Genomic DNA, 72,089 nt, shown 5'->3' with positions numbered 1-72,089 from the left:
CACAAGAATTTTGGTAGAGTGAGGGTTGAGGAAAGGACCGATTCTGGAAATCTTTTTGAGCTGGAGGCGACAGAAGGTGGCGAGAGCTTAGATGTACAGTTTGAAGGACAGGGCAGAGTAGAGGGTTACTCCGAGTCAGCGGATTTGAGGACAGGGGAAAGTGTGATTTCATTTATTTTGATAGATAGATCAGGTAGGGAAGATATGCGATATGGAGGAAAGATAATTAGTTCAGATTTGTCCACATTGAGCTTGAGGAAGCGAGAAGAGAAGGAGGATATGGCTGATAGACACTCTGGGATTCTGGAGAGCAGAGAGGTGACATCTGGGCCAGAGAGGTAGATGTGAGTGTCATCAGCATATAGATGGAACTGGAAGCGATAGGACCCTTATGAGTTGTCCCAGGACGACTGTATAGACTGAGAAAAGTAAGGGCCCAAGGACAGAGCCTTGAGGGTCACCAACAGAGATGGGGTGAGATGAAGAGGTAGTAAGGGAGCAGGAAACGCCAAATGTGCGGTTGGTAAGGTATGAGGAGATCCAAGATAGGGTGAGGTCTTTGACCCCAAAGGAAGAGGATCTGTAGTGGGAGGCAGTGGTCAACTGTGTCGAAGGCAGAGGACAGGTCTAGAAGGAGGAGTATAAAGAATTGTCTGTTAGCTTTGGCTGTAAGTAAGTAGTTAGTAATTTTTTTCAGGGCAGTCTCAGTGGAATGGTGGGGACGGAAGCCAGATTGTAGGATGTCAAAGAGAGAGTTAGATGCAAAGTGAGAGGAAAATTCAGCATGGACGTGCTGCTCAAGTTTGGATGCAAATGGGAGCAAAGATATGAGGCGATAGCTGGACATAGCGCTTGGGTCAAGGGATGTCTTTTTGAGGATAGGTGTGATTGTGGCATGTTTGAAAGCATTGGGGAAGGTACCAGAAGTTAGTGATAGGTTGAAGAGATGGGTTAGGGATGGGATTAGTGTGTTGGTGAGGTTGGGGAGGAGGTGGGATGGGGTCAAGTGTGTATATGTGTATATATATTTCAAGATTCAAAGAAGCTTTATTCGCAGGACCAGATACACATCAGTTTTGCCAAAGCAAGTGTATAAAGGCAATAGGGATAGGGACTGTGGGGATGTTGGGTAGGAGCTGTAGGGAAGGTGGATGGGGGCAGATCCATTGTGGGGGCTATAGTCCATGGCATAGGGGAGGTGGATGGGGCAGATCCATTGTGGGGGCTATAGTCCATGGCATAGGGGAGGTGGATGGGGCAGATCCATTGTGGGGGCTATAGTCCATGGCATAGGGGAGGTGGATGGGGCAGATCCATTGTGGGGGGGATACACATATATATACATACATACATACATACACATATTATATATATATACAGTGGGGCAAAAAAGTATTTAGTCAGTCAGCAATAGTGCAAGTTCCACCACTTAAAAAGATGAGAGGCATCTGTAATTTACATCATAGGTAGACCTCAACTATGGGAGACAAACTGAGAAAAAAAATCCAGAAAATCACATTGTTTTTTTTTAACATTTTATTTGCATATTATGGTGGAAAATAAGTATTTGTTCAGAAACAAAATTTCATCTCAATACTTTGTAATATATCCTTTGTTTGCAATGACAGAGGTCAAACGTTTTCTGTAAGTCTTCACAAGGTTGCCACACACTGTTGTTGGTATGTCAGCCCATTCCTCCATGCAGATCTCCTCTAGAGCAGTGATGTTTCTGGCTTTTCGCTTGGCAACACAGACTTTCAACTCCCTCCAAAGGTTTTCTATAGGGTTGAGATCTGGAGACTGGCTAGGCCACTCCAGGACCTTGAAATGCTTCTTACGAAGTCACTCCTTCGTTGCCCTGGTGGTGTGCTTTGGATCATTGTCATGTTGAAAGACCCAGCCATGTTTCATCTTCAATGCCCTTGCTGAAGGAGGTTTGCACTCAAAATCTCACGATACATGGCCCCATTCATTCTTTCATGTACCCGGATCAGTCGTCCTGGCCCCTTTGCAGAGAAACAGCCCCAAAGCATGATGTTTCCACCACCATGCTTTACAGTAGGTATGGTGTTTGATGGATGCAACTCAGTATTCTTTTTCCTTCAAACACGACAAGTTGTGTTTCTACCAAACAGTTCCAGTTTGGTTTCATCAGACCATAGGACATTCTCCCAAAACTCCTCTGGATCATCCAAATGCTCTCTAGCAAACTTCAGACGGGCCCGGACATGTACTGGCTTAAGCAGTGGGACACGTCTGGCACTGCAGGATCTGAGTCCATGGTGGCGTAGTGTGTTACTTATTGTAGGCCTTGTTACATTGGTCCCAGCTCTCTGCAGTTCATTCACTAGGTCCCCCCGCGTGGTTCTGGGATTTTTGCTCACCGTTCTTGTGATCATTCTGACCCCACGGGGTGGGATTTTGCGTGGAGCCCCAGATCGAGGGAGATTATCAGTGGTCTTGTATGTCTTCCATTTTCTAATTATTGCTCCCACTGTTGATTTCTTCACTCCAAGCTGGTTGGCTATTGCAGATTCAGTCTTCCCAGCCTGGTGCAGGGCTACAATTTAGTTTCTGGTGTCCTTTGACAGCTCTTTGGTCTTCACCATAGTGGAGTTTGGAGTCAGACTGTTTGAGGGTGTGCACAGGTGTCTTTTTATACTGATAACAAGTTTAAACAGGAGCCATTACTACAGGTAATGAGTGGAGGAAAGAGAAGACTCTTAAAGAAGTTGTTACAGGTCTGTGAGAGCCAGAAATCTTGATTGTTTGTTTCTGACCAAATACTTATTTTCCACCATAATATGCAAATAAAATATTTAAAAAAAACAGACAATGTGATTTTCTGGATTTTTTTTTCTCAGTTTGTCTCCCATAGTTGAGGTCTACCTATGATGTAAATTACAGACGCCTCTCATCTTTTTAAGTGGTGGAACTTGCACTATTGCTGACTAAATACTTTTTTGCCCCACTGTATATACACACACACACACGACCCTACTGTGTAATCACACACACGCACGGCCCCACCATATAATGACACACACACGCACAGCCGCACTGTATAATGACAAGCCCACATTCTCAAACACTCCCCACCCCGATCAGTGGATTTTGCGTTACTTTGTCGAGCCCTTCAACACTCCTCTTAAAGGCATCATTTGAAGAGCCACATGTGAATGGCGCCGCAGTGCGCATGATCGACCACTGGTCCAATTACATGGTGCTCTTTAGAGCTCCAGCTCTTGGGATCTTGGGGGTCTCAGCGGTTGGACCTCAGCGATTGGAAAGTTCTCGACATAGGAGATTATTTGGGACAATCCATTTAAATGGGTTTTCCTATTTTTTTTAATTTTCCCATATTAATTAAGGATTCTTCATGTAAGGTGGTCTCAATACATGTATGACACATCCTTTTTGTATAACTATCCGGGAGGGGCTGGGAGCATAGTTTGTGCTTAGATTTCTCAGTTCTTTTTTGCTTAGGGTGCATAGAAGAAAGAGGGGACAACAATCAGCTTAATAGGGTAGGAAACACACTCATCCCAGTGAAGCCTTCTGTCAAGGTACCGGTTGAAGAGGAGACGGAGGCACAGGCTGAGAGGTAGATCGATCAGATCTTTTTTCTTTAGTGCTCCTTGTGGAGGATCTGCTCTGCTTGGAGCATCCGCTGCTGCTTGTACGGCTGTGTGCTGTTACCGCTGTGTCTTCTAAAGAAGGCACTGCTGAGTCCTTAGGAGATGCCATGCTGGACACCGAAGAATCACCGCCGCCATCTTTTTCCTGTTGAACCCGGAAGCACTCGTCACTTCCGGGTCGTGGCCATGTTGTGCGCGCCTGCGCAGTACCGCTGTCCCCAGCGCAGGCGCCATCTCCTCTTCACCCCGGAAGCTTTCGCATCACTTCCGCGGGAAAGCACACCGAGCCACACGATCGCGCGTGCACCCACCGAGCGCGGCGACATGCTTACTTGCATGTTTTCGCCCTCCGCAGGCCACAAGCGTACCGCCCATCCTCCGTGAGTCAGGCGACTTCCCGAACCTGGCCTCATGGTGCCTTGCCAGCAGAGGGGGGAGCTGAAGCCAGGACCCCCGATGCTGCATCCAGCTCTGGAGCCCTTGCTGTCCTCAAGGTAACCACGCAAGCGGAATCCAGGCTAGGCATCCTCCTCTCTCCATGTGTTCTCTTAGGAACAGGAAATCAACTGTGGGAGTGAGGGGGATCGTCCCTTTTATCTCTCCATAAGGTTTCCTGTTCCTAGGGGCGGATCCCCTCTCTCAAGTGGGTGCTGTCGTGGCGAGGAGAATTATCTCCTGTAGTCTGTGGAACTTTGATGCTACTTTTGGAAGGTAAAGAGGATCAGTTTTTAGCACCACCCTATCGTCTCTAAACTGAATGTACGGAGGCTGTCTAGAGAGGGCCTGTAGATCACTGATAGTGATGAGCGAGTGTACTCGTTGCTCGGGTGATCTCAGAGTATTTGTTAGTGTTCGGAGATTAAGTTTTAATCGCCGTAGCTGAATGATTTACAGCTACTAGACAGCTTAATTACATGTGAGGATTCCCTAGCAACCAGGCAACCCCCACATGTACTCAGGCTGGGTAGTAGCTGTAAATCATTCAGCTGAGGCGATGAAAACTTAATCTCCGAACACTATCAAATACTGATCACCAGAGCGTGCTCGGGAAAACCCGAGCAACGACTACACTCGCTCATCTCTAACCCTTGCAGATGTGAGGGCAACTAAAAGGGCTGTTTTAAAGGACAGGTCTTTTATCGGAGCAGAGTCAATAGGTTCAAAGGGGCCTTCAGTTAAATCTGTAAATACCAGGTTAAGGTCCCACGGGGCTAGTTTTTACCTAACAATGGGTCTCGACCTAGCCGCTGCCTTGATAAATCTTGCAACCCAGTAATTGCTAGCTAAATTACAATTGTATAGTGCTCCTAGAGCTGACACTTGAACTCTAAGGGTACCGTCACACAGTGGCATTTTGATCGCTACGACGGCACGATTCGTGACGTTCGAGCGATATATCCATGACGTTCCAGCGATCTCGCTGTGTCTGACACGCTCCTGCGATCAGGGACCCCGCTGAGAATCGTACGTCGTAGCAGATCGTTTGAAACTTTCTTTCGTCGTCTAGTGTCCCGCTGTGGCGGCATGATCGCATGGTGTAGCAAAGGTGTGCACGATATTGTATACGATGTGCGCATAGTAACCAACAGCTTATACATCGCACATACGTCATGAAATTATCGCTCCAGCGTCGTAGATTGCAAAGTGTGACAGCAGTCTACGACGCTGGAGCGATATTGTTACGATGCTGGAGCGTCACGAATCGTGCCGTCGTAGCGATCAAAATGCCACTGTGTGACGGTACCCTAAGAGTGCTTGTAGCTAGACCCATCTCTAAACCCCGCTGCATGAATTCCAGAATCTCACTAATACGGACTTTTTGACCAACCCCCGACCCCGAAACTACTAAAAAATGTTTCCAGATTCTAACAAATATTTGTTGTAGAAGCCTTCCTGCTTTTCAGCAAGGTATTAACAAGTTCCTGAGAAAACCCCTTCTCTCTTAGTTATGCCCTTTCAAATTCCACGCCGCCAGAATCGGACCTTGGGAGAGATCTGGAAGCTCTGGAAGAATCAGACCGGAGGTATAGTACTATTATATCATACATACTTTGCTTATTGCGCCGCCAGATGATAATCAAGTTTGGGGTTATATAGTGATTGTGCCGTGCAGGCATGAGAGATTTCCTTTCCCGGAGATATCATTACACTTATATGGGGGTGTGTCAAAATGTTGTAACGTGCTTACCTCTGGTCTGGGGTGTTTGTATTTAGTACCATTTTCCATCAATGTTGTTTTTAATATTCTTGTTATTGTTCCTAATAAAATTTATATGATGTTTTGTACGGTGAGGTCTTTGTGCAAATTTCTGTAGGTTTATATGTATACATTTTGTACGGGGCCGATATAGTCATATATCCCCGGATGGGCATAGGGTGTAACCTGGTTCACCCTTTGTATTGTTTGTCCAATTGGTAATTCCGGTACATAATATGTATGCCACTGTGAGGCCCCTCCCCATGAGACCGCACCCCCTACCGAGACATGGACCTCCCGCTCATTGTGCCGCGTGCCCCAGCTCACCACACGGCCCTGACGTCCACTCCGTGGTGTGTAAGCCCCACCACACCATGAGTCACCATCAAGTCGGCATCCCGCAGCGTTTCACAGGGCCGCGCCAAACCAGACGATCACCGCCAGCAGGCCACAAATGTGCATGTGTCTGCACAAATGGTTAGAAACCAACTCTATGAGGATGGTCTGAGTGCCCGACATCCGCAGATAGGGGTTGTGTTCCCAGCCCAACACCATGCAGGATGCTTGGCATTTGCCACAGAACACCAGGATTGGCAAATTCGCCACTGGCACCCTGTGCTCTTCACAGATAAAAGTAGGTTCACACTGAGCACGTGACAGAGTCTGGGGACGCCATGGAGAGCTATCTGCTGCCTGCAACATCCATCAGCATGACCGCTTTGGCAGTGGAGATTATAATTCACCGCCCACTCTTGTGAATTCTCATGCCAAAATTAGTATGATTTTATTACATAATCTGGGAGCGTAACAGAATATTATAACTCATGCGATCTACAAACGTTTCGGCTCCACCGGAGCCTTTGTCACGTAATCGCTTATTCCAGATGAGAAACATAAAGGGAATGGGGATGAGGGTCCCAGTAGTGTCTCACATATACTATTGATCTGTAAATGCCCATATGGAGATGCATATAGCTGGTAGGTGGAGATCTGTAGTAATTGCTGTCAGAAGCGGCGCTCCCGCGCCTTGCTAAGGTCGGTTTGGCAGTGGGTCAGTAATGGTGTGGGGTGGCATTTCTTTGGAGGGCCGCACAGCACTCCATGTGCTCACCAGAGGTAGCCTGACTGCCATTAGGCACGGAGATGAGATCCTCAGACCCCTTGTGAGACCATATGCTGGTGTGGTTGGCCCTGGGTTCCTTCTAATGCAGGACAATGCCAAACCTCATGGGGCTGGAGTGTGTCAGCAGTTCCTGCAAGATGAAGGCATTTAAGCTATGGATTGGCCCGCCTGTTCCCCAGACCTGAATCCGATTGAACACATCTGGGACATAATGTTTCGCACCATCCACCAACGTCACGTTGCACCAGACTGTCCAGGAGTTGGCAGATGTATTAGTCCAGGTCTGGGAGGAGATCCCTCAGGAGACCATCCGGCGCCTGATTAGGAGCATGCCCAGGCGTTTTATGGAAGTCATACAGGCACGTGGAGGCCACACACACTACTGAGCATCATTTCCTTGTCTTGCTTAATTTCCACTGAAGTTGGATGAGCCTGTAACTTCAATTGCTACTTTGATTTTGAGCATCATTCCAACTCCAGACCTCCGTGGGATATTAGTTATGATTTATGTTGATAATTTTTATGTTTTATTGTTCTCAACACATTCCACTATGTAAAGAACAAAGATTTACAACTGGAATATTTTATTCAGTGATATCTAGGATGTGGTTTTTTTCGTGTTCCCTATATTTTTTGAGTAGTGTATATACCCCGTAATTAGTCCTTAGAAGGACTGTTGGTTTAGCTGGATTTGTGTATTCAATAATGGTATACACACACTAACTTATACACCACCAATTCTGTCCCTATATCAGCAGCACCTATCCCTACACTGCCTAAGTCCGGAGCTGAATGCCGAGCAGGGTGGTGCCAGGTCTGATATAGACCTGATTGCGCTGTGCGGCCAGCCAGTTATTAATGCCACAACCGACATGCCTGCAGCATTACAGTGCATGGCAGACAATCCCTGCATGTTGACTGCAGCTCTAAAGAGCACCAAACATGCAGGGCCGTGATCCGGTCTCCCGCCGAGCAACCCCGGAAATGCTCGCAGGTTGCTGAGCACTGCGATGATCTGGCGAGCACCGAGCATGCTTGCTCACTAGAGAGGCAAATCAGAACCCCCAGTTGACTGTAAAAAAAAAAAAAAAAAAAAAACTTTCAGAAAGGTATGTGTGGAGAATAAAGAGCACAGAATTTCAGGAAAAGAACATTTTGCCAAACATTAAAAAGGACCTGTCACCAAGAAAATACAGACCATTCTGCAGGCACCATGTTATAAAGCAGAATGAGCTGAGCAGATTGATATATAGTTTTGTGAGAAAATCAGTATATCCTGTGTTTTAATAATTGAATCCTCTGCTGTTTCTGGGATTTTTGATACAGTGGGCGGTCGTGCCAGTGATTGACAGCTATCTCTATATGCACACTTATACAAGGAAAGCTGTCAGTCACTGATAGGACCGCCCAGTGATGGTTTGGGGAGCTATGTCATCTGCTGGTGTAGGCACATTGTGTTTTATTAAGACCAAAGTCAGCGCAGCCATTCTACCAGGCAATTTTAGAGCACTTCATGCTTCCCTTTGCCGACAAGCTTTTTAAAGATGGAAATTTCATTCTCCAGCATGACCTGGCACCTGTCCACACTGCCAAAAGTAACATAGTAACATAGTAAGGCCGAAAAAAGACATTTGTCCATCCAGTTCAGCCTATATTCCATCATAATAAATCCCCAGATCTACGTCCTTCTACAGAACCTAATAATTGTATGATACAATATTGTTCTGCTCCAGGAAGACATCCAGGCCTCTCTTGAACCCCTCGACTGAGTTCGCCATCACCACCTCCTCAGGCAAGCAATTCCAGATTCTCACTGCCCTAACAGTAAAGAATCCTCTTCTATGTTGGTGGAAAAACCTTCTCTCCTCCAGACGCAAAGAATGCCCCCTTGTGCCCGTCACCTTCCTTGGTATAAACAGATCCTCAGCGAGATATTTGTATTGTCCCCTTATATACTTATACATGGTTATTAGATCGCCCCTCAGTCGTCTTTTTTCTAGACTAAATAATCCTAATTTCGCTAATCTATCTGGGTATGGTAGTTCTCCCATCCCCTTTATTAATTTTGTTGCCCTCCTTTGTACTCTCTCTAGTTCCATTATATCCTTCATGAGCACCGGTGCCCAAAACTGGACACAGTACTCCATGTGCGGTCTAACTAGGGATTTGTACAGAGGCAGTATAATGCTCTCATCATGTGTATCCAGACCTCTTTTAATGCACCCCATGATCCTGTTTGCCTTGGCAGCTGCTGCCTGGCAAAATCATTTGAATTAGATCAAAATGTTCTGAAGACCTACTGGCAGCAGTGGGATTTGAACCCACGCCTCTGAAGAGACTGGAGCCTTAATCCAGCGCCTTAGACCGCTCGGCCATGCTACCCAAGTACCAATCCCTGGTTTAAAAACAATAGGATCACTGTGCTTGATTGGCGAGCAAACTCACTTGACCTTAACCCCATAGAAAGTCTTCGTTACTCACCGGTTAACGGTGTTTTTCGGAGTCCATGACAGCACTACAGAGAGAGAGGGGATCCGCCCTTCAGGAACAGGAAACCTACAGATACATAAGGGCGGCACCTCTCCCCACGCATCAGTTGGTTTACAGAGCACAAGAGGACCACCAAGGTTAATAGCATACACAATAAACAATAATACAATATTAACTATTCACTACCCGTGAATTATATATAAATAAAGGAAGAGGTGTACACCCAGAACTTAAGAAGACGGAGGGTATGTACAGGTGCTGTCATGGACTCCGAAAAACACCTTTAACCGGTGAGTAACTAAGACTTTATTCGGTCGTCCATGACAGCACTACAAAGAGAATTACAGAGAGTAACTAACTAGGGAGGGACTACAGCTTGCAGCACCCTTACACCAAAAGAGAGGTCAGAGGAGGCACCCAGGTTCAATCTATAATGGTTATAGAAAGTGTTTGGAGAAGACCAAGTAGCAGCCTTACAAATCTGGTTGATCGACACCTCCAATCTTTCCGCCCACGAAGCCGCCATAGCTCTAGTGGAATGCGCTTTAAGACCTTCAGGCGCCGGCTTGCCCTTTGAGATATAAGCCAGCGAGATAGCCTCCCTGATCCATCTAGCTAGAGTAGATTTCGATGCTCTATGCCCTTTCCTACTACCCTGATAGGACACGAATAGTGCATTATCTAACTTCCAGGGATCAGTTACCGCTAGATCAGTGGTCCCCAACTCCAGGCCTCGAGGGCCGCCAACAGTGCAGGTTTTCAGGATTTCCTTAGTATTGCACAGGGGTTGGAATCATCACCTGTGCAGATGATCACATTACCACCGATGCAATACTAAAGAAATCCTGAAAACCTGCACTGTTGGCGGCCCTCGAGGCCTGGAGTTGGGGACCCCTGCGCTAGATACTCCAGGATACATCTTTTTACATCTAACGTGTGTAGCTTCCTTTCCTTATCGTTAGTAGGATTAGAGAGGAAAGATGGAAGAACTATTTCCTGTGTTCTGTGGAATCTGGACACTACTTTAGGAAGATATGCTGGATCAGGGGATAGTATCACTCTATCATCCCTAAGCTGCATGTAAGGGGGAACCCTGGATAATGCTTGTATGTCACCTATCCTACGTGCTGATGTTAGGGCTACCAGGAAGGCTACTTTAAGGGATAGATTTTTAATAGAGGCTGAAGTAATTGGCTCAAATGGGACCTCTGTCATGGCTGAGAGGACTAGGTTCAGGTCCCAAGGCATGACTCTATTCTTCACAATTGGCCTAGACCGTTTTGTTGCCCTGATGAATCTGCTGACCCAGTGATTCTCAGCAATGTTGCAGCCAAAGAGGGCCCCTAAGGCTGATACCTGCACTTTAAGAGTATTTGGGGGATAACCCCATATCTAACCCCCTTTGTAAGAATTCCAAGATCTGGACAATCGGTATTGACTGTCCAGCTGTTGCCCCCGAGTTCTGAAGAAATCTCTTCCAGATTCTGACAGATTTTTGTGGTTATCATTTTCCTGCTTTTCAGCAGCGTGTTAATGAGGGCCGGCGAGAACCCCCTATCTTTTAGTAGCGCCTACTCAAAATCCACGCCGTCAGATGAAGGCCAACCGCTCGAGGATGGTAGACTGGGCCCTGGGATAGGAGATCCGGAATGTCTGGCAAGACCCATGGATCGGACATCGACATAGCCCTCAGGCATGGAAACCACGTCCTTCTGGGCCAGAAGGGGGCAATTAATATTACTGTGGCTTTGTCCTTCCTGATTTTCCTCACCACCAGAGGAAGTAGAGATAGGGGAGGAAAAGCGTAGGCTAGCCTGAAGTTCCAGTCTATGAGGAAGGCGTCTACTGCCAGGGGATTTTCTCTGGGGTTCAGAGAGCAGAATTGTGCCACTTTCCTGTTTTCTTTTGTGGCAAACAGGTCTACCTCTGGTTGTCCCCACCTTTCCACGATAAGGTCGAAGATGGTGCCGTTCAGGGACCACTCTCCCTGCCTCAATGTGTTGCGACTTAAGAAATCCGCTGTAGTGTTTTCTGCCCCTTTTATGTGTAGAGCCGTCAACGAGAGAAGATGTAGCTCTGCTAGATGAAACAGACGATCTGCTACACACATCAGGGATCTGGAACGAGTCCCGCCTTGGTGATTTATGTATGCCACGGTGACTTGATTGTCCGAGAATACCCGCACGTGGTGGCCCTGTAGACAGACAAGGAGTGTTTTAACCGCCTGCTCCACAGCCGTTAACTCCTTTAGATTGGAAGACATCTCCATCTGATTACAATCCCACAGCCCCTGGACCAATGTATCCTCCATGTGAGCCCCCCACCCAGAAGGGCTAGCGTCCGAGGTGACAACGCGAGTTATATTATATTCCCAGGGGACCCCTGTGGACAGATTCTCTTGGTCCAACCACCAACCGAGGGATACAATAGCGTCTTGGGATAGGATCAGCAGACTTTCTAGACACCCCCCCCCAACCTTTTTTGATGCAACAGCACCTCGCCCTGAAGTATCCTCGTATGATACTGAGCCCATCGGACCGCTGGAATACAGGACGAGAGAGAGCCTAACAGAGACATGGCTCTTCGTAGGGACATGGTGGGGTTCTTTGAGGCACTCAGCACCTGAAGGTGCAGGCGATTAATTTTTTCTTGAGGCAAACGGCATTCCTGAACCTGGGAATCCAGGGTCAGGCCTAAAAATCGCTGCACCGTCATGGGCTGTAACCGTGATTTTTTAACGTTTAGTATCCACCCCAGACGCTCTAGAGCCGACATCACTTTATGTAACTGCTCCAGACAGTGATCCGCCGTTTTACCTACGATAAGGAGATCATCCAGGTAGGGGATTATCAGAATGTTGGATTCATGCAGGTGTGCCATAACTTCCGCCATTACTTTGGTAAATACCCGAGGGGCGACCGAAATCCCAAAAGGGAAGGGCCCTATACTGGAAGTGTTTTACTACCCCATCCAACCGTACCGCCACCCTCAGGTATCGTTGGTGACCTGCATAAATAGGGATATGGTAATAGGCGTCCTTCAAATCCAACACTACCATAAAGCAGTTTTTAAACAGCAGCTTTATTGCGGTGTTTATAGTTTCCATTTTAAATGGTTGAACGGTCAGAAAATTATTCAGCGCTCTAAGGTTAATGATTGTTCTGAAGGAGCCGTCTGGTTTACTTATCAGGAATAGAGGAGAGTAGAATCCACTACCCTGTTCTCCTTCCGGAACCTCAGATAGGACATTTTTATTGAGCAGATCGTGAACTTCCGCTTCCAGGGCTGCCTGTTCTGCTGGAGAGGATCTGAGAGGGGTGATTCTGAAGAAGTTCTGAGGGATAGAGGAGAATTCTAGCCGCAGACCCGTAGCTATCAACCCCAAAATCCAATCACTACTGGAGATCTTGGACCAGGCCGGGTAGAAGGCAGATAGTCTACCTCCCACCGGGGCGACTAGTCATTGGGGTGGTTTTTTGATTTCACGGGGTGGCTCCTGACGTCCTCCACCAAACATGAATCCAGTACCTCTCTTCTTTTTTTCGTCCCATCTGCTCTGATCTCTGGCCGGTCTCTTCCGAAAGAATCTTTTCCCTGCGAAGGGGCGCCTGTAAGAAGTAGTTGGAAGATTAGGAAACTTCTTCTTTTCATCTCCGGCTTTCTCTAGTAGCTCATCTAGGACTGGCCCAAAGAGTCCCTTCGCATGGGATAGAGCACAGACGGGATCTGGATTGAAGGTCACCCGGCCAACATTTCAGCCATAGGGCCCTGCGTGCTGCGTTTGATAATCCTGTCGCTCTAGCCGCCATTCTTGCCGAATCCGCAGAAGCGTCTGCGAGAAAGGCAGCGGCATTTTGGATTGTTGGCAGGAATTTCAACATGGAATCTCTGGAAACACCTTCTAATTTAGACCCTAGCTGATCCAGCCAGACCATCATCGATTTAGCTGCGCATGTCGCAGCCACAGCAGGTCTCAAGGCACCAGCCGACATTTCCCAGGTCCCTTTCAGGAACGAGTCAGCCTTTTTATCTAGAGGATCTTTTAGGGAAGCCATGTCATCAAAGGGGATAGATGATTTCTTAGATGCCTTAGACACTGCCGCGTCTAATTTTGGCGCCTTATCCCAGGTGTTCACCATGGGGTCCTCAAAGGGGTATCTTCGTTTAAAGGCCGGTGGAAAAGAGCCTTTTTTCTCCGGCTTCTTCCATTCTCGTTTGATGAGGTTCTGCACCTTGTCATTAAGCGGAAAAGACCTTCGTTTTTTAGGGTCTAGACCGCCAAACATTAGGTCCTGTGTTGAACGCTCTGGCCTTTCGTCCGCCACCCCCATGGTGGATCTAACTGATTTAATTAGTTTGTCCATTTGGTCCAATGGGAAACAGAAACGATTAGACTCTTCTTCCGAAGAGGACGCTGAGGAGACAGAGGCGTCTGAATCAATCTCCCTACTTGGGCCAGCGGACGAATCTGAATTTGAGGCGCTAGGCTCCCTTCTTCTCTTGGAAGGCTCTGCCCGGGATAAGGATTTCAGGGAATCCTTCACCTCCTTCCTGATAATCTCCCTAAGATTTGAAGTGAAATCGGGAGACTCCTCCGCCACCTATGGGAGCGGAGAAAAGGCTATGTCACTTATCCGGTGCTACCGCTATATAGTATCCTATTCAACTATTTCCTACCGTCTGCCGCACACACGACTGACAAAGTCTTTTAGGGGAGGCGTCTGGCAAAGGGCAAGCGCATAGCGCGCACTCCTTGTTTTTTGATTTACCAGCGCTTTTTTTCCCCTACGGAAATAAACATAGGAAAAGACTGCATCAGGGTACATTCACGAAGATCTCTTACCCAGGCAGTAGCGGTAGGTACCGGATCACTGGGGGGTCGGTCCAGATCCTTCTGTTTTGATCTGCGACTGGCCTGATTACTGCGTCCGCGGGTCTTCTGCTGGGGGTTTGCAAGGGTCTCCGAGGATCTGTCCTGCTCCTGCTCCAGCAGACCAACGGCAGCTTCTGGCACCTCCATAGCTGCAGATGGCCATAAGCAGCTCTGCAGCAATCTTAATTAGCTATATATAGCCTTCCCCCGCCGGAACATGTGCAGGTGTGTATGGTCAGTAATTACTCTCCCCCCTGCACCTGACCCTGCTCCATCCTCCCCCGCCCCCGAGCGCTCCCCCCCCTCCGCTCCCATCACAAGCAGGACGCGGCGCTTCCAGCTGAAGCCGGCCGGCGTCCGACTTCCGGTCCTGGCTCCGCCCCCTCGCCACATCACTTCCGGAAACGGCTAGAACGGTGAGCGACGCTCTTGGAAGCCGGGGACGGTGTCGCCGGATCCTCCAGCCGCACGCCGCCATACCGACGCCCACGTGGCCCCAGCAGTGCGGCGATCGCGGCGGAAGCCGGCACCCGAATCCGCCCCGATCCCAAAGGAGTGCGGAGGGCGATCCCGGAGCCTGCGCCGCCCAGATGGGACCCGAGGTAGGGAGTCAGGGCACGGGAGCGAATGGACCCCGGGGAGGGAAGGGAGGGGGAGGGACATACTCACCTTCTGACCCCAGAGACAGCCTCCTCTGGACGCCGCTCGCCTCTGCACCGCTCACTGACGTGGAGCCCTGCCCGGGCCCACTGTGGCGCTTCCAGGGACCCGCACTGCCCGAGGTAGGAGACCCCCTCGCTACCTGGGTCGGACAGCCAGCCTGGGTGCTTGATAGGAGAAACTGAAGAAAATCTGTAGGGAATCCTGTCCTCCAGGAACAGGAAACCAACTGATGCGTGGGGAGAGGTGCCGCCCTTATGTATCTGTAGGTTTCCTGTTCCTGAAGGGCGGATCCCCCCTCTCTCTGTAGTGCTGTCATGGACGACCGAATAAAATCTATGGGGTATTCTCAAGAGGAAGATGAGAGACACCAGACCCAACAATGCAGACGAGCTGAAGGCTGCTATCAAAGCAACCTGGGCTTCCAAACCACCTCAGCAGTGCCACAGGCTGATCGCCTCCATGCCACGCTGCATTGATGCAGTAATTGATGCCAAAGGAGCCCTAACCAAGTATTGAGTGCATTTACTGAACATACATTTCAGTAGGCCAACTTTTTGGATTTTAAAATAATTTTTCCAAGCTGGTGTTATAAGATACCGTATGTACTCGAGTCATTGTCCCAGGGGGTTGGCGGGGGAGGGGCAGCGGCAGCTGTCAAATCATACTCACCTGCTCCTGGCGCGTCTCTGCATGGCCCTGCTTCTCCGGCGCCCGCAGCTGTTCCTGTGTTCAGCGGTCACGTGGTACCGCTCATTAAAGTAATGAATATGGACGCGACTCCACTCCCACAGGAGTGGAGCGCATATTCATTACTTTAATGAGCGGTACCAGTGACCGCTGAACACAGGAACATGCTGCTGGCGTCAGAGACCACCGCATCGGAGAAGCTGCCAGGGAGGGCGAGCATTGCGATATTAACCTGTCCCCGGTTCACCGCAGCGCACCGCTGTGTCTTCCGCGTCCTCTGGCTGTGACGTTTAGGTGAGAGGGCACGATGACATGTTTAGTGCTTGTCTCCCTCTGCCTGAACAGTCATTGCAGAGAGACGGAAGACAGAGCGGCGCGCGGCGGTGGAACAGGGACAGGTGAATATCGCAAGTGCTGGTGTGCCCGTCTGCTCAGGACAAGAGGTGAGTATGTCATTTTTTTTTTTTTATCGCAGCAGCAGCATATATGGGGCATATTTTCTATGGATCATCTTATGGGGCCATAATCAACCTTTATGCAGGATTGTATGGGGCAAATGTTTGTATGAAGCACCTTATGGGGCCCATCATGAACTGTATGCAGCATTATATGGGGCGTATTTTTGTATGGAGCATCTTATGGGGCCATCATGAACTGTATGGAGCATTATATGGTGCTCCTGATTCAATATTCAAAAACACTTAACCTATTGATGTCTCAATTAATTTTACTTTTATTGGTATCTATTTTTAGTTTTGAAATTTACCAGTAGCTGTGGCATTTCCCACCCTAGGCTTATACTCGAGTCATTAAGTTTTCCGTTTTTGTGGCAAAATTAGGGGTCTCGGCTTATACTCAAGTATATACGATATTCTAATTTACTGAGATGATGACTTTTGGGTTTTCATTGGCTGTAAGCCATAATCATCAATATTAACAGAAATAAACACTTGAAATAGATCACTGTTTGTAATAACTCCATATAATATATGAGTTTCACTTTTTGTATTGAAATAAATTAACTTTTTGACGATGTTCTAGTTTTGTGTGATGCATCTGTACCTGCACACCAGACATGGATGTATTTTCACCCTTTGAACCGCCAAGAGCTTGCAGACTACAGCAATGATAAATTAGCTTGGTTAAGCAGCAGAACTAGCATCTGGGGAATGTGGAGAAAAAGCCATACGAGACCCGTAAATGCTAAATTGTTATCACCCAACAGAACTTTCTATTAACATTTACATGTGCACATGTGAAGCAGTGTGTAGAAATCTACAAATCACACATTTCACTTCGCAGTAAGAAATTTTTACTTTTTAGAAAATAAAACAATATTTAAAAAGGCACATCGAAAAGCAGCATTTTATGACGCAACTTTTGTACAAATTCCTATTCTGCAGCCAAGCTTGTAAGAAGAGTGAATGTGATGACAAAGCATTTATATCGGTCGGTCGATAATCAATAGTAAAACGATATAATGGCTTATGACACATTAAAATAATAAATAAGTATTGTCTTCTAAAATCTGTAGATTGATTATTGCTGCTTATGCCATAGAAATTCCAGCTTTCTCAAGGCACTTGTGGTTATGTATTTTCTGATTGCTAATAACGGGAACTTATAACATTTACAAAAAAAAAAAAACATATTGCATATAAAAATGTAGATATTTGGGATATTTGCTAATATAAGCATTGGTTAAGTACAGTAAGTGACATGTGCACAGGCAAACAGAAGATATAATGTTGGCTGCATTACTTTTCAGGCTCCCTTATCTTCTCCATAGTGAGTATGGCTGCTGGTTTACATCTTTAAGGTCACAAATTACGTCAGTACGCCATGCCCTGATAGTCCAACCACAAAGAAACGCTGGATCATACTCTTTACAATAGTCATCAAGGTCTTACAAGTTATTTATGCATGCAGTCACTGAGCTTGCAGTGCCTGAGCCATATGAAGGTTTGGTGGCTGCAGATTCGGGACTTGTTGCAGATTGGGATGCTGCATAACCGGCCAACCATCAGGACCTTGGTGGTTCTGTAAAAGGCGGTAAAGCTGTTTCAGATGGGCTACAATGTTGTCTTTGATATCAGGAACAGAAATCTGCAAGCGAACACTTCCACTTTCAAAGGAGCGAGTGACGTCTCCAGAAAACATCTCAAGAATCATCCGTGCCACAATTGGAATAATCTACCATAAAAAAAAAAGAAAAAATATATACATGTACATGTGCGAATTTACAACTCTGCCAAAGAATGAGCACACAGAAAATATTGCACGGAAATATTAAATAATGCTTTGATATACTGATATATACTGGACACTGGCTGTAACATTTATGATTAATATAAAAAGGGAGAGAAAAAAACCAACAGACGAGTTTCTGACTTACGTCCTTACTTATACATGCAATGAATAAGGGACGTATGTCAGAAATGCGTCTGCGGTTTCTAATACTCGGATTTTAATAGACATGCAATAAAAGGTGAATTTTGCTAGATTTTCTTTGCACTTTCAACACTGAATACTTGTGCTACAAGGCTTTATCTTTGCATCTGGGATCCTTTATTCCATGAGCGAGCTGATTATATTCTTCATGATTTATGATTATTAGTTATGATTTTTTTGTGCCTCCTTACATATTATTCATATATGATACATCTCTTCACAGTCCTTTGTAATACTGTACATCATAAGCTGACTGTTCAGTGATGGGCTGCTGAGGTTCTACGCACCATGACACTGGCTGGTACGCTAATGTGAAAGGTCAAAACTGTACATAAAGAAGCATTGGGTTTTCTACTCCCAAAATAGATGTTTATTCAACAGCTAATGATCCGATAAAATAATTAAGACCTTGCCCATCCCCTTCACATAATACTACGCCAGTCTCTGTGGTGTCGCCTCGAAATGTCACTGCTGCAGAGGTGATCTCAATGGTGTCAACACTATTATAAATGATTGGCTGCAGCAGTCACGTCGACAACCAAGTCGTTGCTGTAACGGGATAGAGATCGGCAAGGGACCAGGAAAGCATCAGCACGCGTGCCTGGGGTTTGGTAAAGCGAGTATTACAGCTTCTGTTTTTATTTCACTCTCAGCAGTTTGTAAAATGATGTCATGGGCTGGAAAATCCCTTTAGAAGCGGTTATGGTGACTTCGTGTCAACAGAACTGCAACCAATCACTGAGCTCAGCAGATAGAGCCATGTATGTCGGCAGTTTGTTTTTTAAAAACATGCAGCTGAGCCTACGGGTAGAGGTTTATTCAAAGGGGCAACGCCCTGAAGATGAAATATGTGACTGAGCCATATGCAGAACATCTCAGAGCATATGTTCCTTTGTGTATAAAAGCCTGAACAAGCAGCTGGCGCATACCGCTAATGTATACGTACAAAGACATTGAGCATATGTTGTCAATCAGTCAATATACTGATAAATGTAATGCACACCCTTGTTACATAAAAAGCTGTCACTGCAGTATCTATCCATTCTCTAACATGTCTTACTGGCTTTATACTAAAGTACCAATCCAAGGGCCCATTTTGTTGTGTTAATCCATTGCTTGTTTAATGGCCTGACAAGCCTCCCAGACTTCTGTGCGCATAGAACATCATGTTTAGACAATGATGTGCTGCCGAGAATAATGATTTTTCAGCCTCCTTAAGAGTGATCTCGTCCAACGAACTTGCATTTTGCTCATACATTGGGCGATTCCGAGGAACACTTGTTTCCCAATTATTGACCTGTATAAATGGGCCATATGTGGTAAAGTCATATTTGTGGTGAACTCGGATTAGCAGAAGGTAACTCACCTGAACAATGATAAGTTTGCGCTCCTTTGGTTTGCCATCAGGCCACTCCTCTCCAAAGCACAAGTCGATTTCATATGAGGGCTGCTTAGCACCAGCACTTCTCTGATGTGTAATGAGTTCTGTTTCGAGGAAATAATAATAATAATAATAATAAAAAAAACTGCACGTGTGTCTTTAAAAGGGATTGTCCACAACTCAGACAACCCTGTCTTGGTCACCATGTTTGCTCCCAGTAAATTAATAACACTTACTTACCTCTGGTGCCGTTCCAGTGGTGTCAGCACTAAGCTCCCGGGGATCTCGTGACATTATTATGTCATGCGATCCCTGCTACCAATGAACTCTGGCTTCAGTCTCCCTGCCTTCAGATGCAGACATCAAGAGGAAGTCAGAGAGCTGTGGCTGGTCGCTCACTTAATCTTGATGTCGGATTGCTCTGAAGGCAGGGAGAGTGAAGCCAGCTGCTGACTGGCTGCAGGGATTGCGTGACATCATGTCACGCAAACCCCAGAAAAGCAAGTGCTGAAATTGCTGGAACAGCGCTGGCACTGGATGTGAGTACAAGTTTAGGGATAATACAGTCTTATTAACAGCCCTTATGGAGAGGTTTATGTCCTAAATTAAAAATTAACAATTAGTAAAAATATAGAAAATATAGTTACTTACCGCTTAAAAATGTCTCCAAACAGAAAAGTTTCACTCTCTTCTGCCTCTCAATCAAATTTGGAACATTTGGAGAAGGAGAGCAGGGTCCTGTCCAGTATACCTTGCACTGGCATAGTCTTACAGCATAGATGGCATGTCCACTCACTTCTAAGATAAGGCCTCTGTCCATGACATCCAGGAGACGGCTGGTGTACAATTTCTGGCGCTCATTTACTAGCTGCTCTGGGCCAGGGAATCGAACCTGATCAAGACTTATGGGCCCAAAGAGCTCTTCCTGATTGGGCATTGGGTTCAGATCTCCATAGAATAATCGGCAACCTTGGGGGTTACTGACCGTCGTCTGGTCCATCTCTTTCCCTCTGTACAAGAACTGGATTTCTAAATCTGTCACTGTAAAGAGAAAATCTAGATTGGAGCTGCAGCAGATACACAATAATGGCTCAGCGCAAGCACTAAAGGAGTATAGGAAGACAACGTAGCGAGGCTTACTTACTGGGCAGAGAGCTAATCCACAACTCAGGAGTGTTGAAAAACTCCATCGCCACAGGAGTGTGTGGGACCTCCATATCTTGTGGCTCCGATTTTGGCCAATTTGGCTCTGGGGTGCAACTGTCAATACTGGCAGGGGCCATGGGAGAATCTGGAAAATTAAGGTTACCATTTATATACATATAATCATAAAGATATATTTATTGCTGTCATCTTTTCAATGCGCACCTTCAGGATCCATATAAGGGTCGATATGATGATGGAGTCTACAGCTTTAATCCGGGTACAGCAAGACTCATATACAGGACATTGTATGTCTTCTGCAGAACCATTAGGCTATGTTCACATGGAGGGTCGAACACAGAAGAGATCCTTTTAAAAAGTATATATTTTATTCAAGCGAAAATTTAAAATGCTACAGAAAGCAAAAAATGTGTCACAGTAAGGAATATCGCCAGAAACTGGACTATTTACAAAGAAATGTGACTCAAAAATATATAGTTTAACACCAAAAGTATCAAAACACAATGCTAATACCGCTAATTTAGAAAAGTATCAATAAATCAATACCACCATTTCAGAAAAATATCAATAAATCATTAATTTTGTCAAGAGGTATTATCTAATCGTGCTTGGTATATAATTGATAATGTATCCCATAGGTGCTAAATACAAGAATACGTAGTTCTAAAGATATGTATCCCAACATAGGCAAGTATCATCAAGTTGTTTTTTATTTTTATGCTTCTTGAATAACCTTTGGATAGGTACGGCAACAAATATTATTTATAATAGAATACACTTGTTTCTAGATATTTCTCCAATCTAAGTTACTGCAGCCATGCAAAAAAAGGGGGGGAGGACTTCTGCTTCAATAGATCAAGTGCAAAGGAGCTACAGAAACAACTATGGAAGCCTCTGCTATATAAACATATACTTGGTACCGATATGCTATAATAAAGTGCCTGCTGGTATGACTAAACTGCGGTAAATCCTAGCCATACTAAAGTGCCGTCCAAAAAGGTGCATAAGTAAATACCTGAGGGTTCGGTATAACTATCGTTCCGGGTCCGCGTGGCGATATCCCTTCACCCCCACGCGCGTTTCGCCGCCAGCTTCTTCCCCGGAAAGAAACGCGCGTCGGGGTGAAGGGATATCGCCACGCGGACCCGGAACGATAGAGCTATACCGAACCCTCAGGTATTTACTTATGCACCTTTTTGGACGGCACTTTAGTATGGCTAGGATTTACCGCAGTTTAGTCATACCAGCAGGCACTTTATTATAGCATATCGGTACCAAGTATATGTTTATATAGCAGAGGCTTCCATAGTTGTTTCTGTAGCTCCTTTGCACTTGATCTATTGAAGCAGAAGTCCTCCCCCCCTTTTTTTGCATGGCTGCAGTAACTTAGATTGGAGAAATATCTAGAAACAAGTGTATTCTATTATAAATAATATTTGTTGCCGTACCTATCCAAAAGGTTATTCAAGAAGCATAAAAATAAAAAACAACTTAATGATACTTGCCTATGTTGGGATACATATCTTTAGAACTACGTATTCTTGTATTTAGCACCTATGGGATACATTATCAATTATACCAAGCATGATTAGATAATACCTCTTGACAAAATGAATGATATATTGATATTTTTCTGAAATAGTGGTATTGATTTATTGATACTTTTCTAAATTAGCGGTATTAGCATTGTGTTTTGATACTTTTGGTGTTAAATTATATATTTTTGAGTCACATTTCTTTGTAAATAGTCCGGTTTCTGGCGATATTCCTTACTGTGACACATTTTTTTGTTTTCTGTACCATTTTAAATTTTCGCTTGAATAAAACATATACTTTTTAAAAGGATCTCTTCTGTGTTCGACCCTCATTGGATCGAAATGTGTTTAAGCTATGATTTATGAAGTGCCTTATGTATAGCAATTATTGGACTACTCTGGTAAAACTATGTTCACATGGAGTTTTTTTCCCCCTGCAGAATTTTTTTTTTCTCTGCAAAGTTTTACAGCATAAACTGCAGCATATCAATTCTTTCAGTATTTTCGCAGGGTTTATATCACCAATAAAAAGCAAAACGGCTGCAAAAATGCAGCAAACAAGTTTTGCTGTGTTTTTGGTGAATAAAACAAACTTCATTAAACATATACTGCACACTGTTGGGTGGGGATGGGGGGTGGTGGGATTGAAGGGGGCTGTTTGAAGGGGGAAAAAGCTTTGTATTGAAAATGAGAATGTAACTTGTCATTTATCTTGTTATTCTTAATAAAAATTTATTTGAATAATAAAAAAAAAAAAACATATACTGCACACAAATCACATGTACGCCGCACCCAAAAATGCACAACGACCCAAAAAATGTTTGCGTTTTGAGCAGTTTTTTGTTGCAGCTTTTATTCTGCAGCCAAAACCTGCAATAAAATCAATATGTTCAAAACGTACGGTTTTCAGCATTTTTCGCTGCAAATTACATGTGTGCTTTGTCTATAGTACATGTTTAATTAAGTTTTTTTTCCCCACTTTCGTTGCTTTCCATCTGTAAAAAAAAAACACTGCAAAAACGCAAAAAAAAAAAAAAAGTATTTAAAAAATGCTCCAATTCTCAAATTTGGATGAAAAAAAAAGGCTCGGATCTTTTGCTGGTACTGTAAAATGCAGCTTGTCATTTAAATGATAAAGACGCAAGAAAAAAAATGCTGCATGTGAACACGGCCTCACTGTGAACATTACACACTGAAGCAGATAAAAGTAGTAAGAACAGGACACAAATAGAAGATTCCTGGCGCATTGCAGTTTTGGTAGCAAGTGTTCAGTAAAGGCAAATACAGGTCACATATTTGTAACATAATGCCCGAACCTTGACAGACAGGCTGGACAACATTACTAAACCTTTACAACACCTCCAGTAACAAAGGATTAGTGTCTAACAAAACCTTACATTTCATTCTACTGAAAGAAAAAACCCTGGGAAATTGCAAATAATATAGAGTTTCTGTATATACTGGGTCACACGTGGTGCAATGGAGGGGCACTCCCGAAATACAATAAAATAACCACTCATAATATGCAATGTCACAACTATGCCAATAGGAAGCAAAGCATAACCAGATTATTTTCCCGGAATGTGGACACGGTATTTCCAGTGGATTACACATCATGATTAAACGGTTCCAATGTGTAATCCAGCATTGGACTGAATCACACCACTTCCGCCATCCCTATGGGAATTTTCAGGGACACTCTATTCTTGTATACGGTATTTTAATATTATGTGATATGGCATATTTTAATATAACATCTTTACATTTTTGTCCACTGGGAAAGAGACCGATGTCTATCTATCCCCTATCCATCTCATGGCTATAGTGGCTAGAAGGAGGTCCTTGTAGAATAAGACCCCATCATAATGCAAGTTCTTCGTCCAGAATTCCAAATAGACACATTTTCAGTGAAAACGCTACATGAGTATCCAGTATAAAATCTGGAGTAAAATAGAATACCTCCACTGAGAAGCCTCTTAAAAAAAAGTTACCGTCATTTTATTATTTCATAAAAGAGTAGTTTACGGGAAAATAAGAAACTTTGTAAATTACCTTATCGAAGAAAATTGGCTTCTTTCACTTTCAGGATTGAGATTTCACGGTCAATTCATGGGTAAAATCTGTAGTCATTGAAGACAGATTTTCCCATTATTGAGACTGGAGGTGACAAATGTTGTGGAGAGAGAGAAGCTATAGGAGATATACATCTTTTGCTACCAGTTCTGAAACAGTTACAGTTCTACATAGAACTTGTTGAGAACCAAATGTCACCTCCTATCTCAGTAATGGGAAAATCTGCATTCACTGAATATAGATTTTACTCCAGAATTGAGAATTTTTAGAGTAAATAATCAGTCCTGGCAGAGAAAGAAGTAGATTCCTCTGATAAGATATATTCTAAAACGTCTGATTGTCACGCGTACTATCGATTTCTAAGCAACCGTTACTCTTTAAGTATGAACAGGAACATTGAATATTAGGTGCAAGAAAGCCTTGTAGGAGCCCTGGGATTTGTTGTTTAGTAATTACCAACTTTGTGAATCCTGGATGGGGACAAATTGATAAAAAATATATAATGTATTTTATTGTTGGCTGCTGGAGATACCAATGTGTGGGCTTCAATAACATGTTCCCATTGCTCGTCTGGTAGGCATAGAATTGACTCTCGCCACTTATTTTCCTGGCTTATACAGAGCTGTTCAACATCACTTTGCTTTAATAAACAACTGAGTGGGAGAAATAGGGATTTTTGGTTACTCACCGTAAAATCCTTTTCTCCAAGACGCTCATTGGGGGACACAGGACTGTGGGTGTATGCTTCTGCCGCCAGGAGGCTGACACTAAGTAAACTTAAAAAAAAAAAAATTAGCTCCTCCTCCATCGTATACACCCTGACACTGGCTACCAGAGACTCCAGTTTGGTGCAAAAAGCAGTAGGAGAACAAAAGAAAACACAAAAAATAATATAACAGCATAAATACAGAAACTTTATGTCTAGAAAAGATCCTACTGACTAATGTAATCAGATATAACCAAAGCAGCCATAAGGCTACCAGGGAGGGAGCTGTGTCCCCCAATGAGCGTCTTGGAGAAAAGGATTTTACGGTGAGTAACCAAAAATCCCTATTTCTCCTTCGCCTCATTGGGGGACACAGGACTGTGGGATGTCCTAAAGCAGTCCCTGGGTGGGAAAAATCACTCACCAGAAAAAGACATCCAGATAACGTTTGTCTATAAATGCGCCACTGCCGCTTGAAGAATTCTTCTACCCAGACTTGCATCTGCAGAGGTCTGGGAATGGACATTATAATGTTTGACAAATGTATGCAGACTAGACCAGGTCGCAGCCTTGCAAACCTGTTCTGCTGAGGCCTGGTGCCGAACGGCCCAGGAAGCCCCCACTGCTCTAGTCGAATGAGCCTTGATTCCGGCCGGAACCGTCATGCCCATGGAGCGATAAGCCTCCTGAATGGTCGCCCTTATCCATCTGGCCAGAGTAGATTTTGAAGCCGCGCATCCCTTCCTGCGACCCTGCGGAAGGACAAATAGAGCATCCGTCTGGCGAAAGGGGGCCGTACGGGAAACGTACCTCCTCAGAGCCCTCACCAGATCCAACGTATGGAGAGCCTTTTCTACACGGTGCGTAGGTGCCGGACAAAAAGAGGGCAGAACAATATCTTCATTAATGTGAAATGATGAAACAACCTTCGGCAAAAAGGATGGAGCTGGTCTGAGCACCACCTTGTCCTGATGAAATCGCAAAAAAGGAGGACGACAAGAAAGAGCTGCCAGCTCCGATACCAGTCTTATGGACGTTATGGCCACTAAAAATACAACTTTCCAAGAGAGAAACATCAAAGAAACCTCTTGAAGAGGCTCAAAAGGAGCGTCCTGTAAAGCCCTTAAGACCAGGTTAAGGTCCCAAGCTTCCAAAGGAGTCTTATACGGAGGGACCTTATGAGCGACTCCTTGGAAAAAAGTCCTGACTTGACGATTAGGAGCAATCCTGCGTTGAAAAAGTACTGATAAAGCCGAAACCTGCCTTTTAAGGGTACTCGGAGCCAGCCCAGAATCCAGACCTGCTTGAAGGAAGGCTAGAATGTTAGGAACGGAGAAACGCAAAGGGGGCAGCCCGCGTTCTCTACACCAGGAAAGAAACACCTTCCAAGTGTGATAATAAATCCTGGCCGAAACGGACTTGCGTGCACTGATCAAGCTATCAGCCACTTTTTGGGAAAAACCAGCCTGAGTTAAACCCAAGATTCAACGGCCAGGCCGTCAAACGTAGGACCTCTGAGTTCTGGTGGTAGATCGGCCCTTGAGATAGAAGATCTGGCCGATCGGGGAGCCGCCAAGGAACCCCGGCTAGAAGTTGTACCAGGTCTGCATACCAGGTCCGTCGTGGCCAATCCGGAGCGATCAGGATGGCCGGCACTCTCTCTGATTTGATCTTCTTGATTACTCTCGGGAGCAGTGCCAGAGGAGGGAACAGATAAGAGATGAAATTGGTTCCAAGACAGTACCAGCGCATCCACGGCGATAGCCTGGGGATCTCGGTACCGAGAGACAAAACTGGGCACCTTGGCATTCACCTTGGACGCCATTAGATCCACATCTGGAGTTCCCCAAAGATGGCATATCTGCAAAAATACCTCGGGGTGGAGAGACCATTCCCCGGAGGCTAGACCCTGACGGCTTAAGAAATCTGCCGCCCAGTTTTCTTCGCCCGGAATGTGGACCGCTGAGATCACAGAGTGATTTCTCTCCGCCCAGAGTAGAATCAGTTTTACCTCCTGCATGGCTGCCTTGCTGCGGGTGCCCCCCTGGTGATTTATGTAGGCTACCGCTGTAGCGTTGTCCGACTGAATCCGGACAGGGCGACCCGCCAGAAGATGGTGAAAACGTAACAAGGCTAGCCGGACCGCTCGAATCTCTAAGATATTGATGGGGAGTTCTGATTCCCGAGGAGACCAGCGTCCCTGAGCTGTGTGATGGAAGAACACTGCTCCCCAACCCAGGAGACTGGCATCTGTTGTGACCACTAGCCAATTGGTTGGGGGAAAGGGCTTCCCCCTGAGAAGAGATGAGCTGTTTAGCCACCAAGCGAGAGCCTGTCTGGTCTGAAAAGACAACCGAAAATTGCGGTTGAGAGAGAGAGGATTTTTGTTCCATGCTGATAGGATTGCACGTTGGAGGGGTCGAAGATGAAACTGTGCAAACGGGACCGCCTCTATGGTTGCAACCATCTTTCCTAACACCCTCATCCCGGACCGAATCGTATGAGGGTATGGTTGTAGAAGGTTCCTCACTTCCCGCCGAAGGGCTAGGACCTTGTCCTGGGGAAGGATAGTTAAGGCTTGAGAGGTGTCGAAGGTCATGCCTAAGAAAGATTTTTTGAGACGGCCGTAGAGATGACTTTCTTAAATTTACCAACCAACCTAGACGGGAAAGGGTGTCCAGAGTGATGTCGACATTTTCCTTGCAAGACTGAAATGTCGGACCCTTGATCAGCAGATCGTCTAGGTATGGCAAGACAACTATACCTCGGGAGTGCAGAATGGACACCACAGTCGACATGACTTTTGTGAACACCCTGGGAGCGGAAGCCAGTCCGAAAGGTAATGCCATGAATTGGAAGTGTAGATTGTTTACGGCAAACCGTAGAAATCTTTGATGAGGCGGAAAGATGGGAATATGAAGATAAGCATCCTGAATGTCTACTGAGGCCAAAAATTCTCCCTTTTCCAGAGAGGCGATGACCGACCGCAGAGACTCCATCCGAAAGTGTCGAACGCGGACAAACTTGTTTAAGAGTTTGAGATCTAGAATAGGCCTCACTGCTCCATCCTTTTTGGGCACTACAAAAAGATTGGAATAAAAGCCCTGGAATCTTTCTTCCTTTGGAACAGGAGAAATGACACTGCTGATACGGAGAGACTCTATGGAATTGAACAAGCTTTGACGAAGAGATTTGCACTTGGGAAGACGGGATGGGAAGAACCGGGGAGGAGGAAGGCAGACCAGCTCTATTTTGTAACCTGAAGATATGAGCTCTGCCACCCACTGGTCGTGGATTACCTGAAGCCAGACCTGGCGAAATAAAAGTAGACGTCCGCCTACCCTTTTGGAGATGCCCGGAAGAGGCCTCCAGTCACTTGGCCGAAAATCTTTGCGTCCTAGATCCTCTAGATCTAGAAGACTGGGGACGCATTCTTCCCCCCTGACTGGCCGAATAAGGGGTCCGACCATCTCGGTCCTGATTGGGCCGACCCTGCGCAGGAGAACCTGATGCTGGGGCCCATCTGACATAGCGAAAGGTTCTAAAGCGAGCCTGAAAATGGCGCCGAAAAGGCTGTCTGGCCCTCTGCTGAGGAAGGAATTTACTTTTCCCTCCTGTGGAGTCAGAAATGAGCTGATCCAGCTTTTCTCCGAACAAACGACCACTCTGATACGGCAGGGATGTAAGAGATTTCTTAGAGGTAGAATCAGCCCGCCAGGACCTTAACCAAAGGGCCCTTCTGATGGCAATAGCATTAGAAGCAGCCGAGGAAGCACAATCTGCCGCATCCAGAGATGCGTTAATCAGATAGCTACCGGCCGTAGCTACCTGAGAAGACATTTCAGCCAATTCTGCTGACACATTACCTTCCTGGAGAGCCTTAGATAACGAGTCAGACCAAGATATCATAGCCCTGGCAACCCAGGTTGCCGCAAAAGAAGGAAAAAGTGCTGAGCTTGAGGCCTCAAAGACGGAACGAGCCAAGCTCTCTATAAGACGATCCGTAGGATCCTTAATCGATGAGCCGTTAGGGAGAGATAGTAACGTGTTAGAGGCTAAACGGGACACTGGAGGATCTACAGAAGGATTTTCTGCCCAATCACTACAAAGTTCCGAAGCAAAAGGATACCTAGCCTTCAGAGCTCTTTGCCCTGAAAAGCGTTTGTCCGGGTGCTCCCTATTGCGTCGAATGAGGTCCTCGAACTCAGGATGAGAGGAAAAAAGCCTATGGGCCCGTTTAGACCGCTTAAATGAGACCTTATGATCAGAGGAAGAGACGAGCTCGTCTTCTATCCCCAAAGACTGATTGACAGCTTCAATTAGGCTGTCTACTGACTCCTGAAACCCAGGTTTATCAAAATTAAGAGACCCTTCTGACTCGTAGTCAGTCTCAACTTCACCGCTTTCTGCAGGGGAAGGAGAGCGAGATACGGAACTCCAGGATGCGGAAGCACCTGAGTGCCTGGGAGACGCCTTGCGAATCCGCTTTCCATGCGTCTGTCGAGTGAGAGCGTGCCCCCTGCAGGCCGCAGACTCCTGAGACCCCGAGGCCCTCTCTGAGACAGGCGGATTACCGGTCCCGACCGCCGGGGTCTGCAGAGATTTGATCGCTTCAGTAAGGGACGCCATGGATTGTGACAAGGACGTGACCCATTCCGGAGGAGCTACCACAGCATCTGGCTGAGGGACCGGAGCTGGAGAGACTACTGGAGGACTGGCAGGGGGGGGCTCCTGGACACGTTCAGGGTCACAGGCCTCACAGAGGCGATTACTTTGGGCATGCGGAAAAAGGGCACTACAAGATACACAACTGGTAAAAAGAACCGTGTGAGTCTTAACCCTTCTAGACATAATGATCCGTAATGCTATACCCAGGGCCAGAGACTGGGAAAAAAGGAATGCTTCAGCCAGATGGAGGGAGAAGCACTTACCCCAGTCCTGTGTCCCCACGAGTACCGAGATGGATCCTCAAAGCATGATGCGGAGCCCAAAAGCGCTGTCTTATATGCATAGCAGGCCTTAGGGGGGAGGGCGCCAAACGATGCTGCGGCCTGGAGCAGGCCCGAAGCCGGGGCCTCAATTTTTCCCCCCTTAGAGCGAGGAGAGCCGGAACCGGAAGTGACGCGCCGGAAGGGGCGGAGCCCCACAGCGCGGTCCGAAGGCCGGAAGTCCCGGCTCCAGGAAGCTGCTCCACGCCCGAAGCGGCCAGGCAGAGCCGATGCCTCTGGGGGGACAGCGGCGCCGATCCCAACGCCGCGCGCCGCCGGACCACGCTGCAGCGTAGCTGCGCCACAGCGTCGCCCGACATAACGCCACAGCGCCGGACAATGCCGCAGCGCCACAGATCCAACGCCCCAGCGCCGGATCACGCCACAGCGCAGCAGTTCCAACGCAGCAGCGCCGGACCACGCCGCAGCGTCGCCACACCAAGACGCCGGCCTCGGCAGTGCTGAAAAAAAGGCACCGCACTCCCGGAGGACACAGCCGCCGGACCCCGCAGGTAATGCCAGGAGCCCCCCCATCATACCGCACTATCGAGTGGTAGAGCCAATGACGGTGCAGGAACCCTATCTCCATTATCCCCAGGATAAGGAGAGGGACCATCCACCACCCCAGCTAACACCGCAGGGGTGTAGAATTCAGGGGGGAACACACGGACATCTTATGGGCACCTGTACAGCCTGGAGTCTAGGTACCTCAGGGTGGTCAGGGCTAAGTCCGGTGAAGAATCCCACGTCGCGGGGAAGGATACGTGGAGAAAATCGCACGTACTTGCCCGTTGATGGTTTGGGGAGATCGGACCCTCAAAAAGGTCCGTCGCCCCTTCACTCCAAAGATGTTGAAAAATCGGGTCCATCGATCCAGGACCCAGAGATGTGCCTCCTTGAGACACTAAGCATAAACTGGAGTCTCTGGTAGCCAGTGTCAGGGTGTATACGATGGAGGAGGAGCTAATTTTTTTTTTTAAGTTTACTTAGTGTCAGCCTCCTGGCGGCAGAAGCATACACCCACAGTCCTGTGTCCCCCAATGAGGCGAAGGAGAAATTGTAGCTTTTGACAAGAAAGTATAAAAACCTGTAATTATGGCTGCCGGGACCTTGAGTTTTATATATGCTGCGATCAGAGGGAACGGAGATATGTGTTGCGTGGGATGAAGAACCTGACTTGTCAGTGTGTCTTCAGCTATCAATAGTAGGCCGTTCTAGGTAAAGGGAACCTGTCCGGAACGTTTACCCTCCTCTAGACCATTAAAGGGACACTGTCACCTGAATTTGGAGGGAACAATCTTCAGCCATGGAGGCGGGGTTTTTGATTCACCCTTTCCTTACCCGCTGGCTGCAATATTGGATTGAAGTTCATTCTCTGTCCTCCGTAGTACATGCCTGCACAAGGCAATCTTGCCTTCCGCAGGCGTGTACTATGGAAGACAGAGAATGAACTTCAATCCAATATTGCAGCCAGCATGCAGCCAGCTGGTAAGGAAAGGGTGAATCAAACACCCAAAAACCCCGCCTCCATGGCTGAAGATTGTTCCCTCCAAATTCAGGTGACAGTGTCCCTTTAATGATCGTGTAGGCCTTTATAGCCAATCGATCTCTTTATGACCCAAAGCACAGCTCCATTAGTGAGACATTGCGTGTGTGGAAGTGCATTGGGTAACGATACACTTCTACCGTAGCAGTGTTTCCTGCCCCATCTAATTGGCAGGTTGTTTCCACTAGTATATGGCCACTGAGCTGTCAATCACCAGCAGTTCATTTTGTCTATATAGCCTTCTACGGACAGGTGTCTGAGCAGTCGGGGCCCAGAACCTACTCTGCCCTTACCTATTTTTACATCTGCAGTGCTGACACATAGTGAGGTGAACTCCAAGAGTTAGGTCCCATCCCGATTGGGGTACACCTTGTTGCGGTGGGATGGCTTTTATATATTTCTGATCAAAACAAAGTACCCCATGTTATTTACATGTACTTTTACTTACAACAGGGTATTTGCACAGTTTGTTTTTATCTTAGGTTCCCTTTAAGATAGCCTGCAACTTTTTAACATTTTTCTCAGGATTGTTGTAGTCATCTTCAAGCAAAACACAATCTCAAATGTACATGATATAAAAAAACAAAGCAGCAGATCATTTTACCATTAGTGTTAAGAAGCCCCATACTCCTTAGACCAACATCAACTGAGCCCTTCAATATCGGCAGGCTCGGCCAACCATCTAATGTGTAAGGAGGTCTACTGACTCTTCACCAAGAGATGAAGTCACCAGAAATAATGATCCAGCATTTCCAATTTTTGGCTATTAATCCTTTGGTTCTCGGTGAGATAAGCCTCCAGCAGGAGTCTCTGGTCCCTCCCCTGCATCGGGTCTTTCTTTTCGACTCATGCAGCCAACTCTTACTTCCTTTCTTAATGTCAGATCATCATTCACAGTCTCATAGACTTCAATTGTGAATTCTATGCGAGCCGGCTGGTCACCACTACGGTTATATGGTGGAAGAGAAAGGCTGGAGCAATGCCGAAACCGGCAGAAAACAACCCCAGGTTAGTATTTTAATGCGCACTGTACATATATTACCGATCGCTAATGGATGGCGGTGGGAAGCTCGATTGGTATTTTACTCGATTTGTAGTCCGATTAAGTTTACAAATGATGGTCCAAAAAGGTCACTTTTTGTTGAGCATAAGGCTTTGCTTTTTTGCAGGTTAAGCTTTTGGGTGCCATTTTAAACTATACTTACGATTGCTTGGATTTCATTCCATGTTTAAAACGTACTGAAAATGTAATCTGCTCCTCAACATTAAAATTTCGCCCTACTGTTTCGTGTCCCAGATCGGGAAAATTAGACTGTGAGCCCAACTGGGAACAGGACAGTCTCTGCAGCACTACAGAATATACTGACGATATTTCAGCAATGGGAAGTAAATACGAGTTTTTCATTCAAATCATTATACACGTCACCACTAAAAAAACCCAGTAATCGCCTTTAGCTGAGCAGTCATATACGGCAGGCACAACCAAGACAAGGAGATACTGGCCTCAAATTCTAAGGAAATTCAGAATACCGCAATACGCCTTTTTAATTTAGTATGCAAAATTAATAAAAAGTAACAAAAAAACAACAATTGATATTTACCGTTGATTGTTAATCCATTGAATGGCTCTTGGATTGGGACGTGAATTTGAGACTGGCTTATATCATCCTCGTCATATTCCTCATCATCCCATGGTGACGATCCAGTTGAACCTGTAGGATGGAACAGACTTTAGATTGATCGGTAATATAGTAAATTTACATAAACATTATCTTCGGCATCGTGTGGGACTGAATCGGCATTAGTGCAAGTGCGTTCATTATTGTCCTGTCTACACAAGGCGAGATGCTGCCAACAACAATGATGTTGCTGACCACATAAAAGATATGTTTACAAGGTTGCAAACCAATCGGGATAGGTTAAAAGGGCCTTACGTATCTAGTGGCTTCGTCTTGTTACACCCAATATTTGGGAACTTTCTTTTTTTTGTTCAAAACTGCTCAGATGAGTTTTTTTTTCTGATGGCCATTCTCCGATTCTCATCATTTATGGTTCGTTTGTAAAGGTTGCTATTTTTTTGGACCACATAGCAATAAGTTAAAATGACAGAGGGCTAATCGATCTCTGCCGTGATCTGAGTTCTGAACTTTTATTAAAGGGGTTGTCTGGTACTTTAACCCCTCTGTGACCTTGGACGTACTATCCCGTCGAGGTGCCCTGGGCCTATCTGACCCTTGACGGGATAGTACGTCCTGCCCTTTAATGCGATACCGCGACTTAAGTCGCGGTGATCGCATTAAAATTCCGACGCCATCTCACCTGGGGGGAGATGGCCTCGGCATCCAGGGCATTGTCGCCGCCCACCCGCCCTCTCGATCGCTGTGATTGGCTGTTCAATTCTGAACAGCCAATCACAGCCATTCTCATTGTTTCAGCCAATCGGAGCGGCTGAAACAATGAGGTCACAGGCTAGGATCGAGTACCGATGCAAGAACACCCCGGATTGGCGCGATCGCCGATCGCATCGATCGCGCCAATCGCAGGGCACCGCGCGGTATTACCGCGCTGTGCCCTGCCGGAACCTGCGTGGATCGGTGCTCTAATAGCACCGATCCTAGGATAGGACACAGTGCAGGCCCAGCAGGGCCTGCAGGAGCCGATTGGCGCGATCGATGTCATCGTCGATCGCGCCAATCACAGGGCGCAGCGGCGATCACGCTGTGACCGCTCTGTGCCCTGCAGGTGACCTGGCTGTGACCTGCCTAGGATGGCGCGAACAGATCCGATCCTAGGCAGGTCACAGCCAGGTCACCAGGAAAGCTCTGATTGGTGGGATCGATGTTATGGTCGATCCCACCAATGACAGGTCGCAGCAGCAGCATGACCGCTCTGTGACCTGTCTGTGTCACCTGCCTGACCTGTGTATGACCGCTCTGCAGGGTCCTCATTCTAGCTGAGGATTCCTACAGAGCGGTCATACTGCTGGATCTCCCTGCTGGATTTTGTGCCTGGATCTCCCTGCCGTGCTGGGTATTGTGGTGCCACAGCAGCCTGTAGCACCACAATCCCTGCTAAAGAAAGAAGACAACTAAACGTAAGTTTTATCCCTGATCCCTGCCCAATCCCCGTTCATCCACCCCAATCCCCCCTTCCCCCTCTTTTTACCCCCTCCACCCCCATTTGTGCCGCCTCCGTGCGCACATTTAGTAGCCGCCGAGCGTTGATTGGTGACGCAGTTCACCGATCAACGCTCGCGCTCGCTTTTTTTCCCTCGCCCCCGTTGCGCCAACTCCGTACACACATTCCGCAGCCGCCAAAGTTTGATAAGTGACGCAGTTCACTTATCAGAGTTTGTGCCTGCCGTTTTCCTTTTTTTTTTTTTCACCCCCCTTTTGCGCCACCTGACTACAACCGTACGTTTTGATCACTGATCCCTGCCCAATCCCCACTTCCACCCCCATCTCCCTTCCCCCTCTTTTTACCCCCCTTTGCACCTCCTTCCGTGCGCCCATTTAACAGCCGCCGAGCGTTGATTGGTGACGCAGTTCACCGATCAACTCTCGCGCTCGCTTTTTTCCCTTCAGCCTTTTTGCGCAACCTCCGTACACACATCCCGCAGCCGCCAAACTTTGATAAGTGACGCAGTTCTCTTATCAGAGTTTGTGCCTGCCTTTTTTTTTTTTTTTACAGGTTTTTCTTCTCCTTTTAGCATTTTCTTTTCAGATAAGTTTGCACAAATCACTATCCCCCCACACATACACATACAGTTATCAATAAAGTGCACCCAATCACCATATTCACACAAAAATGTCCCGCTCGTCCCGTTCGTCCCAACAGCGCTATTCATTGGAGGAGGCATATGCTTTCCTTGCCTCCGACACTGATAGCGAGGGAGAGGATCCCACTTTTCTTCACTTTTCTGATTCTTCATCCTCTTCCTCCTCCTCCTCCTCCTCCTCTTCCTCCTCGGGTCCTGCGGAACCACCACGCAGACGCCCCAGGACAGAAGATGAGGCAGCCCCCACCACTCCTGAACCAGCGCTCCCCACTGCGGAACCCACATGGACCTCGCCCCCCGAAAATTACGAGCCACTGATTCCTGATTTTGTGGCAGAATCAGGAATCAAGTTTGACACCACGGGCCTCACAGAAACAGACTTTTTCAAAGTCTTTTTCTCTGAGGATTTTATTAACCTCATGGTGGAGCAAACTAATTTGTATGCTCGTCAATTTTTGGAGCAAAACCCCGGTACATCATTTTCCAACTGGTCTCCTGTAGACGCAGTTGAAATGATGCAGTTTTGGGGCCTGGTCCTCCACATGGGGATCGTGAAGAAGCCAGAAATGCGGCAATATTGGAGTGTAGATGTTTTATATAACACTCCAGTATTCCGAATGGCCATGGTTCGGAGACGTTTTGAGGCCATCCATAAATTCCTGCATTATTCCGATAATGCACAGTGTCCCGCACGAGATGACCCCAACTTTGACCGTCTGTTCAAAGTTCGGCCGGTCATCGAACACTTCAACAAAAAGTTTTCTGAAGTGTACGTGCCCAAAAAGGACATCTGCGTGGATGAGTCCTTGGTCCATTTTAAGGGGCGGCTCGGATTCCGTCAATACCTGCCCAACAAAAGGGCCAGGTACGGAATCAAACTCTACAAGCTGTGTGAGAGTGCCTCAGGGTACATCCACAGGTTTAGAGTGTATGAAGGGAAGGACAGCAGGATTGAACCCCCTGAGTGTCCTCCTGTCCTGGGAGTGAGTGGGAAGATCGTGTGGGATTTGGTGCACCCACTGCTGGATAAAGGTTATCACCTCTATACTGATAACTTTTATACCAGCATCCCACTCTACAAATCCCTCTCTGCGCGAGGTACCGCAGCCTGCGGTACTGTGCGCAAAAATCAGAGAGGCCTCCCAAAGACGCTACTTCGGCAGATGCTCAGAAAAGGTGAGAGCAAGGCCCAATGTAGCGACCACCTGCTGGTGGTCAAGTACAAGGACAAGAGGGATGTCCTTCTCTTGACCACCATACATGGTGATGGCAGAGCCCTCAGCACTGTACGGGGTACCTCTACACAGGTCTGCAAACCGGACTGTGTACTGGGCTACAACAAAAGCATGGGGGGGGGGGTTGATCTCTCTGATCAACTCCTCCAACCATACAGTGCTTTGAGAAAGGCCAAGGTGTGGTACAAAAAGTTGGCCGTCCACATCGTACAAATGGCAATGCTCAACGCTTTCCTGCTGTTACGATGTGCACGCCACACCGATACGTCGTACCTTCAGTTCCAGGAGGTAGTGGTTAAGGCCCTGATATTTGGTACTCCGGAAGGAGAGGGCCCCAGTACTTCCGGAACTGAAGGTGCTCGTATCGTACCAGGCCAGCATTTTCCGGGGGTGGTCCCGCCAACCGGCAGAAAAGGTAAGCCGCAAAAAAGGTGCCGAGTGTGTTACAAAAGGGGAATACGCAAGGACACCATTTATCAATGCGACACCTGCCCCGAAAAACCTGGCCTGTGTATGAAGGATTGCTTCAGATTGTACCACACCTCCATGCACTACTAATTTACTTTACAAGAAAGCGTACATTAGTTCCAAAAAGGGGGCACATCTAGATAAGTTCCTTGGGGGGGGTCTAGGTTCCAAAATGATGTCACTTGTGGTTTTTTTTACTGTTTAGGCACATCAGGGGCTCTGCAAACGGAACATGACGACCGCAGACAATTTCTGCATTCCAAAACGTCACAACTTCCCTTTCGAGCCCCAACGTGTGCCTAAACAGTTTTTTCCCACATATGGCGTACCAGCGTAATCAGGACAATTTGGACAACAACTTTTGATGTCCAATTTCTCCTGTTACCTTTGGGAAAATTAAAAATTGGGGACTAAAATATCATTTTTGTGGGAAAAAAATAGGATTTTTTATTTTCACGCCTGGGCATTATAAACTTTAGTGAAGCACGTGGGGGTTCAAATTTCTCACCAAACACCTAGATAAGTTCCTTAGGGGGTACAGTTTCCAAAATGGGGTCACTTGTGGGGGGTTTCTACTGTTTAGTCACATCAGGGGCTCTGCAAATGGAACATGATGCCAGCAGAACATTCCATCAAAGTCTGCATTCCAAAACGTCACTACTTCCCTTTCGAGCCCCAACGTGTGCCCAAACAGTAGTTCCTCCCCACATATGGGGTATCAGCGTACTCAGGACAAATTGGACAACAACTTTTGGGGTCCAATTTCTCCTTTTACCCTTGAGAAAATAAAAAATTGGGGACTAAGCGATCATGTTTGTGGAAAAAAATAGGAATTTTTTTTTTCACGCCCGGGCGTTATAAACTTTCGTGAAGCACTTGGGGGATAAAAGTGCTCATGACACATCTAGATAAGTTCCTTAGGGGGTCTAGTTTCCAAAATGGGGTCATTTGTGGGGGATTTCCACTGTTTAGGCACATCAGGGGGTCGCCAAACGCGACATGGCGTCCGATCTCAATTCCAGCCAAATTTAGCTTGAAAAAGTCAAACGGCGCTCCTTTCCTTCTGAGCCCTGCCATGCGCCCAAACAGTGGTCCCCCCCACATATGGGGTATCAGCGTACTCAGGACAAATTGGACAACAACTTTTGAGGTCCATTTTCTCTTTTTACCCTTGGGAAATTAAAAAGATTATTGCTGAAAGATCATTTTTGTGACTAAAAAGTAAAATGTTAATTTTTTCCTTCCATGTTGCTTCTGCTGCTGTGAATCACCTGAAGGGTTAATAAACTTCTTGAATGTGGTTTTGAGCACCTTGAGAGGTGCAGTTTTTAGAATGGTGTCGCTTTTGGGTATTTTCTGCCATATAGACCCTTCAAAATGACTTCAAATGTGAGGTGGTCCCTAAAAAAAATGGTTTTGTAAATTTGGTTGTAAAAATGAGAAATTGCTGGTCAAATTTTAACCCTTATAACTTCCTTGAAAAAAATAGAATTATTCTTACCGTTAATTCGGTTTCTAGTAACTCACCACGACAGCACACCTGGAGGATGTTACCCCTTTCCTAATAGGGACAGGAAATGACAAGAGGTTAAATAACCCCTCCCTCATCCTCCCCCTCAGTGTTATTATAAAGGACCACAGGAGAATGAATGCTTCAAATTATATTTATTCTTTTCAGAACGTATAACAAGCATAGGGAGGGATTACTCCTGCTGTCGTGGTGAGTTACTAGAAACCGAATTAACGGTAAGAATAATTCTATTTTCTCTAGTAACCACCACGACAGCACACCTGGAGCAGTACCCAAGAGTAATCTATTAGGGAGGGACTATAGCCCCAAGGACTTTTTCTCCAAAGGCTAAGTCCTCCTTTGACATCAGGTCTAGCCTGTAATGTTTAGAAAATGTATGGACCGAGGACCACGTGGCCGCTCTGCATATTTGCTCAATGGAAGCACTGGCTTTCTCGGCCCAGGAGACAGCTGTTGCTCTGGTAGAGTGAGCTGTGAATTTCTCTGGCGGTGGAAGGCCTTGGATCTGATAGGCCTCCAAGATTGCTCTCTTGATCCAATTGGCAATTGTAGATTTGGAAGTCTTCTTTCCCTTATTCTGCCCATGAAGATGGATAAGTAAATTTTGATCCTTCCTAATTTTATCTGAGATCTGAAGGTAATAAAGTACCGTTCTTCGAACGTCTAAAGTATGGAACTGTTGTTCCTCTTCATTTTTTGGTTCTTGATAAAAGGAAGGGAGAATTATCTCCTGTGACTTATGAAAGTCAGAGACGACTTTTGGAAGAAATGATGGATCCAATCGCAGAATAAGCCTATCTTGTAGAATCCTCATGTAAGGTTCATTGATCGACAGGGCCTGTAGTTCACCTACTGTCCTGGCTGTCGTTATAGCTATCAGGAAGGTGGTTTTCCAGGCGAGTCTATCCATTGGTATTGATGACAAGGGTTCAAAAGGTGGAAGTGTAAGTCCCTTCAGAACTATATTGAGGTCCCAAGACGGGACTATATTAATGGATCTTGGAGATATGCGGGATGCTGCCGTCATAAACCTTCTTATCCATCTGTGTTCGGATAGAGGTTGGTCGAAATACGAGCTTAGTGCCGACACCTGTACCTTGAGGGTGCTGGGTTTGAGACCTTTTTCTAATCCATCCTGTAGAAAATCAAGGATTCGGGCTAAGTTCGGCCTATCTGGGTTGGGCCGTTCAGGAGCACTCCATGATATATAGGTCTTCCATATTTTCTGATAAATGGAATTGGTAACGGTCTTCCGGCTTTTCTGTAGCGTACTAATGACCTTCTTTGATAGCCCTCTGGTTCTCAGAATTGAGAATTCAGAAGCCAGGCATTCAGGTGTAATCTTTCGGGGTCTGGATGAAGTATTGGCCCCTGATAGAGGAGGTTCTTGATCGGAGGTAGTGCTATTGGTCCATCTACTTTTAGGCTGATGAGGGACCCAAACCAACTTCTTTTGGGCCAGAATGGAGCTACTAAGATTACACTGACTCTTTCTGTCCTTATCTTCTGTAGGACCTTTGGTAGAATTGGTAATGGAGGAAACGCGTAGGCCAGAGAGAATGTCCATGGTTGGGCCAATGCGTCTACTCCTAGCCCCGGATCGGTTGGATCTAGAGAAAAAAATTGATCCACTTTTGTGTTCTGGGCGTTCGCAAACAGGTCCACTTCCGGCTGACCCCACTTCCTGACCAAAAACTGAAAAGTCTCTGGGTCTAGACCCCATTCTCCGGGATGTGGTTTTGAGGCTGGGAAAGAAAGAGATTTCTGTCTCTCCCTCCTTTTGGGTAACTCCAGCGCCCTGTTTTACCCTTGCCTCTGTATTGAGGAGTATGCTCTTGTTGAGAGCGAAAGGGTCTTTTCCTAGGGTTTCTAGGTTCTGGCAATGTCTTCTTTTTATCTGAAGCTTTCTCCAGTAGATCATCCAGGGCCGGCCCAAACATATAATTCCCCTTAAAGGGAATCGAACAGAGCCTCATCTTTGAGGTCATGTCTCCAGACCATGATTTCAGCCAGAGTGCCCGTCTTACAGAATTTGATAATCCTGATGACCTTGCTGCCACCCTCACGGACTCAGCTGAGGCATCCGCTAGAAATCCTGTCGCTTTCTGGAAGATAGGTAGAGAGGCCAGGATCTCCTCCCTGGGAGTGCCTGAGGACAGGTGTTCCTCTAATTGACCCAGCCAGCGGTGCATTGATCTGGCTACACAGGTAGACACCGAATTGATATTAAGTAAAGATGCAGATGTCTCCCAAGACTTTCTTAGCAGCCCGTCCATTTTACGCTCCAGAGGGTCCTTCAACTGGGAGGCATCTTCAAATGGTAGCGTGGTTTTCTTAGCTACCCTAGCGATCTGGATATCTACTTTAGGAATGTCCGACCAGCATGAAGCAGTTTCGTCATCTACCGGAAAACGTTCCTTAATTTCTGCCTCTTTTCCGGAGTCTCCCATTCTTCTAGAACTAAATCACGGATGTTTCTGTGGATGGGAAATACTTGTTTTTTCTTAGAACGAAGACCCCCGAACATCTCATCTTGTACTGATTGAGCTGTTTTCTCTTCTTCAATCTCCATAGTCTTCCTCACTGCTGTAAGGAGTTCTTCTATGTCACTGGAGGAGAAGTAGTATCTCTCCTGCTGAGAAGCCTCTGAGTTTAAGGATATTTCACCTTCCTCTGGATGTTCGTCCGACATCTCCTCCTGAGATTCCTCATGCCTCTCATCCTCTGGATTAAGCTTCCTTCTCTTAGCTTCCGGAGGAGTACTGGGGGAGGGTGTGGGCTGGGAGAGTGTGGCCAGAGAGCTTCTGATCTCGTGCTGGATCAAGCCTTTAATCTCTTCCATTAGAGATGGCTGCTCTTCTCTGACCACTTTTTCTGTGCATTCTTTGCATAATGTCTTCTTATATGAAGAGGACAGTTTCTTTGCACAGACAGCACATTTTCGTGCCGCTTTGGATCTGCTTCCTGATGCGGGTTCCTTGTCCCCCTGAAAAAAAGGGGGAGAAGGAATCATAAGATTGCAACCCGCATCAGGGAGTGGACACCCAGGGCCAGATTACTTACTGGGGCCGGGATGGTGCTGGGATCTGCAATAGCAGAGCGAGAGGCAGACGTCTCCATGATTTTCACCACACCGTGGTCTTACCTGAGACGTCTTCTTGTCCGGGGCTCTTAAATAGGCGACCGGACACAGCACCTGTCCTCCTGTGAGAGGACCTCCTCCTCCAATGTCCGGATGTGGGGGGAGAAACCGCCGAAATCCACGCTAACTGACATGCGTTCCAGCGTGGAACGCAAAGGAGCTTCCTGAGTACCTAAGCCGGCCGGCGTCTGACGTCACTTCCTGCCGCCGGCTTCAGACCGGAAGCCCTCATTGCGCGCACAGCGCTGGAGGAGGAGAGGGGCTGGAGAGCTCAGAGAGGCCTCCAGCCGAAGAATGCCGCCCAGACCTTGCCTTGACGGTGCGGACTGGTGGCGGAAGTCCCGAGTCCGGAGAGACGGGAGCAGCGCTCGGGGAAGAGAGGTAAGTCTGCTCCCCAGCTGCCCGGCATAGAATCGCTTTCCCCCTGGTGACCGCTGCCGGCACAGCACACCTGGGATGACCTCTTCATCCCTAGTAGGGACAGGAAAAAACACTGAGGGGGAGGATGAGGGAGGGGTTATTTAACCTCTTGTCATTTCCTGTCCCTATTAGGAAAGGGGTAACATCCTCCAGGTGTGCTGTCGTGGTGGTTACTAGAGAAAAAAAGTTTGTTTCAAAAATTGTGCTGATGTAAAGTAGACATGTGGAAAATGTTATTTATTAACTATATTGTGTCACATAACTCTCTGGTTTAACAGAATAAAAATTCAAAGTTGGAAAATTGTGAAATTTTCAAAATTTTCCGTTTTTTTCACAAATAAACGCAAGTTATATCGAAGAAATTTTAGCACTATCATGAAGTACAATATGTTACAAGAAAACAATCTCAGAATCGCTAAGATCCGTTGAAGCGTTTCGGAGTTATAACCTCATAAAGGGACAGTGGTCAGAATTGTAAAAATTGGCCTGGTCATTAACGTGCAAACCACCCTTGGGGTAAAGGGGTTAACATTGATGGTCTATCTTTGGGATAGGTCAATAAAGTCTGATCGGTGGGAGTGCAACACCCAGGACCACTGCTGATCAGCTGTTCCTGATGTTGGTGCTCAATTAAGGAGCTGCACGGCTGTTGATGGAATAGTGATTACGGCCGGCTTCTGCACATCCGTGCTGATTTATTTCAATAGGGGGTGAATTTGCAGTACCTGGCCACAGCCACTATAGAGTAGATGGAGCTGTGTAGCTCCGTAACCGAACAGTTCCAGTCGCCACCGGGAACAGCTGATCGGCGGGGGTCCCGAATGTCACACCTCCCACCGATTAGACATTGATGACCCATCATAAAAAATACACCATCAATGTTAAAGTCCCAGAAAATCCCTTTAATGCTATGGAAAGTTATTCATGTGAATCTCTAACAGTCAAACAAAAAAAATTCCAGATCAACTAGATTTTGACCTCAGATCGGCACTGGTCACACTTGCTCGTTTCAAGAAAAGGTGCCAAAGGGCTTTCTAGTGTATAGCCAGATTTACCATCTTGTACCACGTGTAGGCAAACGGCTACTGTGTGTAATTATGACGCCCTTACTCTAATGTGGAACATGAAGAGTGAAATTTAATTCATAGTTTTACAGAATTTACAGTTTAGGGCTCTTTCTGAAGGACTCAAATACTGATGTTGATTTTACCTGGCATGACTGCATGGCTTGCACACAGTAAACATCTCTAAGCTAATTTGTTCTGGAACAGTCTTCTAAAGGGATTAGTGTTCTGGCAGATTGTATATTCACTTGCTTTTCAGTTGCCATGACTATCTAACAGCATGCTCCATTTTCTACACAAATAAATACAATACATATTTAAAACGTTGGAGAACAATGTATGAATTTAAAGGGTTATTTCCCTGAAAATCCCCAGGTGACCCCCTATGTATAATATATAATGTACTAATTGCTGGTCACTTGGACCCCAGTGATACCGAGACCCTGGCTCCGGAACCCCAAGAACAAGGCTCTGCAGCTACTTCCTGAGTGCCTGGCCTCAGCTCCAGTCACTGCCTATGGGACTGCTGCAAAAAGCTGAGCTTTGTACTTTGTTCTTTTCTTACCTGGGTTAATGATGGCTCCTTGAGACTGAGGTATGTCACAAACCTCATAGATTTTGATAGGATTCATAGGAACTTCTTTAGTGCCATCATAAATGAGTTTGAACTCCCGACTCTTGTTAAGGGCACAGCGGAGTTGGGCCTTCCACTTGGCTGGATCAGGATCATCTGCTCCTTCATGATATTTGCCTGTCTCTACAGCCCATGCCTACGAACAGAAATCAGTGACCATTTCAGTATGTTAGATCAAGAAGCTCTATGGCGGGTTCTGTGATCACTGGGCCTGACAAAAGGCAGTGGCAACAATTTATCTTTAATTGAGGCCGAAATCAAATCCCAGTTTTTTTCTATGAGAGATGCTGACATACTGTTTGGATTATTGGCAGATCTCTGAATTAGGGTGCGCTCACATCTGTGTTTAAACTCGGCGAGTGCAATGTGAGGAAACCTCGCATTGCACTCGCTACAATGTTAATAACTGAGTCAGTATTGTAAGATTGCACTTACTGAGTGTATTGGGGTACACTCACTTGGCACAGGATTCAAGCACTTAGGCAGTTTTTCTACTTTATCAGTCCACAAGGTTTATTATGGCATCATAAACCTGATTATGTACAGTTCATCATATACACTTCATAAAACACAATAGGCACCAACCGGTGACATTAAGTTGCAGCTTTATCTTTAGACGCTTCATATTCGGCTTTATCTCACGGACACTAAACATGCTGGACCTCTCACTTCGTCCAGTTACCATGGGTGTCCGTACGCCGAACAGTTCCAATGTCCCTAGTCATATCGCACATGACATTGGGTCGCGGTCTCTAAACACACTGATCCTTATCTGACCAGTTGCCATGGGTGACTGCACAGCACCCCATACGCTGGGTTACCTTCTAGGAGCTCCTGCTCCATACGCTGACTCCTGTCAGTAATCTCTCTCTCAGGGAAGCTGCCGAACTGGTATCACCGTCCCCGTGCAATGCCTTGCTCACCAGGCCACCTGACAGTCCAGATCCTCAGACGGGCTATAGCTTCCCCAAACGCCGTGCCGTCACGGACTCTACACACACATCCTCTCTGTGCACTATTCAGGACGTCCATCCCCATCTGGGGCCGTCCAACACACAGGCCCCTAGGTCTAAGGCCCCCCCATGTGCTCTTCAGGGATCTAGTCCTACTCCCAGGACCTCCCAACACAGAGGCCCTCCAGGACCTCGCACAAAGACCACTCAGGTCCATCCATCTTTTTCATGTGACCCATATGGTCACATTATAAACTTGTAGCCACTACCATAGGTGGGAGGAGTGTGTGGCTAGTTCAACCATTACAACTCCATGCATATCCTGAGGAGCACATGCAGCGCCCCCTAGCTGTAACAGGGGTCACTGTATCACAGTATTCATCTGCAAATTTTTCCTCACCTAGAATTGGCATGAGGAAAAATTTGCAGCATGCTGCATATGGCTGCATGAAACGGATGAGACTCAAATGAAAGTCATTTTCTTTTTTGGGTCCTCCATTTTAATAACCGGTAAAGGCCAAGTAGACAGCTGTGAGTTGATATTAATAGCCAGGGAAGCTCCATGTTTATTACCCCCTTCCCAGGCTATAAACATCAGCCCCCAGCTGTCTTCTTTCCCTCAGCTGATTAAGAATTATATGGGTGACTTAATTTTTTAATGAATACCTAAATACATGTATAGTAAACTACTCACGCACTCCACTGATTGTATATCTTACTGACATATTTCTATTAGTGATGACAAACGTGCTCGGATAACATCTTATCCGAGCATCTGGCAATGCTCGTATATTATGTTTGAGTTCCTGCGGCTGCATGATTTGTGGCTGTTAAGACAGCCTCAACACATGTGGGGATTGCCTGTTTGTTACGCAATCCCTACATGTGTTGAGGCTGTCTAACAACCACAAATCATGCGGCCGCAGGAACTCGAACATAATATACGGGCACTGCCAGATGCTCGGATAACACCCGAGTGTGCTCGGATAAAATCATGTTTGCTCATCACTAATTTCCAACTATGCATTTAGCTATATCTGGAAACAGGAACACATGGGCTACTTGCACAGTGAACAAGTCTGTATGATCATGTTCACACACCACCAAGAAACCTGAAGACACAAAAGAGAATAGTAAAACCAAAAACACTCAGTTTGAAAAAATGTTGCAGTAATCCGCAAGTGCTAGTAAAAGATGTAAAAAACAGGGTATTTGGTTGATACGTATCAACCAAATACCCTGTTTTTTACATCTTTTACTAGCACTTGCGGATTACTGCAACATTTTTTCAAACTGAGTGTTTTTGGTTTTACTATTCTCTTTTGTGTCTTCAGGTTTCTTGGTGGTGTGTGAACATGATCATACAGACTTGTTCACTGTGCAAGTAGCCCATGTGTTCCTGTTTCCATAATTGTTCTCTTGTGTCTACAAGACTGGGGAGTTCCACCACTCCTCTTGGGCTATCTGCACAAAAGCTGTTCTACCCTGTATGCACACATGGATTTTTCCTCTCTGAACCCTGTTCACACAGGTTATATACAGATGATCAGGTTTTTAAATACATCAGATAGGGATTGCATACATTAGTTAGGACTGCTCTGATAAGGGTATACCGTGAAGATTGGTAGAGCAGCTTAGTATACATTTTTTGCAAAAAACGTATCAACCAAATACCCTGTTTTTTACATCTTTTACTAGCACTTGCGGATTACTGCAACATTTTTTCAAACTGAGTGTTTTTGGTTTTACTATTCTCTTTTGTGTCTACACATTTAGCTATATCTGTATATAAGACTGATTGATTAGTTCAAAAACTAGCTTGAAATGACAGAATTACTGTATGTAAAAGCCGATGTTAAAATCGCATTGCATACACAAGTCATGTGGATGCTACTGTAGGTGAGGGAAAAACTAACAATCGCATGGCATACGGATGCTAGGTGGGACTAGGTGATAAAAAAACACATACACGACACTAGCATGTCTCCAACTTTTTCTGGCTGAGAATCTCAGCTACTTTTTATTCGCAGATGTGAACCAACCCTTAGGCCGAGGTCACACTGCCATAGAATACGGACAAGTGCCATGTGATAAAACATCGCATAGCACTCGGACCACTGTTAATCTATGGGGCAGCTCACATCACAGTTTTTTTCTCAGCCGCATTGTACGTGCGAGTGAAATCGCAGCATGCTGCGATTGTCACCGACACTCGGTGCACTTGCACCCATATAAGCCTAAGGGTGCGGGTGACAAAGCGCACATCACTCGAGTATCATCCGAGTGCTGTGCGATATACGCTGACCCCGGCAATGGAGGAGATGGAGAAATTAATTTCTCCGCCTCCTCCGCAGCTGTGCTCCGATCCTCTGTGCGAGAGAATCGGAGCACAGACGCATAACACTCGGCTCCAGATCGCAGCAGAGCAGGAGCCGAGGGTCATTAGCATATCGCATCCGATGCTCTCGTATCTCTTCAATATCTTTGCGTATGTAATCTACTGTGTAAAAAAAAAAAACAACAAAACAAAATTGTGATAGACATTCTATGTGTTCTTCAATTTACATTATTGTAAGACTGATAATGCAACTGATTATCAGCACTGTACACCGTTGAAACAATTGATCGCTTCTTTGATTTTTTTTTCTATTACCAAATTATAGATTAATGGTGTAGAATTGTTTGCCTAGGAGAAGGTTTGTAAAGGTACCTTCACACATAACGATATTGTTAACGATATCGTTGCTATTTGTGACGTAGCAACGATATCGTTAATGAAATCGTTATGTGTGACAGCGACCAACGATCAGGCCCCTGCTGGGAGATCGTTGGTCGCTGAAGAAAGTCCAGAACTTTATTTCGTCGCTGGATCTCCCGTGGACATCGCTGGATCGGCGTGTGTGACACCGATCCAGCGATGTCTTCACTGGTAACCAGGGTAAACATCGGGTAACTAAGCGCAGGGCCGCGCTTAGTAACCCGATGTTTACCCTGGTTACCATGCTAAAAGTTAAAAAAAACAAACAGTACATACTTACCTACCGCTGTCTGTCCTCCAGCGCTGCGCTCTGCACTCCTCCTGTACTGTCTGGGAGCCGGAAAGCAGAGCGGTGACGTCACCGCTCTGCTTTCCGGCTCCCAGACAGTACAGGAGGAGAGCAGAGAAGCAGAGCGCAGCGCTGGAGGACAGACAGCGGTAGGTAAGTATGTAGTGTTTGTTTTTTTTTACTTTTAGCATGGTAACCAGGGTAAACATCGGGTTACTAAGCGCGGCCCTGCGCTTAGTTACCCGATGTTTACCCTGGTTACCGGCATCGTTGGTCGCTGGAGAGCGGTCTGTGTGACAGCTCTCCAGCGACCAAACAGCGACGCTGCAGCGATCCGGATCGTTGTCGGTATCGCTGCAGCGTCGCTAAATGTGAAGGGGCCTTTAGACTAGCACTCTTTACCCCACCATGTGCTTTTCTAAGCTAAACACAGATTAGGAGGACAGGTGAAGAATAGGGTCTGGGTAAACACCTGGTCCAGAAGAATGAGCCGATCAGCTCCTCCTTTCACTTAAATTGGGTTTATCCCGTTGTAAACATGTTCTAAGTAAAGATCTGATTACCATCTTTTTACCATTTAAAGCATGCTCAATGCATTCACCCATTACATGGAACGGTTTTCCAAATCAACAACACTTTTTGGAAGTGCATTTGGACAGCAAGGTGGATTGCTGTTAAGGGGAACTAGAGAAAAAAAAAAAAAAATCTATAAATCTTCAGCATAGCGAGTGTGACCAGAGCGTAAGTGTGAACGGCGGTAAGTGTGACTTGTGATTCAGTGAAGAGGTATTTGGAAAGCCTTTAACAAATACCTGTGTGAATTGGTGTGAGTTGCTGGATTGGGAGTAGCTATATTCATAAGGGGTTAACTTAGGGCGGGGGCTCATAATTAAGGGTTTATAAGGGGCAGCTGTTTGGGGCTCAAGTCGCTCCCTCTCCCATCATTCCCCGCTCTGCCTGGCGCTGACACTGCGGGTGTGCGATGACGTCATATCATCACACACCTGCTGTGTGACCGGGCAAACTGCAGCTGCTGAGACCGGAGCATCGCTGGGCACGAGGAGAGTTGAGTTGCTTTTTAAAAAAAAATATATCACTGAGTGATAACTGGATTGTGGGGCTGGCGGCATTACAGTCTATGGGTGGCTGGCGGCATTACAGTCTATGGGTGGCTGGCGGCATTACAGTCTATGGGTGGCTGGCGGCATTACAGTCTATGGGTGGCTGGCGGCATTACAGTCTATGGGTGGCTGGCGGCATTACAGTCTATGGGTGGCTGGCTGCATTACAGTCTATGGGGGGCTGGCTGCATTACAGTCTATGGGGGGCTGGCTGCATTACAGTCTATGGGGGGCTGGCTGCATTACAGTCTATGGGGGGCTGGCTGCATTACAGTCTATGGGGGGCTGGCTGCATTACAGTCTATGGGGGGCTGGCTGCATTACAGTCTATGGGGGGCTGGCTGCATTACAGTCTATGGGGGGCTGGCTGCATTACATTCTATGGGGGCTGGCTGCATTACATTCTATGGGGGCTGGCTGCATTACATTCTATGGGGGCTGGCTGCATTACATTCTATGGGGTGCTGTATTATATTATATATGCTGGGGCTGCATTATACTATATGAGGGGGCTGCATTATATTCTCTGGGTGTTAAGTTATACTCAAGGGGCTACAATATTCTGTGGGGTGGCTGCATTATACTCTGTGGTGGCATCATTATACTATATGTGGGCTGCATTATACTGTATCGAGGACTATGGTCAATACATTATACTATATGAAGAACTATGGGGTGCATTATACTATGGGAAGTGAATTGTACTACATGGATGACAATGGCAGGACATTATACTATATGGAGCACTATGAGGAATGTATTGTACTATTTGGAGGACTGAGGAATGTATTATACTATTTGGAGGACTGAGGAGTGTATTATACTATATGGAGGACTGAGGAGTGTATTATACTATATGGAGGACTGAGGTGCACATTATAATATATGGAGGACTGTGGGGTGTATTATACTAAACAAACAAAATGCTACCTATTCAGAGTGATTGGATTGTTTATATGGGAACAGAAATCCTTGTTCTCAGCAGCACATCGCCGGTGTAAACTGTAGTTGTGCTGCTGATAACATGATACTGTATGGGGACAGAATGATCTAATTGTGATTGTTCTGTTCCCTTCATTCTTTCTCAGTTGGTGTAAAGAGGCCGGGAAACAAGCGAACGACTTCACTATTGTCGATCACACTCGTTTAGTGGCTTGAGATCAGCGCATGTAAATACAGCAGAAATGCTTCGCAGGGAGATCAGGCAAGGATGATGACAGTTGTAGTTAGCACCCGGCGCCTGGGAATAGCGCTAACTCTACTGCTTTTCCCAGCCGCCAGAGCATTTAATTCTGGTATGTGTAATGATTTTTAGGGTTGAAGTCAGCTGCGTAATGTCAGCTGCCATCAATCCCTGGTGTAAGTAATGGAGAGGTGTCTATCAGACACCCCCACTACTAGCCCAGACCTGGCGAGACCCAGCGACTCTGAAGAGCGGTGATGGTAGTAACAATACTGCTCTTCACAGTCGCCGAGCTCAGCGCAAGACCTGGAATATCTGAAGAGAGGTGATGTTACTGATGTCACCGCTCTTCAGAGTCACCGGGTCTCGTGCTGCGCTCCATCGTTTTACACTCCCCTCACTTCTTGTAACCTACAAGTGTACAAACATATTATACAGCAGGGGTGTCAAACTGCATTCCTCGAGGGCTGCAAACAGGTCATGTTTTCAGGATTTCCTTGCATTGCACAGGTGATAATTTAATCACCTACAGAGAATGATTCCAGCACCTTGTGCAATGCTAAGGAAATCTTGAAAACACGCATGGTTTGAGGCCCTCGAGGAATGCAGTTTGACACCCCTGTTATACAGTCCCCATGTGACAAGTGGGCTTGTGTAACTTCAAACGACAGGGCTGAATTTTAGTCTCAGTCCGGCCCTGCGACTCTCCCATACACAGAAGCGCTCGTTCAGCTGAGAGCTCTGGTGTTCTCTAGGAGAATGTCGCCGACTGACACGTCTCCCGGTGGCTTATCCCTGGGAGCACAATGCGACAAATCTGACATGTGTAATCGAAATATCTCTTGACCATCAGTCACCCAGCGCAGCCATACATATTAAACAGTTGTTTGAACCAGTTGATATACTGTAGGCATGATCATCCAACATTTGTTTAATTAATATAGAGGCCTTAAAGAGAATCTGTCAGTAAGGTGTTGAACCCTCCTAAGCCATCTATGTGAGCGTACGTCACAGGAAGCTGAATAAAATGATATCTTCAATCTCATGTCTTGTTCCAGACATATTCATGTTTTCTTATATATATAAATGAGCGCCTCAAGATCAGAGGCCGGACACTGATCAGCATGAGAATTTGTCATCAGAGCTTATTTTAGACAAAAAGGGGGTCTTACCAGTGAAACTAATAGTGATGAGTGAGTATACTCGTTACTCTGTTTCCCCGAGCATGCTCGGGTGGTCTCAGTATTTTAGCGTGCTTGGAGATTTAGTTTTCGTCGGCCTCAGCTGCATGATTTGCAACTGCTAACCAGCCTGAATACATGTGGGGGTTGCCTGTTTGTTAAGGAATTCCTACATGTATTCAGCCTGTCTAGCAGCCGCAAATCATGCAGCTGCGGCAACAAATACTTAAATCTCCGCGCACTCACAGATACTCGGAGAACACCCGAGCGTGCTCGGGATAACCCAAGCAATGAGTATACTCGCTCATCACTAGTAACTACCACAACCCAGTAACACTGAACTTTATCTGATAATAACACGTTTGTATCTGTAGCTCTCACAGCTCTGCTGTATTATCTGACAGAGAGCTGGAAGCTGAAGCACTACGAGGAACCTGCAGATGTGTAAGGTATAATCACACACCACTCTGCTGTGAGATAATGTGAACAGAGAGCAGCCATAACATATCACATTGGTAACAACCCTTTTATTTAAAAGCCCTGGAGACAGATTCTCATGCAGACCAGTGTTCAGCCCATAGCCTGGAACAGCTCATTTACATATAAGAAAAGTGTGGATATTTCTGGAATAAAACATTGGTTTGGTAATATTTTATTCAGCTTCCTTATGACCTACATGTCCTTATAGTCCGCCTAAGAGGGTTGAAACTACAGAAAGAATCCCTTTTTCGTACATGAAAAACATTGTCCAGTGCTACATTACAGGTGCTGCCACCCCCAAAAAATTGTATTCGTGTTTTTTTTTTATGTATGCACAACCAATTGAAACCCTCTTGTAGGCCGTTTATTGGAATCATGTCAGTTGTAGCCATGTTCACGGGATTCATTTTTATTTGGCATGTTATCACTAACCTTGAAGATTGTGTTCTCCTCTTCATGCTGAGGACTGTGACGTGTTGCGTGCTTCCATGGGATTTGAAACCTCTTGGCATCTCTGTCCAACCAAGACAGACCAGGATACATTCCACTGTCCACCTGAGACACCAGCCATGGCTTTAGACGAACACGACGAGGGTGCAGGGCCATTTTCTGCAATAAAGAAACCAATATTGAGATGTTTGGTCTCAAGTAAAACTAATATTTACTGTCTGTGGAGATGGAATTCCATCATAGGAATGCCAAGAGCAATCAAGGTCAACTAAGAATAGATTATTAAGATATAATGTATGTCTCTTCCTGATTAATTCTGCTTCAGCCAATAATTTACTGCAGCCTTTCATCTTTGTCACTGAACAAATATTTACCTGGGTCATGAATTCCAGAACATCTATTAGATGACTTTGCCCTCTCACACATCAAACCTGTCTAAGAAGGTATCAAATACCAGATACAAGTTCTTCTGTGACACTTTAGAGTCTTCTAAAGGAGCCTAACACCTTGGACCTAGGTCCATCAAGTTCAACCTTTCGCCACCAATTACCTGAAAAAGTATTCTGCCATGTCACTTGCCCCCTTTCCCAAATACATGGCTGCTTAGCCAGGTTAAAGGGAAGTCTATGAAAATCACAGAATGCTGAGCAAGCTGCTCTCATTTGTTTCTGGAACTTCCATCTACGGGTACATCAAAAGAAAGGTGGCCACCTCTTTATTGACTTGTATAGTGAGAGCACTGGCCTAAATCAGCAAGACCGTGTCAAAGGACCTATGGTGTCCCAATAGTCATTAAGAGGGACTTGCTCCTACCACAGGATTTTATGGCAGATCTTAAGAGAGTAGTGGAGTCTCTCTCCTAGAAAATACAGGAGTGCTTGGTGTAGCGGAATGGTTCTATTTTGGTAGATTCAGGAGAGAGTGTCATCAGCTAAACAATCATATGACCTGTGTATGGGGACATTTATAGGAAAATGCCCCTCCCCCCAAAAAAATAAAATAAAATTATACGGGTTTTAGACACAGTCCAATTAAAGGTCCCCATCACACATATGTATGTATAGGAAACGTATGTCTCTAAATGAGCCATTAACAGGAGCATGTAACCTTTGGAAACATATGAAATTCAGGTTTCAGAATGCAAAGTTCTATAGAAAACAGATGAAAGGTGAAGAAGTACACCCCCAATGTCCTTTGATGTTTTCAAGTGGTAGACTGAAGGAAACGTGCAATTAACTATTTACTGCACTTCAATAACCTGGACCCTCAAATTAATAACAGGGAAAATATACAGTTCTTGACTAAAAGACTATAGAAATTTGGTCCTTAATGCAGATCATAGGAAGCTTTGTACACAAGCTTAAGGGGGTTTAAAGGGGATACGATTTATTTCTAAAATGGCTAGAACTGGTTAGAAATTAAATAAAATGCTCCAGTTCTGCCAGTTACTTGGTCCCTGCTGGTCTCTACTTCTTGGCTCATGTTCACACAGAGGGAATGCCTTCTCGGCCAGTCCTAGTGTGGAGTCAGGTCACCAGTGCAGTCATTTATTGGTTGTAAGGGAATTTCCAGTGCGACGAAAGGGAACCAGGAAATGGAAACCAGTAAAGGTAGAAACAGAAGCTAAGGAGGAGCATTACTTCGTCTGAGCTCTTCTAGGAAATAATATTCTACTGAGAAGTGAAACATTACACATTTTGTTTTTAAAATGACACGCTACCTCAACGATATCTGGATTTGTGTGCCCATATTCATTTTTTGCATGACATAAAAAAAAAATACAGAAAACTTGCATAACTTGGGTAGTAATATGTGGTGATATCTGCATGTACTTTGTTTCAAGGCCGTGTTCCCACAATGTGGTCATGTTGTTGTTTCAGATGTAATTTTTACAGAACAGGTTTGGTCTAAACTGTAAAAACGAAGCTGGCAATACAAATGCAGATTCATTTATCCCATCACAGCAGGCTCCGCTGTGGCCTATTGGTGCAGTCATGCAAGGCCCTATTCACATCAAAAGCCCAAATTTAGAGTTCTGTGAAACAATGGTCCTTGTACAGACAGGCTGCAAGTCGCTCAACAGTTTGATTGATACTCGTGAGGCGGTCGAATTTGGGTCAGGAGACCCGTGGCCAGTCCATACACCACAGTCCATACACGGATGTCTGAATTTGGCCTAAGGTTACAGCTTACCTTTTCCAGACAATTGCTGATGGCAGTAGCTTGCACATGGCATGTTATAGATGCCGGCGTTCTTACTGGGGTTTTTGCTATAGGGAAATGCTTTAGAAAAATCCCAGTAGTGTTTTTGCTGAAGTGTCTTTTTTAGCATCTTTTATGTCGGCTGTGCGGGAGGGTCTTCCAAACAGAAGCCACCAGAAGAATGGATCGGTGACTTAGTTATGCCATTTCCTGGCTTTTAAACTCTTAAGTGGTTAAAAGTAGCTGTGTGCACATACCAAAAAAAGTTTTTTTTCCAGGTCTAGACCCCCTTCAAACATCAGTATAAACCTGATAATGAAAAAAAGCAGTACTGGTGTCATTCAGGGTTTTGTATCAGTGTGTCATCAGAAAAAAAACAGCATTGCTGTCGCTGTCTCCAGGCATAGATCCCGTGAATGACGCACTGCACACAATAATTCATCCAGAGCTAAACTTTATGGCCCTCCATTATTTACTTAGCCAAATGAACAGTGACACAAAACAATAAAAGCAAGGATTTTAATTGCCAATTCATGCAGTTTTTGGTTTATCCAATGTAACCCAAAACTAATTACAACATCTTCTCGCAGGACATGTTTCTTTACTCAGTTCCTCAAGTCGGAGGTTTGGCTTTCCAGTCTTGAACCGGGAGTAAGAAGGGACAAATTCATTATGACGCTCACTTCTCTTAGTGAGTTTGGTGCATCCAAGTGCCAACATCAGAAACGTCTTCCGGTTTTGACTGGAGTTTTTTTCTTACGTTACTTTTATGATTTAAGTTATAACAAAATATTGTCTGTGTCCAGCCACATCCCATTTCACCAAGTTCTGCAGCATAAAAATATTAAGGGTCCAACTCATCAAGACGGACATTTCATATATCATACAGTGAGGGGTATGCAGGAGTAAGGTTCGCCGAACTCATTAAGGCTACGTTCACATTTGCGTTGCGTCGGGCGCAACAGCGGCGATGCATGCGTCATGCGCCCCTATATTTAACATGGGGGGGCGCATGGACATGCATTGTGCTGCGTTTTGTGACGCATGCGTTTTTTGGGGCGCAAGCGTCAGGGCACAGAGGACGCTGCTTGTTGCATTTTTTTTGCGCTATAAAAATGAACGCATGCGTCACAAAACGCTGCGTTTTTGCGTGCGTTGTGCATGGGCACGTTTATATACTACGTGGCTGCTATATACTGCGTGGGCTGTGCTATATATTACGTGGCCTGTGTTATATACTGCATGGCTGCTATATACTGCGTGGGCTGTGTTATATAGTACGTGGCTGTGTAATATACTGCATGGCCACTGTTATATATTGCGTGGCCACTGTTATATATTGCGTGGCCACTGTTATATATTGCGTGGCCACTGTTATACAGTGGGGCAAAAAAGTATGTAGTCAGTCAGCAATAGTGCAAGTTCCACCACTTAAAAAGATGAGAGGCGTCTGTAATTTACATCATAGGTAGACCTCAACTATGGGAGACAAACTGAGAAAAAAAAATCCAGAAAATCACATTGTCTGTTTTTTTTATCATTTTTTTTGCATATTATGGTGGAAAATAAGTATTTGGTCAGAAACAAACAATCAAGATTTCTGGCTCTCACAGACCTGTAACTTCTTCTTTAAGAGTCTCCTCTTTCCTCCACTCATTACCTGTAGTAATGGCACCTGTTTAAACTTGTTATCAGTATAAAAAGACACCTGTGCACACCCTCAAACAGTCTGACTCCAAACTCCACTATGGTGAAGACCAAAGAGCTGTCAAAGGACACCAGAAACAAAATTGTAGCCCTGCACCAGGCTGGGAAGACTGAATCTGCAATAGCCAACCAGCTTGGAGTGAAGAAATCAACAGTGGGAGCAATAATTAGAAAATGGAAGACATACAAGACCACTGATAATCTCCCTCGATCTGGGGCTCCACGCAAAATCCCACCCCGTGGGGTCAGAATGATCACAAGAACGGTGAGCAAAAATCCCAGAACCACGCGGGGGGACCTAGTGAATGAACTGCAGAGAGCTGGGACCAATGTAACAAGGCCTACCATAGGTAACACACTACGCCACCATGGACTCAGATCCTGCAGTGCCAGACGTGTCCCACTGCTTAAGCCAGTACATGTCCGGGCCCATCTGAAGTTTGCTAGAGAGCATTTGGATGATCCAGAGGAGTTTTGGGAGAATGTCCTATGGTCTGATGAAACCAAACTGGAACTGTTTGGTAGAAACACAACTTGTCGTGTTTGGAGGATAAAGAATACTGAGTTGCATCCATCAAACACCATACCTACTGTAAAGCATAGTGGTGGAAACATCATGCTTTGGGGCTGTTTCTCTGCAAAGGGGCCAGGACGACTGATCCGGGTACATGAAAGAATGAATGGGGCCATGTATCGTGAGATTTTGAGTGCAAACCTCCTTCCATCAGCAAGGGCATTGAAGATGAAACGTGGCTGGGTCTTTCAACATGACAATGATCCAAAGCACACCGCCAGGGCAACGAAGGAGTGGCTTCGTAAGAAGCATTTCAAGGTCCTGGAGTGGCCTAGCCAGTCTCCAGATCTCAACCCTATAGAAAACCTTTGGAGGGAGTTGAAAGTCCGTGTTGCCAAGCGAAAAGCCAAAAACATCACTGCTCTAGAGGAGATCTGCATGGAGGAATGGGCCAACATACCAACAACAGTGTGTGGCAACCTTGTGAAGACTTACAGAAAACGTTTGACCTCTGTCATTGCCAACAAAGGATATATTACAAAGTATTGAGATGAAATTTTGTTTCTGACCAAATACTTATTTTCCACCATAATATGCAAATAAAATGTTAAAAAAACAGACAATGTGATTTTCTGGATTTTTTTTTCTCAGTTTGTCTCCCATAGTAGAGGTCTACCTATGATGTAAATTACAGACGCCTCTCATCTTTTTAAGTGGTGGAACTTGCACTATTGCTGACTGACTAAATACTTTTTTGCCCCACTGTATATTGCGTGGCCACTGTTATATATTGCGTGGCCACTGTTATATATTGCGTGGCCACTGTTATATATTGCGTGGCCACTGTTATATATTGCGTGGCCACTGTTATATATTGCGTGGCCACTGTTATATATTGCGTGGCCACTGTTATATATTGCGTGGCCACTGTTATATATTGCGTGGCCACTGTTATATATTGCGTGGCCACTGTTATATATTGCGTGGCCACTGTTATATATTGCGTGGCCACTGTTATATATTGCGTGGCCACTGTTATATATTGCGTGGCCACTGTTATATATTGCGTGGCCACTGTTATATATTGCGTGGCCTGTATTAACGCATCGGGTATTCTACAATATGTATGTATATAGCAGCCACATAATATATAGCACAGGCCACGTAGTATTTGTCTGCTATATGCTACATGGCTCCTATATACTACGTGGCCTGTGCTATATACTATATGGCTTCTATATACATACATAAATACATATTCTAGAATACCCGATGCGTTAGAATCGGGCCACCATCTAGTTGAGATATAAATGTCTATGTGTCAGCCATTGACCTTGCTTATGACCATTCACACATTTTTAAATAAATACACCTAAAGAATAGTGGGGTAATTAGATCTTTTTGCGGCTTCTGCTGTCTGTTAATTGTTATTTATTGTCTATTTATGTGGTTACCTATGTACGTATACCATTATGTATAATACTAGATGGTGGTCCGATTCTAACGCAGCGGGTATTCTAGAATATGTATGTATGCATGTATGCATGTATGTATATACGTCGCGCTGTGAGTGGGGGTTAAATTCCGCGCCAATATCACTGATTGGTTGGACCCGGCTGGCCGATCAGCGAAGCGTGGTTCAAATCTGGCGCCAATTCGCGGCTGGACTGCGCCTGTCGCTTATCGGTCATTGGTCGTGCCCGGCCGGCCGTGACCAAAGCAGTGTTTAAATACCGCGCCAATATCGCTGGTCGCGCCCGGCCGAGCGCAACTAATCAGCAAAGCGTGGTTTAAATTTTGCCTCAATTCGCGGCTGGACTGCGTCTGTCGCGGATTGGTCGCTGGATGTCGAGGGTTCGGGGTGCAGGATATAGTACAGCCACGTAGTATATAACACAGCCATGTAGTATATAACACAGCCAGCCACGTGGTATATAGCACAGCCAGCCACGTGGTATATAGCACAGCCAGCCACGTGGTATATAGCACAGCCAGCCACGTGGTATATAGCACAGCCAGCCACGTGGTATATAGCGCATATAACAGCCCACGCAGTAAATAAAACAGTCGATGCAGTATATAACACAGCCAACGTAGTATATAGCAGTGTGGGCACCATATCTCTGTAAAAAAAAAAAAAAAAAAGAGTTAAAATAAAAAATAGTTATATACTCATCCTCCGCCGTCCACCGAAGTTGTCCCGATGCGTGCGAGGCTGCCGCCAGCTTCCGTTCCTAGTGATGCATTGCAAAATTACCCAGATGACTTAGTGGTCTCGCGAGACCGCTAAGTCATCTGGGTAATTCCGCAATGCATCTCTGGGAACGGAAGCTGGCGGCAGCCTCGCCGCGCGCATCGGTGGATGGCGAAAGGTGAGAATAGCACCATTTTTATTTATTATTTTTAACATTATATCTTTTTACTATTGATGCTGTATAGGCAGCATCAATAGTAAAAAGTTTGTCACACAGGGTTAATAGCAGCATTAACAGACTGCCTTACACCGCGTTTTAACGAAGTCGGTTGGCCGCGACCAATCAGCGACTTGGGATTTCCGTGACAGACAGACAGATGGAAGTGCCCCTTAGATGAAAATTTATATATATATATATATACACACCCCTGCAATTCTGTCAGATAATACTCAGTTTCTTCCTGAAAATTATTGCAAACACAAATTCTTTGGTATTATCTTCATTTAATTTGTCTTAAATGAAAAAACACAAAAGAGAATGAGGCAAAAAGCAAAACATTGATCATTTCACACAAAACTCCAAAAATGGGCCAGACAAAAGTATTGGCACCCTCAGCCTAATACTTGGTTGCACAACCTTTAGCCAAAATAACTGCGACCAACCGTTTCCGGTAACCATCAATGAGTTTCTTACAATGCTCTGCTGGAATTTTAGACCATTCTTCTTTGGCAAACTGCTCCAGGTCCCTGATATTTGAAGGGTGCCTTCTCCAAACTGCCATTTTTAGATCTCTCCACAGGTGTTCTATGGGATTAAGGTCTGGACTCATTGTTGGCCACCTTAGAAGTCTCCAGTGCTTTCTCTCAAACCATTTTCTAGTGCTTTTTGAAGTGTTTTGGGTCATTGTCCTGCTGGAAGACCCATGACCTCTGAGGGAGACCCAGCTCTCTCACACTGGGCCCTACATTATGCTGCAAAATTTGTTGGTAGTCTTCAGACTTCATAATGCCATGCACACGGTCAAGCAGTCCAGTGCCAGAGGCAGCAAATCAACCCCAAAACATCAGGGAACCTCCGCCATGTTTGACTGTAGGGACCGTGTTCTTTTCTTTGAATGCCTCTTTTTTTCTCCTGTAAACTATGTCGATGCCTTTGCCCAAAAAGCTCTACTTTTGTCTCATCTGACCAGAGAACATTCTTCCAAAACGTTTTAGGCTTTTTCAGGTAAGTTTTGGCAAACTCCAGCCTGGCTTTTTTATGTCTCAGGGTAAGAAGTGGGGTCTTCCTGGGTCTCCCACCATACAGTCCCTTTTCATTCAGACACCGATGGATAGTACGGGTTGACACTGCTGTACCCTCGAACTGCAGGGCAGCTTGAACTTGTTTAGATGTTAGTTGAGGTTCTTTATCCAACATCCGCACAATCTTGCGTTGAAATCTCTTGTCAATTTTTCTTTTCCGTCCACATCTAGGGAGGTTAGCCACAGTGCCATGGGCTTTAAACTTCTTGATGACACTGCGCACGGTAGACACAGGAACATTCAGGTCTTTGGAGATGGACTTGTAGCCTTGAGATTGCTCATGCTTCCTCACAATTTGGTTTCTCAAATCCTCAGACAGTTCTTTGGTCTTCTTTCTTTTCTCCATGCTCAATGTGGTACACACAAGGACACAGGACAGAGGTTGAGTCAACTTTAATCCATGTCAACTGGCTGCAAGTGTGATTTAGTTATTGCCAACACCTGTTAGGTGCCATAGGTAAGTTACAGGTGCTGTTAATTACACAAATTAGAGAAGCATCACATGATTTTTCGAACAGTGCCAATACTTTTGTCCACCCCCTTTTTTATGTTTGGTGTGGAATTATATCCAATTTGGCTTTAGGACAATTCGTTTTGTGTTTTTTCATATAAGACAAATTAAATGAAGATAATCCAACCAAACAATTTGTGTTTGCAATCATTTTCAGGAAGAAAATGAGTATTATCTGACAGAATTGCAGGGGGTGTCAATACTTTTGGCCATGACTGTATATATGTAATTTATTAATACTTTTTGCGTTTAATATATTTGGATCCCAGTACTCCTTTTTGCTCTCTATTGGCCCAATGTGTTTTATATGAGGGGACTGAACTTATTCTAGAGGATTAATATTTGTTCTATATTCTGTATGGACTTGTCTGTATAATTAAACACACTATATTCATCTAACTATAGCTAATTTCCCAATAATACACACCAGCAGAATGTTTGTTTAAGGGCTTATACTCATTTGCGAGAAAAACGGACGAGTGCAAAATTGGATTGCACTCTGACCAATGTTAGGCTAGGTCCACACGCTGCGGATTCGTGTGCAGATTTTTCTGCGCAGGTTCAGAAAAATCCGCAGGTAAAACGCCCTGTATTTTACATGCGGATTTACCGCGGTTTTTGTGCGGATTTCACCTGCATTTTTACACCTGCGGATTTCCATGAAGGAATATGTGTAAAATGCTGTGGAATCAGCCCAAAGAATTGACATGCTCCAGAAAATAAACCGCAGAATGTGCACAGAGGATTTGGTTTTCTATAGCTTTACATGCTACTGTAAAACGCATGGAAAACAGCTGCAGATCGGCAATGTCAAATCCGCAACGTGTGCACATACCCTTAATCTCCGAGTCCCTGCTCATGTGCATTTTTTTCCATTCAGATTGGGCGGAGGAAAAAGTAAACAAATAAATTGTACAGCACTCGGATCAAGCGAGTGCTGTCTGATTGTTACACACCCATGTCCTTAAACTCGGCATTTCATCTGCCGCGTACAGTAAAATCTAAGCGTGACCCGACAAAATAGGATATATATATATATATCTAATATATAATTGCCTAGAATACTACTTCCTGCAATTTGTGCCAACTTCCTGTCCGGAGCTAATGTCCGGAGATAAGTGACGTCAACAGTGTCCAGTGTCTGATTGGTTGCCGCCTGTTGCGAGCGACCAATCAGAAACGTGCCGTACTGTGACACACTCCGCCCGCCATTTTGGTGTGATTTTTGAATTTTTACCTCACAGCAAGTTTCTACTGCGTGGAAGCGGGCCCAGTGACGTTGCTCTTCAAGCTCCTGCCGAATTTCGTCAAAAAAATGATAATACCATTTACCAAAACTAGATATATTTAGTTGTGAAGTGGTTCAGTGACATTTTCACACCAATTTTGAACTTTTGTTTGGTGTTTTCTCCATATACTGCCTATTATTTTTGTTCTTTCTTACTACTATTTATTAATTGTATTATTCTTACATTTGAATAAATAAAGTATATATGGATTCTAGACTCCCGATTCTTTAGAATCGGGCTGCCATCTAGTATGTATGTATGTATGTATGTATGTATGTATGTATGTATGTATGTATGTATGTATGTATGTATATATATATATATATATATATATATTAGATATATAGATGTCAGTGATATATAATTAGTAGCTCTTGTATAGCTTACTGTACATGTATTTAATTACTAAATAAATTATTTTCCGAAAAAACATGGGAGAATGGACAGATGTTTATACCCTGGGAAGGGGGTAATACCCATAGAGCTTCCCAGCGCCTGCACTGTAAGTTTGATGGGCAGCGCAACTGCGCATGCCCGAAAAAAAAAAAAAAAAAAAAAAAACAGCGCAGGCGCTGGGAACGCTAATAAAGGAAGAGGAGGCGGCGCCCGACACGCAGAGGCCATGAGTGACGGCTGGGAGGCGTCTGGATTAGGGGGGAAAGACCTGCCTCCCTGGCGATTTCGAGGTACAGTATGAGGGACAAATTTCAAAAGTGATTATTGCAGCGTTGGCAGAGACCTGAACTAAAAGAGCCACCTTGTCAGAATGCAGTATTAGTGAAGCACATAGTGGCTCTTTTAGTTACAAACGCCTGAGGGGGTGACAGGATCCCTTTAAAATCGCATCACAATTGGATCACATTCACAAGTCAGACGCCATTCAGATGCTCGCAAGAAAATCGCATGACACCAGTCGCACATTTCTGGACCGATATCAGACCGTTTTTTTTTACGGTGATATGTGTGAGCCCAAAAACAAAGTCTCCTATTTTTGCTGAGCATTATGTACAACCACATGAAGGTTCAACACCCCTAAACACAGCCGCCTAAGAGTAGAAATGGGGTGGTCCCAGCAAGTCTCAGGCAGGGTTCCCCAAACTTAAACTAGTTTGTTGGCACCAGTAAATAACACCAATATGGCACGAAGGGGAAATATTTAGCCCCAATAACAAACCTTATAGTATCAGTGCTAGGCCACATTCACACGTTCAGTATTTAGTCAGTATTTTACCTCAGTATCTGTAAGCCAAAATCAAGGGTGACACAATCAGAGGAAAACTGTAACAGACACACGTCACCTCTTCTGTATTTTTTTTATCCACTCCTGCTTTGGCTTGCAAATACTGAGGTAAAATACTGACTAAATACTGAACGTGTGAACGCGGCCTCACTGCCTTATTGGAAGTAAACCCAAAGGGAAATTGAAAATCCTATACTATAGAACATACTATGAGCACAACACTCTTTGGGTATTATACTGTGAGCACAACACTACATGGATAGTATACTATAAGCACAGTACTATATGAATAGTATACTATGAGCACAACACTACATGAATAGTATACTATGAGCACAACACTACATGAATAGTATACTATGAGCACAACACTACATGAATAGTATACTGTGAGCACAACACTATGGGTATTATACTGTGAGCACACTACATGGATAGTATACTATAAGCACAGTACTATATGAATATTAAGCACAACACTACATGGATATTATACTATAGGCACAACACTACATGGATATTATACTATAGGCACAACACTACATGGATATTATACTATGAGCACAGTACTATATGAATATTATATTATAAGCACAACACTACATGGATAGTATACTATAAGCACAGTACTATATGAATAGTATACTATGAGCACACTACATGGATAGTATACTATAAGCACAGTACTATATGAATAGTATACTAAGAGCACAACACTACATGAATAGTATACTATGAGCACAACACTACATGGATAGTATACTATAAGCACAACACTACATGGATAGTATACTATAAGCACAATATGATATGAATATTATATTATAAGCACAATACTATATGGATATTATACTATAGGCACAACACTATATGGATATTATACTATAGGCACAACACTATATGGATATTATACTATAGGCACAACACTACATGGATATTATACTATAAGCACAGTACTATATGAATATTATAAGCACACTACTATATGGATAGTATACTATGAGCACAACACTACATGGATAGTATACTATGAGCACAACACTACATGAATAGTATACTATGAGCACAACACTACATGGATAGTATACTATGAGCACAACACTACATGGATAGTATACTATAAGCACAACACTACATGGATAGTATACTATAAGCACAACACTACATGGATAGTATACTATAAGCACAATACGATATGAATATTATATTATAAGCACAATACTATATGAATATTATATTATAAGCACAGTACTATATGGATATTATACTATAGGCACAACACTACATGGATATTATACTATGAGCACAGTACTATATGAATATTATATTATAAGCACACTACTATATGGATATTATACTATGAGCACAACACTACATGAATAGTATACTATAAGCACAATACTATATGAATATTATATTATAAGCACAGTACTATATGGATATTATACTACAGGCACAACACTACATGGATATTATACTATAAGCACAGTACTATATGAATATTATATTATAAGCACACTACTATATGGATATTATACTATGAGCACAACACTACATGAATAGTATACTATAAGCACAATACTATATGAATATTATACTATAAGCACAGTACTACATGGATATTATACCATGAGTACAACGCTACATGGATATTATACTATAAGCACAGTACTATATGAATATTATATTATAAGCACACTACTATATGGATATTATACTATGAGCACAACACTACATGAATAGTATACTATAAGCACAATACTATATGAATATTATATTATAAGCACAGTACTATATGGATATTATACTATAGGCACAACACTACATGGATATTATACTATAAGCACAGTACTATATGAATATTATATTATAAGCACACTACTATATGGATAGTATACTATGAGCACAACACTACATGAATAGTATACTATAAGCACAATACTATATGAATATTATACTATAAGCACAGTACTACATGGATATTATACCATGAGTACAACGCTACATGGATATTATACTATAAGCACAGTACTACATGGATATTATACTATGAGCACAGTACTACATGGATATTATACTATAAGCACAGTACTACATGGATATTATACTATAAGCACAGTACTACATGGATATTATACTATAAGCACAGTACTACATGGATATTATACTATAAGCACAGTACTATATGGATAGTATACTATGAGCACAACACTACATGAATAGTATACTATAACATAGTTAGTAAGGCCGAAAAAAGACATTTGTCCATCCATATAAGCACAATACTATATGAATATTATACTATAAGCACAGTACTACATGGATATTATACCATGAGTACAACGCTACATGAATATTATACTATATGGGTAGGCACAATAAACACAAGTGCTGCGCAGACAGGTCCGGTGTTGGGACACCGTCCAGCACGTGACCGGAGGATCGCTCACCTGTACTGTAATCAATAGAACGTCCGAACAGTAAACAATGTGACGCTCTGAGGTTGCACCGAAGCCGCAATATGGCAGCTGATCGGTAACACGGGGGCGATCCCAGCAGAGCACAAGCAGGAAATGTCTTACCTCCACCTGCCTCCTCCACAGCGCAGATCTCCGGCTGTGAGCGATGTGCTGGCAGCGGGGAATCAATGAGGAGCCCCCCGGATCCGACCCCCTTGTGCCTTCTCGCTGCTGCTCCTGGGCTGTGAGCGCGCTCCCCTTCCTGCCGGCCGCCTGGCTCAGGTATGGCTGACGTCACTTGGCTCTGGGCTACAGGACACACCTAGCAGTGAGGCGGCCTGTGCTGCCAGCCGCTTGTTCCTCGCAGCATGAGTCAGGGCACGGACTCAGCGGGCGGCACTGTGTGCAAATGAGCCTGCAGGTGATGGCGACTGAAAGCCTCGCTGTCAGGTCTTTGCACATGAATAGACTGGTGTCAGGATGTGATTTGTGGCTGATTACGGACTGGTGAAGCTGATGGCATCTAGCAGGACATTGCTGGGAACTGGCTCCTCTAAAAAGCGCATTTTTCCATCATGGATCAGCTGCAAACGCTGCTGGTGTGATGAGGACTTCCTGCACATCCATTTATCCCTTTCCTGTGAACCCCTGCCAACGTATTTCCCAATGGTTATATTATTATTATTATTTATTATTATAGCGCCATTTATTCCATGGCGCTTTACATGTGAGGAGGGGTATACATAATAAAAACAAGTACAATAGTCTTAAACAATACAAGTCATAACTGGTACAGGAGGAGAGAGGACCCTGCCCGCGAGGGCTCACAATCAACAAGGGATGGGTGAGGATACAGTAGGTGAGGGTAGAGCTGGTCATGCAGCGGTTTGGTCGATCGGTGGTTACTGCAGGTTGTAGGCTTGTCAGAAGAGGTGCGTCTTCAGGTTCTTTTTGAAGGTTTCGATGGTAAGTGAGAGTCTGATATGTTGTGGTAGAGAGTTCCAGAGTAGGGTTGATGCGCGAGAGAAATCTTGTATGCGATTGTGGGAAGAGGAGATAAGAGGGGAGTAGAGAAGGAGATCTTGTGAGGATCGGAGGTTGCGTGCAGGAAAGTACAGGGAGACGAGGTCACAGATGTATGGAGGAGACAAGTTGTGGATGGCTTTGTACGTCATGGTTAGGCTTTTGTACTGGAGTCTCTGGGTAATGGGGAGCCAGTGAAGGGATTGACAGAGGGGAGAAGCTGGGGAATAGCGGGGGGACAGGTGGATTAGTCGGGCAGCTGAGTTTAGAATAGATTGGAGGGGTGCGAGAGTGTTAGAGTGGAGGCCACAGAGCAGGAGGTTACAGTAGTCGAGGCGGGAGATGATGAGGGCATGGACTAGGGTTTTTGCAGATTCTTGGTTTAGGAATGTACGGATCCATGAAATATTTTTTAGTTGAAGGCGGCAGGAAGTGGAAAGGGCTTGGATATGCGGTTTGAAGGAGAGATCAGTGTCAAGGATTACCCCGAGACAGTGAGCTTGTGTGACTGGGGAGAGTGGGCAGCCGTTTACGGTAATGGATAGGTTCGTAGGGGGGGGGGGGGTCTGTAATAATAGGGAATGGTCCACTGTGTCAAAGGCAGAGGACAGGTCCAGGAGGAGGAGGATAGAGTAGTGTCGCTTCCTCTTGGCGGTTAATAGGTCATTGGTGACCTTAGGGCAGTTCAGTGGAGTGGTGTGACCGGAAGCCTGTTTCTAAGCTGTCGAAAAGGGAGCAGGAAGATAGATGGGAGAACAGTTCAAGATGGACGTGTTGTTCCAGTAGTTTTGAGGCATAGGGGAGAAGTGATATAGGGCGATAGCTAGATACAGAGGATTGGTCAAGTGGGGGCTTTTTGAGGATAGGTGTGATTGAGGCATGTTTAAAGTTTGAGGGGAAAACACCAGTTGTTAGTGATAGGTTGAAGAGATGGGTTAGAGTTGGGATGAAGACTGTGGCGAGGTTTGGGATGAAGTGGGAAGGGATCGAGTCAAGTGCACAGGTGGTGAGATGCGATCTTGAGAGTAGAGTGGAGAGTCGATCTTCTGTAATAGTGGAGAAGTTGGTTTTGGAGGTGGAGGGCTGGGTAGTTGGGAGGAAGCGCTCTGGGGGTTGTCGACTAAAATTGTCTCTGATGTTCTCAATCTTCTGCTTGAAAAATGAGGCAAAGTCTTTAGCTGAGATGAGTGGGGAGGGAGGAGGTGCTGGGGGACGGAGGAGAGAGTTGAAGGTGTTGAATAACTGTATAGGGTTGTGAGACAGGGAGGATATGAGAGATGAGAAGTAGGTTTGTTTAGCACCAGCATAGTCCAAGGTGCTGTACACAGGTCATTACTGATATGGAGGCAGCCTCATTTTCTTATTTGACATCCCCACCCAAGACCAGTCAGTATGTTTGGGAAGAAATCCATATAATCACAGGGAGGACATGGGAGAAACCCTATGACTTTAATGTGAGTCCAATATTCAGATGTGCCGCTGACAGAGCCTGTTTGAGCTTCGTTTCTGTGGTGCCCATCTTTTTAGTGAGATTGCGTAGCGGGCTATGTTTATCTCTATCGATGGTGCCCATCTTTGTAGTCGGACTCAGCAGTGTAGTAGACTTTGTCGCTTTATCCGGTGGTGCCCATCTTTGTAGCCGGACTCAGCTGTGTAGTAGACTATGTTTCGCGCTTTATACGGTGGTGCCCATCTTTGTAGCCAGACTCGATAGTCTAGTAAACTATGTTTGCTGTTATGTTTGCTAATGACAGGTGTTATGAAGGCAATCCAGAAACAGAGTGTGCTTAGCGATCAGAGCGCACACAGTGATCTGACAAATACACAAAAATACAAGAACGAGCTCTGAGACGTGGAAACTCTGTAGACTGCACACCTGATCCTATCCTAAACACAACTAAAAGTGGCTGTGGATTGCGCCTAACAACTACCTAGGCAACTCGGCACAACCTAAGAAACTAGCTAGCCTGAAGATAGAAAAATAGGCCTGACTTGCCCCAGAGAAATTCCCCAAAGGAAAAGGCAGCCCCCCACATATAATGACTGTGAGTAAGATGAAAAGACAAAACGTAGGGATGAAATAGATTCAGCAAAGTGGGGCCCGATATTCTAGAGCAGAGCGAGGACAGTAAAGCGAACTTTGCAGTCTACAAAAAACCCTAAAGCAAAACCACGCAAAGGGGGCAAAAAAAACCCCACCGTGCCGAACTAACGGCACGGCGGTACACCCTTTGCGTCTCAGAGCTTCCAGCAAAACAAAAGACAAGCTGGACAGAAAAAAAAGCAACAAAAAAGCAAAAAGCACTTAGCTATACAGAGCAGCAGGTCAAAGGAACAATCAGGAGAAGCTCAGATCCAACACTGAAACATTGACAAGGAGCAAGGATAGCAGCATCAGGCGGAGTTAAGTAATGAAGCAGTTAACGAGCTCACCAGAACACCTGAGGGAGGAAGCTCAGAAGCTGCAGTACCACTTGTGACCACAGGAGTGAATTCAGCCACAGAATTCACAACAGTACCCCTCCTTGAGGAGGGGTCACCGAACCCTCACCAGAGCCCCCAGGCCGACCAGGATGAGCCGCATGAAAGGCACGAACAAGATCGGAAGCATGAACATCAGAGGCAAAAACCCAGGAATTATCTTCCTGAGCATAACCCTTCCATTTAACCAGATACTGGAGTTTCCGTCTAGAAACACGAGAATCCCAAATCTTCTCCACAATATACTCCAATTCCCCCTCCACCAAAACCGGGGCAGGAGGCTCAACAGATGGAACCATAGGTGCCACGTATCTCCGCAACAACGACCTATGGAATACATTATGTATGGAAAAGGAGTCTGGGAGGGTCAAACGAAAAGACACAGGATTGAGAACCTCAGAAATCCTATACGGACCAATAAAACGAGGTTTAAATTTAGGAGAGGAAACCTTCATAGGAATATGACGAGAAGATAACCAAACCAGATCCCCAACACGAAGTCGGGGACCCACACGGCGTCTTCGATTAGTGAAAAGTTGAGCTTTCTCCTGGGACAAGATCAAATTGTCCACTACCTGAGTCCAGATCTGCTGCAACCTATCCACCACAGAATCCACACCAGGACAGTCCGAAGACTCAACCTGTCCTGAAGAGAAACGAGGATGGAACCCAGAATTGCAAAAAAATGGAGAAACCAAGGTAGCCGAGCTGGCCCGATTATTAAGGGCGAACTCAGCCAACGGCAAAAAGGACACCCAATCATCCTGGTCTGCAGAAACAAAACATCTCAGATATGTTTCCAAGGTCTGATTGGTTCGTTCGGTCTGGCCATTAGTCTGAGGATGGAAAGCCGAGGAAAAGGATAGGTCAATGCCCATCCTACCACAAAAGGCTCGCCAAAACCTTGAAACAAACTGGGAACCTCTGTCAGAAACAATATTCTCAGGAATGCCATGCAACCGAACCACATGCTGAAAGAACAAAGGTACCAAATCAGAGGAGGAAGGCAATTTAGCCAAGGGCACCAGATGGACCATTTTAGAAAAGCGATCACAGACCACCCAAATGACTGACATCTTTTGAGAAACGGGAAGGTCAGAAATGAAATCCATCGAAATATGTGTCCAAGGCCTCTTTGGGACCGGCAAGGGCAAAAGCAACCCACTGGCACGAGAACAGCAGGGCTTAGCCCTAGCACAAATCCCACAGGACTGCACAAAAGTACGTACATCCCGTGACAGAGATGGCCACCAGAAGGATCTAGCCACTAACTCTCTGGTACCAAAGATTCCAGGATGACCAGCCAACACCGAACAATGAAGTTCAGAGATAAGTTTATTAGTCCACCTATCAGGGACGAACAGTTTCTCTGCTGGACAACGATCAGGTTTATTCGCCTGAAATTTTTGCAGCACCCGCCGCAAATCAGGGGAGATGGCAGACACAATGACTCCTTCCTTGAGGATACCCGCTGGCTCAGATAAACCCGGAGAGTCGGGCACAAAACTCCTAGACAGAGCATCCGCCTTCACATTTTTAGAGCCCGGAAGGTACGAAATCACAAAGTCGAAGCGGGCAAAAAATAACGACCAACGGGCCTGTCTAGGATTCAAGCGCTTGGCAGACTCGAGATAAGTCAAGTTCTTATGATCAGTCAATACCACCACGCGATGCTTAGCTCCTTCAAGCCAATGACGCCACTCCTCGAATGCCCACTTCATGGCCAGCAACTCTCGATTGCCCACATCATAATTACGCTCAGCGGGCGAAAACTTCCTGGAAAAGAAAGCACATGGTTTCATCACTGAGCAATCAGAACCTCTCTGTGACAAAACCGCCCCTGCTCCAATCTCAGAAGCATCAACCTCGACCTGGAACGGAAGAGAAACATCTGGCTGACACAACACAGGGGCAGAACAAAAACGACGCTTCAACTCCTGAAAAGCTTCCACAGCAGCAGAAGACCAATTAACCAAATCAGCACCCTTCTTGGTCAAATCGGTCAATGGTTTGGCAATGCTAGAAAAATTACAGATGAAGCGACGATAAAAATTAGCAAAGCCCAGGAACTTTTGCAGACTTTTCAGAGATGTCGGCTGAATCCAATCCTGGATGGCTTGGACCTTAACTGGATCCATCTCGATAGTAGAAGGGGTAAAGATGAACCCCAAAAATGAAACTTTCTGCACACCGAAGAGACACTTTGATCCCTTCACAAACAAAGAGTTAGCACGCAGGACCTGAAAAACCATTCTGACCTGCTTCACATGAGACTCCCAATCATCTGAGAAGATCAAAATGTCATCCAAGTAAACAATCAGGAATTTATCCAGATACTCACGGAAGATGTCATGCATAAAAGACTGAAACACAGATGGAGCATTGGCAAGTCCGAACGGCATCACTAGATACTCAAAATGACCCTCGGGCGTATTGAATGCAGTTTTCCATTCATCTCCTTGCCTGATTCTCACCAGATTATACGCACCACGAAGATCTATCTTAGTGAACCAACTAGCCCCCTTAATCCGAGCAAACAAGTCAGATAACAATGGCAAGGGATACTGAAATTTAACAGTGATCTTATTAAGAAGGCGGTAATCAATACACGGTCTCAGCGAACCATCCTTCTTGGCTACAAAGAAGAACCCTGCTCCCAGTGGTGATGACGATGGGCGAATATGTCCCTTCTCCAGGGATTCCTTCACATAACTGCGCATAGCGGCGTGTTCGGGCACGGATAAATTAAATAATCGACCTTTAGGGAATTTACTACCAGGAATCAAATTGATAGCACAATCACAATCCCTATGCGGAGGTAGAGCATCGGACTTGGGCTCTTCAAATACATCCTGATAATCAGACAAGAACTCTGGGACCTCAGAAGGGGTGGATGACGAAATTGACAAAAATGGAACATCACCATGTACCCCCTGACAACCCCAGCTGGATACCGACATGGAAT

The 72,089-nt window shown here is 45.3% G+C and overlaps 1 protein-coding gene and 1 non-coding gene across 2 annotated transcripts; both read right to left on the bottom strand.

The window, feature by feature from the left end:
• Positions 1–9,258: 9,258 nt before the first annotated feature.
• TRNAL-AAG (transfer RNA leucine (anticodon AAG)) lies at positions 9,259–9,340 on the bottom strand. The gene has a single exon. It is a non-coding gene; the product is annotated as a tRNA-Leu (tRNA).
• A 7,626-nt stretch (positions 9,341–16,966) lies between these two features.
• IRF6 (interferon regulatory factor 6) lies at positions 16,967–66,245 on the bottom strand. Its single transcript, XM_069756157.1, has 8 exons — positions 65,744–66,245; positions 52,185–52,361; positions 43,719–43,923; positions 33,117–33,227; positions 20,648–20,794; positions 20,155–20,544; positions 19,489–19,607; positions 16,967–17,864 (listed from the first exon to the last, which is right to left on the bottom strand). Exons 2-8 carry the CDS (start codon positions 52,356–52,358, stop codon positions 17,601–17,603), a joined length of 1,410 nt encoding a protein of 469 aa, XP_069612258.1. The 5' UTR covers positions 52,359–52,361; positions 65,744–66,245; the 3' UTR covers positions 16,967–17,600.
• Positions 66,246–72,089: the final 5,844 nt, after the last annotated feature.

The sequence above is a fragment of the Ranitomeya imitator genome, chromosome 3 (genome assembly GCF_032444005.1).
Source record: "Ranitomeya imitator isolate aRanImi1 chromosome 3, aRanImi1.pri, whole genome shotgun sequence".
NCBI lineage: Eukaryota > Metazoa > Chordata > Amphibia > Anura > Dendrobatidae > Ranitomeya > Ranitomeya imitator.
This window is presented reverse-complemented; position numbering and strand designations above follow the sequence as displayed.

What these genes read in the sequence shown, in the direction of transcription:
- IRF6 (XM_069756157.1), bottom strand. Translation starts at nt 52,358, where the DNA reads ATGGCCCTGCACCCTCGTCGTGTTCGTCTAAAGCCATGGCTGGTGTCT. An exon ending in CAATGGATTAACAATCAACG is followed by an intron (nt 20,795 to 33,116) that starts GTAAATATCAAT and finishes TTAATTTTCCAG; the next exon opens with ATTCTCCCATGGCCCCTGCC. An exon ending in GCAAACTTATCATTGTTCAG is followed by an intron (nt 17,865 to 19,488) that starts GTGAGTTACCTT and finishes TTTTTATGGTAG; the next exon opens with ATTATTCCAATTGTGGCACG.